The following is a 72,089-nucleotide window of genomic DNA, read 5'->3' as shown; positions in this document are numbered from 1 at the left end:
TTGTGCCTCATTTTCCAACTCTTAACACTGAAGTGTTCATCTACAGTAAGACACAGTGCAAACAGGTAAGCATGCTCGAGAAAGACCTCAGACATGTTTTCAGTCCAAGAATATCAATTTAGTTTTTGAGCCAGTAACTTCAGAATAAAAGGAACTGTCACAGAGATAAAACCCAGGACCTGACCTGTTATTGCCTACAGCATCCAGGTGCTGCAGAGGCAGACACAAATAAGCTCATCCAACTAGAACTCCATAATAATTTCCCCACACTACTCCTTCCAAGTTTCTTCTATTAGCAATAGCTATATATCACCAGAAATAAAGTTTTAACTGTTTTCCATCTCTCTGATTCCCCTAATTTTACACAGCACTACTGAGTTTTCCAAAATCCATGGAATAGGTATAGATTTTATAAAATGCATTAAGTTTTAAATGTGGGGGAGTTAGACAATAAAAACACACTTTAGGCTTGTTCTCTCCATAAGATACTCATCCTGGAGCAACTCACCTTTCAGTAACACTTGTATAATAAAGATCTCAGAACAAGCTTAAAATGCCACAAAGAGAAAAAAATACCAGAAATAGGAAAAAACCCTCAGTCCTCCCTCAAACACAACCACAAGAAGTTTTTAACAAATCTGAGCAGCTGCAAAAGGGAGGTAGGAGCAAATTTGAGCAGGGGACTCAATGCAAAAAGAGTAAGTCCTTTAACAGACTGTGAATGGCAAGGGCTCTTTAATTACAATGCTTTATGAGCAACTATTAAAAGAAGTGATTACCTGACTTCCTCTGGATAAACTCTGTATAATTAATAAATGTTCAAGCTCTAATTATGGCAAAATCACAGCAAATGAATTCCAGACAATGGAGTGTACTTTTGGCATGTTTTCAGAATCATCAGCTCACTTTTATTACAGTTATTCCCTCTGTTCTTTTGCATGGTTTGAATTCACAGCCATCAGTTTTGACTGGGCTCAAATACTTGGCTAAAAGAGTGAAGAATCTGAGGTCTGAGGCACGAAGCTGTGACACCAGAATATCTGTGTGCAACTGAGCACTTCCATCTGCTCACATATGACTTGTCTTAGAAGACATATGGTCGCCCCCGGATGCCTGTCCAGGTCAGCAAATGTAGGTGGGTGCTCAAATTCAACATCTACCAGCTTAACACACTCAATAATAACAAGTCAAAATGAGTAATAGACCAAAGTCCTGCTCCTTCCCCACAGATTTTTGCATCTCTGGTCATACTAAAGAGATTTCCACTTCCCTTGGGGCCCACATCTAGCAACCACTCCTCTAAAAATCTGGCAAGGGACTGGCCTTGTGTTTTAAAATAAAGACAGGTGTCTTTAATAGCTTAAAAATGAGGACATTCATCCTGAGAATGGGGCTGTCACAATGAACACTGTGTGTATTGACACAAAACAGTATATTACATGATCCTTCAAGAGTCTGCCAACAGATTTTGGTTTCAATTTTACAATAGAGACAAGGATAAAAAGCATTGGGAGATTCTTAGTCTGGTCCCTGCCAGTGTGGCTGCTCATGCAACAAGGCAAGGGAAAAGTCTGGAAAGATCTATTAAGATCTTTGCTCTGACATCACCATATCACCTTCCCACAAGCTACATCCGACAGCAAATGCCACCTACCTTTAATATGCCAAAATAACATGAATCCTACTTATCCATCTATGAGCAATCTGAACAGATTTTCTCTAGAAAAGCCATAACCAACCCCCCTGGACAAGTGTTTTGCTGACAGATAACATGTGATCATCTCTTTAAAACATGCTGTGTTAATGCAGGCTCTGACTTTTCCTGCATTGCCTACATGAGACTGCTAGGGCCAGCTATGGCCACTACTGCTTCCTCCTGAGGGAATTTAAACACATGGCACAGCTTTCTGAATTCTTTTTGTTGACAGTCTCACTTCAGGCTGTGAAGAAGCAGGTGATGAAGCCAGTACAAGATTATTTTACAATTTTCTCATTTACATGCTTGCCTAACTTCTGTATCAGTCTTTTAGCTCATACTTTTGCACATTACAACAGGTGCTAAAAGCAAAAAATGGAGCTTAAGAGAAAAAAACAAAAAAAAGCAAAAAGCCAAAAGCCCAACAACAACAATGAAAATAGAAATCCCTTCCTTTATGCACATATAAAGAGTTAATGATTCCTGGACTTGCAGGAATCCTCCTGCCAGTCTATAGTTTCTCCACTGGTGTGCTGCATTACAGTTCTTGCAATCATTCAGCTGCCTAATGATCCCTTGTGTCAAGTGAAAATGAGTTTTCTCACCCTAACCTGCCTTTTGTTAATGCTTTAATGGGAGCAGGTAATGAATGGGATAGCTCTGAGTTTCCTCCTGTGAAAGACAGGTTCCTCCAGCAGGTGACACAGCCAAGCAGGAGTGACCACTCTGCTGTGGTGAGAGCAGAGCTCAAGGAAGGAGAATCTCCCAAGAAAATGAGGGCTGTGGACACCTTGGATCCATCCTGGCATCCTACTCCACTTGTGTGGGCAGAGCTCTGCTCGTGCCCAGCCAAAGATCTCAGCTGAGCCGAGGGGTTTTGTGTCAAACAGCCCAGTTAAAACCATCAGCAGAACTGTTAGCCTCTAACAGGCCAACAGATTTATTCAACAGCAGGAGACAGCACAAGGATGCTCAGATTTATCGCTCCAAATACCATCATTATTTAGTGTGCAGAGAGCCTTCTAGTCTCACAGTTAGCAAAACAAAATTACAAATTAATAGCCATATATTTCTCACCATGTCCTGGATCTATCATCCCATTTCCCCTGTGTTGTAATTTTATTTTGGTACTTAGCATATGGGGCTCAGAAAAAGGGCAAACTTTGAAATTACACATATTTTATCCACATTCTCCCACATAGATTTTCACCGTGTGTTAATTTATTGAAGGAATATATTTATTTTTTAAAGAATCAGCAACATTGAAGAAAACAAGAGGACATTTTAGTTGTATCATGGAGTCTGTGTTACTTTCTTTTTATTAAGCCTTGGGTTTGAAGAGGAAAAAATGCTCCTGCATTTATTTGTAAAAGGCAGCAATCCTAGCTGGGTGGAAGTGAAGGTTACACAAAAAAGTTCCCATGGGTAGAAGTTTGCTTTCTTTTAGGAACCCATGGCTAAAAGGCAACCAAGGAAAGATGGGTCATCTAATAAATATAAATATACCATGATACATTTAATTAATGGCAAATTTAATTTGGTTAAATGAAGATGCAAAGTTTAAGCTGAGATCCAAACTCCTCTGATGACAGGAATGTAATAGAGAATAAGGTGTAAAATCCCCAGTTCTACCTAGATTCATGCAGTCATCTCAAAGCTATTGCCACTGAAAACATTGGAAATCCATCTTAAGAGCTTTCAAAGGTTCAGCAAAACCAGGTTTTTTTGAAGATAAAAAGCTTGATCTCAATCTTTCTTCAATAAAGACAAACTGTAAGTCACCTTTCCAAAGCCAATGGAATTACACATCAGAAAACTGAGATAAGAAAGGTGATTTACTCTAAAAACTATTCCCTCTAAAGGTCTACAACATGTACCAGAGATCTTAGTAAGTAGCCTTTGGCAAGTAATTCCCTGTAGATGGATTTCAGACTTTCAGAACCCACCTTTCCCTGGGCTCACTCAAAGGAGCTTTGTCTGGAAACTGCCCACAAGCAAGGACTTCTTGTACTAAGAGCAGGCTGAGTGTGGTGGAATTACAAGAGTGGAATTGAGATGACACACAGAGAACTTTGCCTTTAAATCCAAATGTGATGCTTGAGATGGCCACGAGGAGACCACCACCTCTCTTCCTGTCATTAAGAGTTTAAATAAGGGTGGCTCTTGGCTATTTGAAGTGCAAATACCTCTTCTTGATTTGTCAGAAATTAAGAGAACTGTGAGAAAAACTGTGTCTTGCTAGAAAAAGAGCAATAGGGAAATTTCAGAAGATGATTCAAGAAGTGCACAGGACAGGGAATGCAAGCTGTGGTTGGGCACGTTGACACTTGCAGCCTTCCCTATAGCCACATCAAAAGGCAAAATATCATCTGGACAGAGCCTATAATGCTGTAAATAATGTTCATTCCTACAGCTCTGAACATGAGACCAGCTGCAGCAGAGCAGGAGGAAGGTCTGCTTTGCCCAGGATCCTCGTTTGGGCGGTGGCCAACACGCAGCAGAGCTGCAGATGGCTCATTACAGCCGTGATGGCTCCTCAGGTTGCTCCAGCTTGGGAAACTGTGGTATTTCCAGAGCTAGCACAGGCTGACAAGCACTAACCTCCAGGGATGGATGCATTAATCATTGGCCAGTGGAAAATGCCTAGGGAATAGCATATGGAAGCATGAAGAAGTCCCTGCTCTACTCCATCTGGAGTCTGGAGGATCTTCTGGTATCTTTTGTTTCTCACAGTTCAGGATGGATTATTCTTTTAGAAACAGGGCTTAGGTTTAACTGAGCACGTAAAACACAGGCAATTCAAACCCAACATTAGAATTTGCTGTAAATCTCTTTCAAAATGATGAGTCCTGCAGTGGAGAGGCTGTCCCAGACCTTTCCCTGCTCCTGCTGCAGCTTCCAGGCTGCCGTGCCCTGCCAAGGCTGTCAATAGATGTCACACTTGTGCTTTTGTTCCCATCTCCTGGAGCACATTATGCCAAGGGAGTGCAGGGGAGCAGCATGACACAAATTACTTGAATGCACTGCCTTTATGTAATAAAACCAAATCCGGGAGAGATTTGATCTTCTCTAGGTTTTACACTGAGAATTCCCATAAAGTATTGACCAGATGAAGGGGGAGAGGGAGGAGTGACAGCAGGGATCTTCTCTTACCAGGCAAAAGTTCATTTTTCCCTATAGGTTAGTTTATAACTGTACTTCTACTTGCTTCAGAGAGCAAATGAATTTTAGATGAATTTTTGTGTTCTACGGCTAAATGCTTCTTTTTTTCTTTTTTGGTAATTACAAGGCTGGGGGAAGCCAAACTATTTGTGTTGAATGAAAAAATAGGAACAGATGAAGATATTTGCACTACTTTTATTCAAGCAGAGAAATACAGAAAAACAACCCCATTTAATGACTTAGAACAGTAAAAATATGGAGTCTGACTACAGGTGTTCTAATTTTAAATATGCATACAGATCTGCAAAGGCTTATGGCACGATTCATGGAAGAAAACCTAGGAAAGGCTTTTTCCTGAGCTGTACCTTTTGCAAATAGTTGTGTTAGAAAACCAGAAAAAAAGTATTTAGTCTTATTTTCTATCTGAGAAAAAAAAAAAAAAATAAAATAGTTCACTATCTGCATCTCTGTCTGTCAGTGCATATAAATCAACCAAGTATGCAGGTGAAAGTCAGCATTAGCAAGAGTTTTCAAGACAGGGAAAAAACATTGGGTTTTCAATTGTCCAGTCAGTATCAGTGGAATTTCAGATGTCAGTGTTATTGCTGAATTTTGAGATGTGGCACTGCTTGTTTAATGCTGTTGTCACTGGAAGGAGATGTAGTGGAGAGCTCTGGGTCCTGTTTGCAGCGGGAACAGACAGCTCTGCTGGCCAGGATTCATTTGAATTGTTATTAATCCTATTGCTGCAGCATTCCTTGCTGTGTCTGGAAATCCTGTGTCACTGCAGTGGGTCACACCACTGGGCACAGACACTGATCCCAGTGGGGCTCTGCTCAGTCACAACAAATCCCAGCTGCAGGGCTTGTAGTGCTCATCACTTTTCCATCAGCCAAATTCAGCTACTGAAACATTTCAGTGCAACATTATTCCATAGGCTGAGTGAGGAATGCCTGACTTTTATGCCAAGAGAGAACTACCTCATACTGTAGATCCTTTCAGAAACCAGAACCAGGCACAAACATTTCATCTGATAAAACAGTTTTGAAATCTGGTTTTGAGAAAACTATGAAGTTCCCTCACCACCACAGTTTGGGCCAGTTTTGTTCCTTATCAAACACTTCCTCTGGGCAGTAAAGCTCCTGGAAAGTTAACCAAACTAATTTCTGATTTGCACTCATCAATAGGCTCATTCATTTTGATTAGCAATGAATAATTCATCATCACTAGCAGCAACACAGTGTGCAAACCAGGAAAAATTCAGCTTGACATACAGGTCCCAGGATGTCAGGAAAACCAGAAACTGGAAACTTACTGTCTTATTTCAGCAAATGCCAGAAATGAACATGGCAGCTGTTTCAAGGACATGGCATTCTTCTTAATGAGTACAAAAATTTGTTTAGGACCTCTGTGCTCCCCAGGAGCAAAACACGAGGGATGAAGGGCTGCTTGGAGGAGCTGTGCCAGCTGCAATCCTGCTGGGATCTGCTCCTCCCAGCATGGGCTACACAGAGCTGCCTTCTCACACAAATACAGGGTTAAAACTCCAGAGTGCCTCCTCTATCTGCACATGGGCAGAGGAAAAGCTGTGCAGGACTGCCCTGTCTGTGGTTACATACAAAATACTAAGTGGGAACATTTCACCAGTTATATTTCTATCTACATCTGTGGAGAAGAGGAAAATCCCACTGTTAGGCTACAAGGTTTCTTTGACCATAAACATGTTTTCTCTTGCTGATAACCCACAAACCCAAATCATGGCCTGGCATGAAGTGCTCCTGAGCTGCCCCACAGGCCAATTTATATGAAATGTTTGAAGGAACCAAACTCTGCTGTATCACTGGAGTATGAAATAACAGACACCTCTGTTACATAACATTTCATAACTCAGGGTTGGTGAGTCAAATTAATATCACCTCAAAAATAATACAAAACTCCTTCAGCCTAGCTTGTGATATATTGGAAGGGAGAGAGCTTTGCTTAATTATTAATCTCTGTGGTGACACAATTATTCTGGAGGCTATTGTGAGGGAAAACTGCACTTTTCTGGCAAATTCTATTGCCTCTGATCCTTTCAGCACCAAGGCAGGACCCCCACAAGCCCTCCCAGGCCTCTGTCACCTGCATGAGCTGAACTGTCTCTGGTGACAGGGACATTCCTTCTCTTTCTCACACCACACTAAAAACATCTGAGCTTGGGAAACAAGGTCCTCAACCCCTTAAATTACTGCAATGTTTCAGTCCCCTGGAATATTTCTGGCCCTTCTAATGAAATGTTATGGAGAAGGGAGAGCAAACCAGGCTCTGGAGGAGGTTGGCCTTGCTGCAGGGTGCCCCAGTTTTTGGAGGACCACCAGTGGCATTACACTCCAATTTTTAGCACCTTTAGATGCCATGATCTGTACATCAGCAAAGGCAAAACTTTCAATATAACATCCTAAATTCCCTTCCCTGCAGGTACTGACACAGTGCTTCCCTCCAGCACATGTCACTGTGGGAGAGGAAAGACTTGAGATTACAAGAAAAACAACAGGAGTATGGGCAACTTAATGAGGATTTTGCTGCCTACAGCTCTGGACTCACAGGCTGGCTTACATGATGACCAAGGATGTCGAAGTATGAAAAGAAACTGAATTCTGCAAGTAGGAATTCATTCTGTGCTTTATGGGCAGCTGTCTGCAGCTTTCTATTTATTTATTTTTTATTTGTTATTTACTCGTTTAGAATATTTCATTAGTTAACACTTTTTACAACTGTCAGCCAGAGGCAAAATTGCAAAACAGAGTTCTGACTTGCCCCCAGGCATGTTCTTGGGGCTGACATGTCTCACAGAGCTGATTTAACACAGCTCACACTCAGAAAGGTCAACTGAAGCAAATGCTGAACTGTTTGATCCCAGACCTGTGTGTTCTAACTTGCTTTTCCCTCTCCTTTAAATAACTGTTAGGAACACCAGAGCAGTTCCATCAACCTCTTAGAGCTAGAGTGCCTCTGCTCATCAAAGAGATTCAATGCAGCTTCCCAGGGCCAGTGGGAAGGAGCTGGGGACACTTTGAAAGTCCCACATGGGCTTGATAACCTCTCTCCATCACTAGATGAAACATCCTCTGCATTACAGAATTTTTTAGAATTTGGCAGGTGGCTGGGGACTCATTTCTTGCTCCAGAAAAGAGGTTTAAAAAAAAGGGGAAAAAAACCCCAGCAATACTGAAATGAATCCATTGACAAACTAAATCCTGTAGAAATAAAATTTTGTTTGGGAAAAGAGAAAACTCCAGAGAAAATTCTCTCATGGGGAGGATGTCAGTGAAGAAATATCCCAAGCAGCAAGAGCAAAAAGTAAAAGCTCTCTTCTAGAATCAGCACCTCTCTTGCTACTACTTGAACAGTATAAGGGAACGTGAAAGTTATGGGACAGATAAAACACAGAAAGAGGGATGAAAGGAAGTCCTCTTCACCTCACCACATCTCTGCTTCCTCTCCTGCCATTTATGACTGCTACAGACTGAAGTCCCTGGTGCCACAGGGACATCTGCACCACATGCACCAGGGTGCTCCTGTGCATGTGCTGCACATGTGTGCTGCTGGGAATGAATGAGACACCAGAGCATCTGCCAGAGATGTCATTTCAGACCTGGGATAGCTCAAATTTATATTTTATATGCAAAATATTTTACAAAGGAAATGGCACAGAAGCCCACTTTAAGAGAAAGAAGGGTAACATCAGGTACTTTGGATCTTACAGTGAGCTCAGAATTTTTGAAGCTAATGGGTTTTTCAGAGAAGAAATAAAGAGCCTCCTTTATGAAACTTCAGAATGTGAGTATAGCCCTCACATATTTCCAGATGATAAATCCATGTCCCTGAAATAGCATCTCTTTAAGTTTAATTTATTTTCTTTAGCCCTACGAAGGCCTTTCAAATTTATACACTTCAGCTTTAAGGACTAATAAATTACTTTCTTTGGCCTCAAGAAGGTCTTCTTCATTTATTTTTCAACCTCCTTTGGAGTGAACTTTAAGTGCAGCATGTTGCAGAACTACCTACATGATAGGGATGTAATAGATAAAGGCAGTGACCAGCAGGAAAAAGAGGGAAACACAGTATTTTTTATGAATTTCCCACTGTCTCATTACCTTAACATACATTTAACATAATCTGCAATCACAAAAAACATATTTCTTTTTCCAGACTGTAGTTTCTGGCAAGTTTTTACAGGCAACTGTAAAGGGCAGAAGCTGGAAAATGGAAAGAATGAAGCAGCCATTTATTTTCCAGGGCTTCCTCTGGTTCTCAGGCTACTCATGGAACAGCTGCTCCTGCCTTTTATTGGGTTCTTTCTCTCTTCCCTTTCTTATAGAAGTGTAACCTGTGAGTTCCTCATTGCCAAATCCCTAGAAAATTTAGGAGTAGAGATTTATTTACTATTACTGCTATGGTTTAGATTGAACTGTTTTGTTTGGAAAAGTAAAATTAAATGAAACAAAAACTAACCAAAAGGACAAGGAGTAAAAGCAGGACACACTTAAGGAGGTACTGTTTGTAAATCTAGAGGCATTTATGGGATCAAGGTTCTTTATAAAGACTAATAGAAAAGTGCATTAATTTATCAAATCAAAGATTAATCTGAGGTTAATCATTTCCAGAGATGCCATTAAAATACATTATTGAAAGAACATAAGGCACCAGGGCAGAATATTTTATAGTCTAATGGGGTAAATCTCAATGTCTCTTTTATACTGGCAACCCTCAAACTTGATGGGAATTCCGTCTTTGTTAAAAATGGTGTAAGTATTACATCATGAGGTTTAAGGTCACTGCCAGATGTTAAATATATGCATTTCTAATGGAAGGTGCATAATGGAGATACAAACTCTATTCTCTCTCTGCCAGTCAGACAGCAAAATCATATCAATGTTCCAGGCAACAGAAAAAAGAGAAAAAGAAAAAAATAAATTCTAGAAATGCCAGTAGCTCTGCTTTGAATTCTTGACACTTCAACCCATCCTAGCCAAACCCAAAGAACCAGAGTGAAGGCTGGATGGGTGAGAAGAAGGCCTGAGGAAGTGCAGTGCTTTGCTGCAAGGAGCTGCAGAGCTGGGAATGCAGCTGGAGTTCCCTAGAGCAGCCCCAGGAGGAAGCCTGGCTCCAGTCCCTGGCTTCAACCCCACTTGTGAATGATGCAGCCTTTTCAAAACAGACTAATAAAAGCATTATTGCTGTTGCTCCATCTCTGCTTATGGATAAGGAAGTCTTTATTTTAAGAGATTTTTCTTCCTAATCTATACTTTGTTCCAATTGTAAATTATTTTACCAGCAGTTTTCTTTCTCTGTTTCCTCTCCTCAAAGCACAATTAGAGAATAATTGTTTTCAAATAATAACCACTACTTTTCCATTTAATTCTTTTTTAACACTAGTGGTGTCTCCCAGCTGACTCACTCTGCATTAGATGAGGGTTTAGAAGCACTACAAAAGAGAGAAACAGCTGTTTCTTTGAGCAGTATGGGTTTTATTAATCCCTTCTTGCCTATAAAACATAATCATCCCCTTTATTTCTAGAGGTACTACATACACTTTCCAAATAACCAACAATCAGGAGAAAATAAGGCTTCCAACCCTTCTGTAAAAAAGCCTTTTTAGGACATAAGATATGTATGACCCTGCAGAGTGCATGTTCCTTCTGATTTCTCTTTGGTTAGTTAATAAATCAGAATACTCAACAAAAATTAACATGCCCAAAAGCTGGGCTTTAGTAAAATCTCTTTTTGATTAACACCTTAGCAAGAGTTATTAACCACAGCAAACAGGAAGATGTTAATGGAATATACTGGAAAGGATTATTTCATGGTGGGAAAACGGCTTTTTCAAAACTATCACTGAGGTTTTTGCTGCAGGCTAGAGCTCCATCTCACACAACTGCTTCCCTGCACTTTTGATCCCTGTTTTGAGCCTTCACCCCATCCCTTCCTGCTCCTTTCCCTCCCTCTCACTATTACAGAGCCTTTGAAGCAACTGCAGCATCTCTGAAGCAGTCCCTGGTGCCAAATGAGTTGCCTGTGTGCATGAACAGATCCTTTTATTACTTGTTCATTTTCTAGGCCTCCAGTGCAATATCCACATTTTTTTACTCACCACCTGAATAAGATGCTAAATGTTCTATGTTTGTGCTGGGAGAAAGTCCTAGGAGGGAAGTGGGAGCATTTACATTTGCCTTCTGGAACAGAAAGCTTCATAAGGCAGCACAGGGAAGCTCCTGGGAGAGAGGCAGACTTGGCTTTGCTGGAGATTAATTTTATTTATTTGGAGAATTTTACTGTAGATGTTCCAGTAACGAAAAAAAAATTCCAAAAACCCAACAAACCCTCATTTGGCCATGCTCAGGTGCTGCTCCCAAAGAAAGAGCACTGTGGTGCCCCCAGTACTTCAGGGGGATGTCACCAGCTCCCTGTCACACTTTCTGGCCACTCTCCTCCCAGCAAAAGCACAGAATCCAAGACACTAAAGCTCCCTGCAACAGCTCATGAAAATAAATAAATCTTCCTAAGGGCAGCAGCCTTTTCTAGCAGTAAACAACTACAGCCTGTGACTTGCAGAAATTTGTTGGAACAAATTTCATTAAGGGAAAGTTTCATGAATTCAAAAGAGAAATCTATTGTTATTCCATCCAAATTTTCTCTCGCTGATGCCTTGAGCTGAAGTAGAGCTTTGTGAATAAAGAAACCAAAGATGCTTCTGTTTGTTTACAAGACTTCAAGAGTCAAAAGGATCTTTTCAGACTAAATTGCTGAGAGGAGAGGAATATATTGGCTGGGGAGTTTGGGGTCCAAGCACACGTGTAGATGAGATGCTGAGAGATGGGGTGGGATAACTCAGGTGTGTAACCACATGGGGTGAGCCCACTGGGAACTTTTTCCTTTTCCCTGATAGCACAGTCGTTTTTTCATTTGCATTTATTGCTCAGTTTTATCCCTTTGGAACAGATATCTAGTCTCTCTGTGCAGCCAAACTGGCCCAAACAGGAATAAATTCTGTATGATTTCACTTTACATATTATATTTCATAAGCTTGTTATTTATTGGAAGTAAGTAGGAAACAATTATTCTCATACTGTCACCTATTTCTACACTCTGCCAATTTTTAAACAAACTGACTTGAAAAACCAGACCTGGAAAAATGAAACATAATGAATAAGCAAATTGAAAGTAAGTAATTTCTATGAACAGGTTTTCTTATCTGTCTCATTTTGTATTTATTGATTTTACACACACTATTTATCATCTTACTAGACAGAGCACACATTGCCTTTTAGGGGAAAAAAAAACCCTGTGAAAATACAAATGATTTTACAGAAAGCCAATTAATTAATTAAAAAGTTGTTGCAAGGAAATCTCTATTCCACAGCACCATAGTTTCCAAAGCACAAGAAAGCCCTGTTAGGACTGAATTAACTATCTTTATACATATTCACATATGGTGTTACTTTTAGTGTTGGTGTCATGCTGCCAAAGCTCCTGTTGCAGCTGGTCACAAAGTCAGATAAGGTGTGACCATGAACCGTTTAGTAACATGTTCTGACAAAGAGCAGATCCAAGGATTGAAGGACCAAGGAAATTAATGCAGTGTCTGGGTTTCATCCTGGTGGATAAATGTATGGTAAATACATGTATTTAAATGTAAACAGAGTATGAGAAGCTTTTCTGGCTTCTGGCAGGAGATAATTCTAATGACATCACTCAGTGCATCCAGCACCCTCACGATTATGGCTCTGTCTTGTCCTCACCTTCCTGCTTCCCACAATGGCAGCAGCACTTAACCATCAATTAGAAATGCCACAGAACTGCAAGAGGGGAAAACCACCCTAGGACTTCATAGCATTTCAGTTGGTCATATTAATTTGGGGGTGAATTTCAAAAGTTTTAGATTTTCAAATAAGCCACCCAGAGGAAGTGTTTTGAATTTGTAAAAATTTTAGTCATTCTAATGGTGTATTTGATTTTCTTAATTTTTAAAGTAATTTGACAAAATCTCACATCTATCTTTTACCTCTGTGAAGCAGAGCCTAAACTGAAGAATAGCTGTAAATGGAAGTTTAGTGAAAAAAAAAAATAAGATACTTTACGGATATCAGCATGACACTTATTCAGAATCATGACTATTTTAAAATAATTTATATTCAAGTTACAGTAAAATGGCCACCTTTACATGAGGTCACTAGATGTAACACAAAGAAAGAAAAATAGCTATAGAAAAACCCAGTAGCAATGTTTTCAGAAAGCAGGCTAAGCAGCTCTTTTGAAGAACATAATGTGTATTATATCACATTAAGGATACATGCCAATCAATGACTTCTGCTCTGAGGACATGTTACCAGTTTGGAGGGTTTTAAATTAGAAGTCTTTTCTGCCATGCTGGGCTTTTAAAGAGAGTGCTCTATGGGATACAGAAGTGGCCTCAAACCTCAGAAAACAGGAAGCCCAGTTCCTAATAAATGATGTGGTTAGAAGCTGGACATGCTGGTATTTAAAACATTAGAAGCAGCATTCGTTCTACAACACCTGAACTTTGGAGTAGCTCAATACAAGGGAAAATTCTAAGAAAATCCAAACAAATTAAAGGGAGAGATCACTCATCCCTCAATCTCAATTTAACAGGAATCTCAAGAGAAATTACTGTGACCACTCTCCTGTGAGAGGTAACAGACTTGGAGGACAATATTTGTTGCTAATGGATCATCTATTTAACAACATAAATGAGGTTTCTCTTATGAGGATACAAACTCCCATGCAGCCAGATTGATATCCAATATCAGCCACTTAACAAAATGTTACCAGAATGGTTTGTGTTTATTTTTCTTTATACAGGACAGTTAACCATCATTAGAGCTCTGCCTGCAGGCAGAGTACACACACAGAATTAGCCTCAAGAGAGCAAACTTGTCAGGCAGACACTGATTACAAAACATACAATTAAAGGCATCCACAAACCTTGAGATTTGATTCAGTTACAAGTCCAGCTTTCAAAACTGAGCCAAGAATGTATGATGATGTCTGGTGACATCACTGGACAACTGAAAATAAAATGAAATGTTCCCCTCTCCCTGGGACAGTTTAGTTTGTGTTGCTATTTGTCTTTTTTTTTTTTAATTCATCAAATGACTGGTGGGACTTTAACACCGACAAGAGCTTAATTTTCCTCCCATGATCCCGATGTGATGAGCATGGGTGTGGTTATTGCTCCTTCCTGTCACTGTCCCTTTCTCTCATGTAATGCTTTTCCTAAAAACAACAACTCAGTGCTCACACTTCAATCTCTCATTCCTGCTGCCATTTCTGAGCCATTCTGAGAATTCCCATCAAACATAATTCTTCCTGCCCTAACAATGTCACTGTAGCACAGAAGAGACAGACACTCTGCTGGCTCTTACCTGGATATTCCAACAGAGAGTTCAGATTAAATTTCTTGGCATCTGCAAAATTATCCCACAAGCTAGCAATAAGGGAGTCCTGACAGGATGAATACATCTGTTTGCCAGTCTGGTTCTAGCCAATGCAAGTGCATAATTACTGCTGTAGAAATATCTCAGACCTGGGAGATTTGGTACCTCTTTCCTTCACAGCACAGCAGTTTTTCCTGCAGCAGCAAAGCTGTGCTAACCTGGGCAATGCTGGCTGCACACCAGGGCTTGTGCTCTCTGGATTTTATGAGCACAAGGCAGAGGAGGGCTGGTATCGATAGATAAAGTGCTTGACCTGCATAAATTACCACATTTAGATGCCTAATGGTGGCAGAATTTTCTCTAGAATTGATGTCTTAAAACTAAAAGCCAGCACAGAGCTACAGAGAAACAAGACTCCCTGCCAGTGCTGATCTGCAACATCCAGTTATGGAGATTAAAGAACAAGACTCAGAAGCCAGAAAATACTTTGTTCTGCTCTATTAGTATGAAATTTGCTGTGTTTTCTGTGATTCAATGTGACATAACTGCTAATGACCATCATGAGGGACGTGACATGACATTTGATGGTACATAATTTTGAAACTGCTTCAGGAATTATGCCATGTACTACAGTTTAAGATGATCATCTTTTTTTATGATACAGAGCAATTTCTTCAGAGCTTCGTTCCCTCAAGCCACAGCTGGAGCTAATTGCAGCAGTTTAATCCTACAGAGCTCAAACCCACAGCAAGACAGACTTCAGAAAGTCAGAGGAAAGGAAAGACACACTAAGGGAGAGATATTTACCTGTTGGTTGAGAGACCTGTACAAGGGTGAGGTCAAACATATTTTTTTACAATCTTACAGTGACAGGTGACTCTCTGTGTCATTGCTTTTCTGTGTAACTTATTCTCCTCACCCAACCTCCTGTGCTGCTGAGAGTGCCAGAGTAATTCCTTTACAGTGCTAATGAATGTTTTACTTGCGTTAAGTTGTTAAACAAAGGAAAGATAAAAAGTTTTATTTTTTACCAAATCCTTCTGTGAATTTGTTTGTTTAAATTATTAGAGCTGAAGTCAGCAATTTTAAAGTTTATATTCATATGATTATTATGATGATGTTGTGATGTTTAGATAACTATTAAATAAAACCAAATGAAGCATAAGAGGAGATAAAACCCTCCCCACTATAAAGAACATAACTGAAGTACAATCTCTTCACAAAGATATTCAGTATCAAGCTTGTTATACTGATCCACAAAAACAGTGATTGGAACCTTGAACCCCTGCTCCATTTATCTGATTCCAAACAAACCACAGGAGTATGGGATCCCCACCAAGGATCAAGACCAGGTTAGTATATAATTTTTTTCTCTAAACTATTGGATAGATCCCCTTTTTATTGATACTGTTCATTTTCCCCTGCTCTTTCAGTATACTGTAGCTCTTGCCCCTGTCTCAGGACACTCTGATTTGATTTGTAACTCAAGGAAACACAGCACGACACCCGTGATTTATATGCTCTCACTCCACAGGTATGTAAAGATCAGGAATCATTTGGGGCTCGTTAGGGCTCATTCATTTTAAATTACAGGCTCATGACACACGCCTCTGCAGCACTTGTAAGACAAAGCTGGTGTCACTCACATGCCGAGGGCTCAGGAGCCTGGAAGGCTGCAAATATGAGTAAGGTGACTGCATCCAAGCTGACTGGGTTTAAAGTTGTAATGCACCTCTAATCTTTTATTCTGCCTTTTCAATACACACCTTAGACCCATCTACAGCCCTTCAGAATCCCTCCTACACAAGGAGTGTGAGAGGGTGAGTGCTCTAAATGGGTCTGTAGTGGCATCAGGGAGTCTCAATTAAGGCAAAATAACTTCTAGCACTTCACCTCTCACCTCTGATGTGAGTACTGAATGTAAATCTCCTCTCAGTGGGGTCTATAGTTTGCCTTATATTTAATCTTTTTTGTGAAATTTCCCCCACCCTTTGAAGGTAACTAACATTCATCCTATACCTGGTCTTTGCATGTCAATGTGGAAATTGATGCTTGAGGTAAAATAGCTGGATAATGATCACCAATAGCTTCCAAGAGCTTCATTGACCTTAAAATAACTTATTTTAAGGTACTTTCTTTTCTGCCTGCTTGGTTTAGAAACTTCCCATGGCACACATAACAGATAGAACTGCAAATTCTCATTGCATAGTGTCAAGAACAGGTTTTTAAAACATCAGTACTGTTAAAAATCTTTATCAAGCACGTTAGGAATTGTAAAAATTATGCAGGAACAGGCATCTCCATCACCAGGTACCAACAGGCCCTGCACTATCACTTGAACAGTGACTAGAGGGAAGGTTTGGCAGGCACCAAGCAGAGGTCATTCAATTAAAACAATGAAAGATGTTTTGTGCTTCCTCAGATTACATCCTGTAGCAACTTGCTGCTTGTTCCCTTTTCAGGGTGTAAGGAGTTCTTGGGGATCCAACCACTTGAAACAACTTGTAACCATAAGCTTAATTGTTATGAGAGCTTTTCACTGCACCAAAAGTTAATTCATCACATCTAGAAGTTTCCCTGACCTTCACATTGTGGAACAGGGGTGTGACAAATGACCTCTCACTTTTGAAATTTTAGAGGTTTATTAAACCTTAACAAAATACAACAAAAGCACTGAATAAGGAGAAAGAGCAGAGCGTGGAACTGAACCGCCAGGCGCTCACTCACAAAATGGCTGCTCCACCTTCTATAGGGGGCGGGGCATCAGGGAACCCTGGCCTGTCAATCAACTCTTCTCAGCCTCCCATTGGTGGAGACTGCTTTAGTGCATCCTGATTGGAGCTCAGCTGTTGCCATGCTCGTAACAAGCCCGCCCTCCTGCCAATGCCCCGCCCACCAAGGACACCCAGTGCCAACAGCGCGAGCGTGAGGGGAGAGGAGACTGTGTGGGGAACAGATCACAGTAACACAGCTGTACATCAATCAAACTTAACACACACATAATATTCATCTCTTAATTGCGAGAGACAACCATCGCATCACCCAGCTATAACAGAGGGACCCCAATTCCCTGACATAATGGGTGACTGACTCGGTGGGGTTTTTTTTATACAAAACACCCCCCTTGCTCACATCTGGTTGACATAAGGATATGAGAGTGCTTGGTTAGCATGGCTGTGTCCAGAGCTGTGTGTTTGGCAGATGTTTTCAGAACATGTGGGGATCAGTGGTGCTTTCTCTGCAATTTGCTCTTTTCAGTTCTGCAGGAGAGGACAAGGGAGCCATGGAGAGAAAGGAACAGGCAGGAGGGATGATGAGTCAGGCTCTGGGAAAAAACAAACTCAGTGCATGGGAGGGAGAGCAAAGAACATTAAATGTGTCTGGAAAACATTTCGGTTTAGTTTCAAGGACTTAACTTCATTTTAAGAGAAAAGGACATTTCAAAATTAGAAGGTGGAAGAAAGACTATCCAAAGATTTTGTGCTGGAGTGTACTAAATTTTGCTGCTACTGCTGTGTTTCCCAATAAAAAGATTTCATCAAGATTGATCCAATTTTGTGAGACATTTTGATGTCCCTGGATCCACAAACAAAAGTGCTTCAGCTGAAAGCTGTTCCATACACTTCAGTGCTCTTGTTCTCTGAGGTGCTGTACTGCCCTAAAGAATGTACTGCCCTTTGCAGTTCTTCCCATTTGGCTCTGAAACTTTTCAATGTCTAATATATATATATACATATATTTATAAAATGCATTCCCTGCTCCATGTCAACAAGGATTCATTACAGGCAGGCTCCAGTACCACTTGCTTTATCTGAACCTACAGTAATTACTACAGCAAGTGTGCTGGCCTGCACTTACCTTGTTTGGGAACATATCTATCGACAGGGGAACGAAAAGCAGTCACCCTTCCTAATGAACACAATCAATCACAGCATGCACACACCACAGCCAAGGCCAAAGTGTTAAGACATGCATTTCTTGCATCCCTGCAGAAAAGAAGACTCCAAGTAGCAGAGCAGAAATACTGGAGAAAAATATCATAGCAAAATAAATAAGCTGAAATCAACAACTGTGGATTGTTTTGCAAAATTAGGGGCCTGTTGTTGTTGTAACAGTTTTCTGAGATATGAGCTTTGGTAGGAAGACAGGATGAAAGGGGAAGCAGGGAAATTGAGGTCTCTAATGCTGCCTGCATTGAGCAAACCTGTCTTTTATTTTCTCCATGTCATTTTCATGTTCAATAGCTAAAAATATATTAGTGAAATATCTGAATTGATCTGAACAGACCAACGTTCCACGGAAGAAATCTGTGAGTGTGGTGCTGTCTCCCCATTTACGTGAATCCCATATCTCTTTCCAAAGCGTCTGCTGCTGGTCTCTGTCAAAGTGAAATACTGAAACCTCTTCTCTGACCCAAAAATAGCACTTATGTTCTTGCACATTGTCAATCAGGTAAATGGGGATTGAAGTTAAACACACTGACTGAAACTTCTGAAGCTGGAAAGAACCAGCAGACTGTTTAGGTCCTGTTCCATTTCCCAAAGCAGGTATTAACTGGAGGTTAAGCAGGGCAGTGGAACCTCATTGTCCTCTGCTTTTCCTTGCAGACTATGAAAGGAATGAATCTCCTCTCACCACTGTAACTTGCAGACTCCTCCAAGGAGAAGAAGGAATGACAGGCTCATCAGGTCACCCAGACATTTATAGCAATTACAGTGCGTGTTTGAGAGCCCAAATCATCTCCAGCCCTTGTTGATCCAAACCCTCAGCTTCTTTCTGCAAACAACCCAGCACTTCAAAGCTCACAGTAATTCCTCCTCTCCTTAAGTACCCTTAATTACATGTTGTTAATTATGCTTATAAACACAGCCACGTGGCCCAATGCATTCCCATCATGTTGATATCAATAACCTCGATAAGGAACTTTTTCCCTCTGCCTTCAGCAGCCAATCTGCCAGGCAAGCCAGACAAACTCCCACCCCTTCTCTGCACAAAGTCCCTGTGTGAGACGGTCCCATGTCTGTAGACAATATAGAGCCACAAGATCTAACCTGAGTCATGTGCAGGAAGGAGGCTTTTGAGGTTTTGGAGATGAAAAATACACCAGGTTCTGGGCTTTATGTCACTGTGACCATAATATTAAATTGTCTGTTGACTCTGTACTGTTCTGCTGCATATAATATTAACTTATTATGGAAGGAGGGGAATGAGGCTGTTGTCCTCATGGACATGGATATTCAGTACATAGGCTGAAGCTTAGGGCATTATTCCATCCTTACATTTATTAAAGTGAGAGAACAACAATTAATTTTAAGGGCTTACCATACCCATTCAATTTAGTCAGTCCTAAAATGTTAAATATAATTAAATAGTGAAAAATATCTTAATGGCTTAAGACTGCTAGGAAGTTATGGGAAAAGACTGAAATTTTCAGCTCTCACTCCAAATTTTATACCATTCAGTAGCAAAAATGAAAAATTGCAGTAATTTACATTTAGGCATAAGTCTAGTAATTTCTTTCCCAATTAAACTGCTTTTATTGGTTTTTCCCAGGGTAATTTTAAAAAAACTTTTGAAATTCTATGATTACATTGCTGGAATTTTGAAAAAAAAATAGAGTGTACATGTATATATTCACTTATTCATATATACACGGAATGAAAATGTAAAATACAAATATGTGAACTATGAGATTATGCGTGGAGTGGATATCAACATTTACACATAGGTACATTCTGAATTTTCATTAGACAGTTTCCTTTGAAAAGGGAAAACTGACTGATGGGTAGATCCATTTAGGTTTTGTTTACTTTCACAGCATGTATTTTAAAGATTGTAGGCAGTTTTAATAACATCAGTATTATTGTAAGTCTTAAAAATCCCAGTCAAGATCATCAACAATGAGCAAATGTAACTACACAGGAGGGATTTTATCCCCCAGAAAAGGTGTTTATTACACCCAGATCTGTAGTGGTGTGACCTGAATTTGATTCATCCCCAGTCCAGCACTACCATCCTCATCTCTGCAGCTTCCTGGAGAACAACAACAGCCCAGTACTTTCACTGGATAGCCTGATATTCTCTTTGACCTTAAAAATTTCCTATGCCAGTAAAACAGAAGGCTTTATTGTTGTCTGTGTTGTTTCCTAGAAGTTTGGGATAGGGCTAAGAGTGCAATCAATGTATGCAAAGTCATTTTTCAGAGGGTTTATAAGCCGTGTTCGTGTGTCCAATATCCACTGTCCTATCAGGTCACAGCAGTTTGATGGACACCCAGCTGATTTAGTGTCTCATGCCACAGGGAATGCATGTGGAGCAGTGCTGAAGCAGAAGCCAAGTTTACAAGGGGGAGAAAGTTGTACTCTGCATCCCAAATTAGCATCAGTTGCAAATACTTCTGACTACATGTTTGTTTTTTTCACAAGATTACTTTTAAAATCCATTTCTGCTTCATTTGTCCTACATTCATGAACTCATTACACAGATCTCACTGCTACCAAACACCTTAATTCACTTTGGGTCTCATCTATAAAAAAACCCCACTTATTCCTTCATACACTGCTCCATAATAAATACTATTCAGTAATTACTTAGGGACTCATAAAAGGGAATTGTCATCCTAGCAACAGAATATTTGCACTCCTCACAGATTTGTGACTTTAATATTGAAGAGATACATTTCTCCCTACAAAATACTCCCCAGGCTGCTTCCTTCCTTCATCTGAGGACTGAACAAAGGCATCAGGGTTTGAAGAGCAATCACAAGACAGCAGCAAGTAGCATCCATTTACAAACAGCATCATTGGTCTAACAAACAAGGGAGGAGGATTTACAGGGACACATTCCTGAGAGCCTGCTGTTGAAATGTGGCAGCAAATCATCCCCATGCTTTAATAGAGTTGGCAGGAACACCAAGATTCAAACTATATTTTATTATACAGGTTCACTGCTTAAACAGGCATGGGGATACACTAGACATGATCATGACTGAGATTTAGTAGGAAATCAGCCCACACTTATCAAGGGAAGCAATGCAGAGGTTGTCATACCTTGATCAAGAAGGAAAATTGATGATTCCCTTGATGAGAAACCATTAGAAGAAAATCACTGCCTACTCAAACACACTCCCACCAAAGAGGGTTACTTTCTATTAAGAGGTGTCTGGCAACTTCTAAGTACTCCTGTGTGCATGTCCACTCAAATATAGGGTGAGACAAAATATTACACCACTGTTAAGACCAGTTCAGCATGTTCTAGATTCAAATATGATAAACCAGAAGTACCCCCTGACAGAAAATCTTCCAACCACTCCACAATAACCACTTCACTTCTCAGCCATCATCCTTTCTAAAACCCTGAGTAGGGGAAAAACAAACTCTATACCAAAGACTGCTGGAGCTACAATGGATTTGACAGGAGAATTTGTTCTGTCAGTGTCTGTCAGGAAGACAGTGACCATGCCTTTGCACAGGACACCAGGCTGTCCAAGACATCTTTAATGCCTCCAATCTCAAGTGATTTAGTGAATTTTTAGTTTTTTCCTCTTAGGAGTCTCCTGAGGAAATTCAGCACCTCCCAAAATAAGAACAGAGATTGCACTATCACTGACAGGCTGATTTGACCCACTTGTAGTAATAATAAAGCTTTAAAATTTTGCAAAACTGACATGAATACCACATAGGTGCAGCAGAAAAAACTGTTACAGACTGGAAAGATGAATAAGGTCTGAAATTTCTTAACCTAGATATAACAACCTGCTGGTATCTAATGAAAAGAACCAGAGGTAATCATGTTGGACTTCGTGAGATACTTGGAGCCCACCTGTGTCTGTGCATGAATTGCAGACTTAATTTGTGTAAATGAGGATCAAGCCTGCACATCTGACTATTTGAAAGTATTATGGAAATTTGGGGATCATCAGCTTCTTCAAAGTTTAAATTCACTTTATCCTCTCCTTATTTTACAAGTTTCAACCATCCATCATTATAAAGCCAATACCATTAGAGAAAAAAATAAAATTTAAAACTCAAATTGGCTTAGAAAGGATTATAAAAAATGTAGATTTAAAAAAAAAAAATTTAAAATACAAATTTTTATGTCAATTATCTGGAACTAGGATAAAAGACCCCTGTGTGATGATTCAGACTGTAGGATGCATTGAAAAAGAGATGACAAGAACACCCTTTCTGCACAGCTGGATGGACTCCTCCCATGCTGGACTACTACATTTCTAACCCAAACTTTATAATTTCTCTTTCTCCTCCAAGCTTGCAGACCTCCTGGCTCAGGCTGGACCAAGCATTTTGCTAAGTGCATCATTGAACCACTCAGGGCTGTTGCTGTTTAGTCTCCTCTGTATGAACATGGGACAGGCACAGGAATTGTGGCTTCCACACCAGCCTGTGTTATCCACCACAGCTTATGTTTTCATCTTCATCATCTTCTTCATCATCATCATCCTCATCATCATCATCATCATCATCATCATCATCATCATCATGATGTTATTATTATTGTTATTATTACTACTACTATTACTATTATTCTTTCAATTGGGTATTCTTGCCCAATAAATCTTGAGACCAGAATCATTGATGTACCATCCATCACAGCTCCTTGTGCTGGCAGAGCTGGCAGGCTGAAGCCAGTCCATTATTTTGGAAGCAAATGCATTTTGGTTGAACTTTTGACTGTTATGAATGCTCTCTTTTCCCATCTCACACCAGAGAGAATTAACATTTAATAAACATTTCTCAAAGAATGTGACAAAAACATATGAGTGAGCTTGATTAAAATTCTGATAGAGTCTGAACTATTATATCAATAGCATAGATCACGATCCAGGCAGAAAGGGATTACAGAGAAATATATATATATATAGTATATATACTATATATCCTCTTTTCCTAATTTTCTATTGTACCTTTTACTATCTTTTATATTTTTTTTTTCTGGCAATACCTGTCTCTTTTGAATGATATATGAAATGATGTGAAAAACTCTATTTTTTATATGTATAGATTGTACTATTGTTTGTACTACAGTTCAAAGCAAAATGCAGGACTGATGGTGGAAAAAAAATCAATTTATGTGTGGGAAATAGCAGAGCAAGAAGAGTGAAAACAAAAGAAAATGCAGTCTTGAAACAAGTTAATTAACTAAAAAATAAATTGTGAACTCAAGTAGAGTTCATGCTTGATAAAACACTGGATAAAAAAATAAAAAAATAAATCCTTGGGACAGGGCCATTTCACTGTTTCCCTGAACTACTTTGGCAAAGCCATGCAGGAAAACAAGGCAGAGTCATCATTTCTGGTTTGCCCCAGGGAATATCAGTTCAGAGTGGGTGGAACCTCCTGGGGTACACAGTAGCTCAGGGAAGTCCCCCTTTGTGGAATCACCAGCTGAAAGAAGCAGAGAAACAGCAAATTCCTAACACAGAGGCAGCATTAGGGCAGTGAGCAGTCCTGGCCAGCTTTGCTGTGGGAAGGAGCACAGGAAGTTTGTTTGCTCAGATCTGTCCTGGCTTTTTATGAGCTCAGGGTAACACCATCCACCACCACACAGCAGCCACTGTGCAACACAACTCGCCTTTCCTTTATTCCATCCATCATTTCCAGCTCTCAGCAATAAGCCCACAAAGCCAGCAGAGGCTTTAAAAAGTTAATGAGAAAGATGTAAGGAAAAATCTACGACTGTTTGTTCCAGGGCCCTGCACTGCTGGTGGTTCATGCTCTGAGCTGCTGTGTCAGTTCCACACCAAGGGGTTTTACTGCTCTGGCAAAGAGTCCAGTGCATCGTTAGGAATCAAATCTTTGTGTCCCCAGTGCTGCTTTTGACAGTAATGACTCCTGAGATGTTCAGGACTGGCTCTAGTTTCAGTTTTTCAGCACAAACTAAGATCCGGAACAAAAGCTATTAGTACAGTTTGAGTTTCAAATAAAGCTTTGCTTATTATTCAGGTTCTGGTCTCATGACTTTTCTGTGCTTCTGAGTTCATCAAATGAAGAACAAGGCCAGAAATATTAAGAATTATAATTTCAGTATTAAAGATCCAATGTCCTTTCCAAAGGAACTGTTCCAGAACTGGGTGAATGTGAAAAACTGGAAAACTATTTTCATTTATCCAAATCACTGTGCCTGTGAAATTTACCTCAATCACTGACACAAACCATTCCTAAGGAAAAACATCTCCATAGATTCAGCCAACCCCAATAAAAGTTATTATTGAAATAGGCTTTGGGAGAAATGAGTTTTGGTCCCCACAGATAAGCATTCTCTACCACCCTCACCCTACACTTTCAGTTCCTTTTCTACTCAAGCCCTCAGCTCATTTAGTATTAAATCAAGAGGATTCAGTTTTTATATATCCTGTGATTTTCCTTAAATATTTCAATAGCATTTATACCCTACCTTATCCACAAAGCAAATATTTTCTCAGAGCAACATACAACATTCAGGTTATCTTTAAATATAGAAATGTTGGGATTTCTCACTTAACACATGGAAAACTTGGTTAAGATAAGCATGCAGAAATCAGACAGCTGTGCTGGCCTTGCATTAATTGACATTTGGTAAGAAGGAAAGAAGCCACTCACAGAAATTATTTTTCTAGTAGGGGCTGCTAAAAGCTTCCTTTGTGCTTAGCAAAAACCAATAGCTGGCTAGCTCTGAGAACTGACAGCCTGTTAAACCATTAGAAGCTAGGTCTGCCTCTGTGAGATTCACACTTTAAAGATGAACAAGCCTGGGAAATCTTTCTTGTGGCTTCTGGTTTTTGAAGAGGTGACTGGGTGGTGGTCAGACCGGCCCCGCAGTAAATCCACTGTGATTACTCTGTAATCTATCTGATGACAATACATAACTAAAGATGCAGAAATCCCTTGTTTCTGATGAAATTAAATTAATCTAAATGATAGATACACCACTGTTATGGGTGAGGAGCCCAGCCCCTCTGTAAAAAGCCTTTACTGAAGGACAGCTCCGGGGTGGGGGCTCAAGGGGCCGCGCTCACAGCGCTGCTCCCTTGAACGAGGCAGAGGAGGAAGTAATCAGCTTTGTTTCCAGGCAGAGCTGGGGCTTCCATCCTCGCCACAGTCCCAGAAAACATTCACTGGCTCTTAGTCTAGGGGTGTTAAACTGATGGAGTGCTGTTAGGTTGTGGTGACCAGACAGAAACCCGCTCAGGTTGATGGTCCGCTAATTCTTGTTGTCCTGCCAGCTCAGGAGTATTATTGTTGCATTAATTTGTTGTTTTTTGGGGCCTCTTCCTTCTGAGTGGTACTGGGTGTCCTTTTAATTTGCATCTAGGCCATGTTGGGCACCATCTTGGGGAGCAGTGGAAGTGATAGCCAACAAAAGGAAGTAATAGCCAACAAAAGGAAGTGATAGCCAAGGGGAAGGGATAGAGGTACAAGATTGCAATTGGCAATTATAAAGGAGGGACCCAAGAACCTTAACAACAGGTGAAAGTTATTTAACAATTAACAATTAATAAAGGAACCTTAATAACAGGTAAGGGATATTAGTGTTATTACAAATGGTAGACAACTAGAACTCGTGATTTGTAATTTCTTCACTACACCACCAATTAATAGCATTTTACATCAGCAGGGAAAAAGTAAGATCCATGAGCAGCAGAAGAGGAGCCTGCTTTGACAAACTTCCAACTATGTCCCTGTTGTTTGGGGTGCATGTTATTAATTTCTACTGCTTTACTTTTTATTGTGGTGTGTTTATTCCTCTCCCCTTTCCATCAAAAATGAATAATGGGCTGTTCCTGCTCCTACTCTGCTACTTCTGCTCCTGCTGATTTTCTTTGTGCTCTGTGTCACACCTCACTGATGCAGGTTTGATTCATACAAATAACAACAGGCATATTCTACAGTAGTTTTCCAAAAGCTGAAAAAAATTATTTTTCGTTTCTAGGGGAATATATTTAAACATGCATTTTGTAACAGTGGTCAAAATTAATTACAAGATGAAGCAGAGCAGCTATTAATTTCACTGTAAACTCCAGTGAATTTAATTCACAGATTCCTGCTGGTTTAAAGAGGTTTTGGATCTGGACCTGGCTGAGATGAAGATTGTGATTTCATTACTTTCATGGCAGCCAATGACTTTGAATCCCTCTGTTGCTGACATTGAACAGATAAATGAGACGGCTCAATTTTGTTTAAAAGATACCTATGATTTATTTCAAGTTTTTCCTACTAAAAGAGAGGCCCAAATACTACTTAAATAATTAGGAACAATATAATTAAAGAAATGCAGATAGATAGATTGATAGCTAACACTGTGGGATTTGACTGGGTTATTTTGGGTTTTAAATACTAATTTGAGAGGGCTCAATACACAGCTACTTCCATGTAGAACCCAATTTTTATACAGATCACAAATACACAGTGAAGATGACTGAGGATGATTCATGGTTCATAACAGTATCCCCATAAAGCTCCCTGTCTGTATAGCAGCAAGATTGTCATCCCAGATAATGACAACTGTAGGCCTGGGAGATTTTCAATCAGCCTTCATGTGCTCTGTATCATGATCTGGTGACACTTTTACTTGTAGGGCATGGCCACGGTAAATCACACACTGTCTGCACACATATGGCACTGGGGATGATGCCTTGTCGGGCTGCCTAAAAACAGAGACAAAATGAAGAGAATAAAAAGTGGTTGTATTTACTTAAGGGCCTTCAGGTACATTTAGGGTCAGACAAAGCACCCCCAGGGCTACCCTCAAAAATGGGCAGCTGGTCATGGGTTTTCATATTTTTATAAGTTTGGTCCATTTGCATATTGGGTTACAATTGCACCTTCAGGTAATGAAGTAATTTATTGCAGGTTTTCTCCTCCCCAGCTCATTTTTGTTTACCTTTCTTGGGGCCTGAGAATGTGAGGTGTCCTTGATTCCCAGGTCTAGAGAGGAATTCCTTTGTCTGACCTAAATGGAAAAGCAGTACCTAACACTCTTTGTGGAGTTTAAAGTTATACTAAAGAATTGCAGGATTACAAATACATGAGAAATATAAAAGCTAAAATCTTAAGGCATCAGGGAGGGCTAACACCGAGCAGTCCTTTCAGGTGACAGACACTTGGTGAACAGACACAGGGATGCCAAGGACCATGTGGAACACCCCCAGTGCTGCTCCAGCCTGAAGCTGTTGTGCAGGGGCTCAGGGACAGGTTCTCTCCTGAAAAGGCTTCCCCCTACTCCCCCAAATATGTTCCTCCAAGAATGCAGCATCCCAAGCCTCCCTCTTTGTCCAGGAGGGACTAAAGCCCACATCCAGGACTCCTCACTCATGAGGATTCAGGTGACATGATCTGAGTGTACAGAATGATTTAATTTTTTGTGCCGTGCAACAGTCTGGCACTGAGCTTCTTTGGGAAATGTTTTAGTTCTATCACCCTCAGCTTCCACCAGGTGTGAAGTTTGTTGTGGCAAGTCCTTTTTCTTGAATGACAAAGTACTGAGAACATGCCTTACACAGGTACACCAGCACCTCCCTTTTTTCTTTACTGAAGGCAAATTTTCTTTTCTCTCTGTTTTCTAATATACCTCTGCAAGGTATAATGAGATTTGTCTTTTAAATCCAACATGGTGCCACTTCAACTTTTTCCTCACCACCAGTGCAAGTTTATCCTACAGAACCAATGGGAGATGCAGGATTGGGTGATCTTTCATATGTATAAAGAATTTATGATCTTCTAACACATGGAGAAATTCAGTGAAAAAAGATCCAGCTCTTTGATTTTACATTTTTTGAAAATGTACTGAAATCTGAATATATTTATCTTCCTTCTATGCTCTTTCTGCTGGTGTGGATTTACTCATGTACATGAAACCAAGGCTACAACTGTTTTATAGGACTGTAGTCTGTTTTATAATGAGTATTCTTCCTTTTCTGTGCTGTATCTTCCATTTTCATTGTGCCTCAATTAATGCACTGAAATATGCCAAGCGGTTTCACATGAAATATGTTTCTCATTTTAATCAGTTTAGCATCAAAGGGTTTAGGCTGGCATTTTCTAGGTTAGTGCATAGGGTGTTTATTAATTTGTCTGTGATGCCTTCTCTCATTAGTGTTTAATGGAATTTCCAGCAATCCCAGCAGCAAGTAGATAATTTATTTTTTAAACACATTTTTATCAGCGTATTAAACAATCAGACTCTCTATTGTTTCTGAATAGTGTGGAGTGCTTGTTTCATCTGCAGATTGGAGAGCTGCTATACTCAGAGTCCTGATTGCACAGGGCTGAAAAAGAACCATTTTCTATTTGAATTTAGCAGGACTGGAAAGCAGCTGCCAACAAGCCCTGGGATTTGGATCCTCCAATATTCACTTTACAAAGAGTGTGGCCAAAGCAAATGTCACCCAGTCCTGATCCAGTTAATCTGTTTACTGGCAGAAAAGGTCCCTGCCACACCTGTAACAAAGCACACTTTGTGTGCTGGAAATCTGCTCCACAATCAAGCTCAAAACAACACCAGTTCTCACCTCCTCTGCTGAGTCTGCTGCTCTTCCCTCTCACCTTTTTCTAAGGAGGCATATTTAACATTATCCCCACTATGCAAATATTCCCCAGCTAAGGATATATAAACATCTACTATTGACCCAAGATATTGAGTTTAGACTGTCAAGAGGTTTAAAAGCCATGAAAAATGCCCAAAATTGTAAAAGAAATTAAGTATTAATCAATCAAATTGATCAAGTTTGATCAAGTGAAGCAATATTGTAAATATGAGAGTGTGTTCAAAAAGGATTTTTTAAAGGATGCCATAATAGTCCAAATAGACTTTTCATTACTTTTGGAGTGTTTAAATTATATATTTGAAAAAAAATGACATATGCCCTATAAGGAATGGTGAGAGCATAATTTCAAACAGAAAGATTTAAAATCTAGTAATAATCTCTATGGGGAAAATAAAACCAGAGGTTTTCTATTTTTACAAGGATGAATAAAACCCAAGAAAACAGAATGGATTTTCCATGCACATGGCCTATCTGCAGTAATCACAAGGCAGGGTTTGGCATATGAAATATGAAATCCAATGTTTGATGGAGGTGAGAAAAAACTATGCAAACAGATCTGAGGTTTTTTTTTTTTTGGTTTTCATTCCTCTGAAATTCTATTCTCTCAAGCCTATATGAATAAATACTGTGTCTTCTCAATCACAGTGCCATGAAATTACATTTACATTCTCATTCCCAGCTCATGTTCTTGTTTCACTTGGTTTCAAGAGCCAGATGAGTCAAAAACTGACTGCAGGCACACGTGTTGAAACAAGGCTCAATAGGCATTAAACAAGGTCTCATAGGTCTGACAATGTTCCATGTACTGCTAAAGTTCTGCTAAAGAACAGAGCTCAGCATTTCACATGGCCTCCTGATTCATCCCTCCCCTCCAGAACAGATAGGATCCAAAAATGGGGTTATTTTTGTCCAGACTGGATATTTAACATGTCTCTGATATTTACAGTGCTCTCTAGCCTCTGCTTTCCTCTTTGTCCCCTCTTCTCCTCTTCTCTGGAAAGGGATTCTCTTGCTTTTCCCTACTACCACATAATTTTGCACAGTCCTCAGAGATGCTTTTCCCTGGGTTATCAGTTTTCCCTTCTTGGGACTACCAGAAATAGAAAACCTCTGTAAAGACAGTTTCCAGGGGTACAAAGTCTGCAGTCCCCTGCAGATAACCAGATGCAGAGCTCTTCAGGTGGGTGGTTGGTGTCAGAGAGTTTGAGATCCCTGTCACAGGAAAAGCCCTTCTGTCCTTGGAAGCTTTGAAATCAAAATCAGAAATCATGTCAATCCTCACAGAGATCTGTGCCATGGAGGGGAACCAGCTCCTGTCAGTGGGATGCTCTTAAAAACATAAGTGATGAGGAACAAAGAGACCCTGCACAATACTCTGGGAAAAAACCCAAAACAATCAGAACATTTACTGTAATTTTTACAGGATCAAACACTCAACAAGGATAAGCAGCAAGGACAGTAAAGAAAAACAAAATCTATCCCTAGACTGCCTGAGCAGCTGTTTCTCAGGAAAGTTGCTCATTTCTGTAACAATGACTCAGGAAATATTTATCATCCCTTTTTGAAAAATAACTGTAGCTGATTAGCTCTTGCTTTCATTACATTTTGCCCTTATCCTGGTGCTGGGCATCCCTGAAAAGAGCCTGGCCCCATCCTCTTCACACCCAGACACTGCTGTCAAATGCCCAATAATTTATTTGCACCTGCCTCAGCCCATGTTCTTTTGGGAAAAAAAAAAAGGCAATTTTGCTCTCCCTCATTTTGTGATGCTCTTCATCTAAAATAAAAGCAATTCTGTGGGAATATAACTTGTGTTGTATGGGAGAAATGCATCATTATCAGTACAGAAAATGTGTCCTTCAACATGGAGTCCTTGAGTTTTTCCCTCCAAGGAAAACAGCAGCAGGAAAAACAATGAGGCTTGGCACTCAAGGAAGGCTCTTGAAAGGCTAACCAATACCAGCTTGCATAATTAATATTGCCTTTCTGTTAAACATCAAGATAACATGAATATGAAATAAATTCCACATTTATATGCTCAATTAGAGAATTCAGTTTTCTTCAGAATACAGGCTGTTAAAAGCAGCAAGGAAAAAATTCAGCATAATGGTAATATATGTTAATTTTTGCTAATTGTATGAACTGTTGCAATCGTGCCTTATGTAAAGCCCTTCCACGCCTCCCAGATTTGCTTGCAAGCTACAGAACTAAAATTGAAAAGGTTTCTGTACATGTTTTCACAGAGAAATTACTAATTGCTGTGCATTTTGTTCTGCTTTCTTCTATCCTAGCAAAGCAAACAGAGCAGGAGTATGGTTTTACCTGATTAAACAGAATATTCTCCTGAAGGAGTGCTCTTGGAGCAGAAGCTACAAACGGATTTTGTTGTTATTTTAGAAGGAACAATACAATTTATCCTGTATGAATCCAGTAACACCCCAGACTGATGAGGCTCCCAACATGCCCAAATCTCATGTGGCAATTTAGGGAGCCCACGCTCCAGAGATGCCAAATCCCTGCTCCCTGAGCTGCTCCTGCTCTGCAGCCGTGCCCGAGTTAACCAACCCAAGGATTATGTTCAGTGAACAGGGGGATAAGAGATTCTTCCTCTGGCAGCACTAGGAAAAAATCTCTCATTTCCTCTAAGCTCAACTTTGCTTTAAGGAGTCCGATATGTGAATTGCTGAAATAGAGGACTCAAGAAATAGGATCTTTTAAGACCTATGTGAGGCGAAAATTCCTCATTTCCGCAGAAAATCTTTGCAGTATCTTAGCAGGCTTACATTGGTTGGTGGGTTTCTGGAAGCAGGATAAGGTTTGAGCACATAAAAATGGAGAACAGACTTAGAAGTACAGACCACAACTGGAAATTAGAACTTCCATCCCAGTGGAAATAGCAAGAAACTTTGCTGTGTGTCAGATCTGAGCAGAACACTGAGTTTCCCCATTTTCAGGTGAGCAGAAAGTCTCAGTGAAGAATTCTCAGGAGCATGGAACATTTCATTGAAAGGATAATAACAAGGGACAGTGTATAAGAGTCCAAGTAAAATGAGACTAAATACAATGACAAAGTTGAATCTTACAGCAGCTTACACATTTTTCCAGCTATTATTTTTAAGAAGTCCCTGTATCCCTGAGAAACACATTTTGATTAATCTGTTTTTTCTGACAGGACACTGTTGTGTCAAGAATTTTTACTCATGCTAGTCATTACATTTTGAAGACTTTATGACAGTCATAGAAATGTTTCCTGCAGTGAGTCAATTCCCTCAGAATGACAAAAAAGAGGCAGAAGACACTTTCATTAAAATGAAACAAATTGAATGCATTGCAAACTTCCTGGGATTTCTGAGTTCAAATATTAACCCCAGAGACCCCCTTAAAACCTCTTGTATTTCTAAACATGTAAAGTACATTACTTTTATGATAAAATTCCACAGACAGGAAATGGAGAATCCTCAGTTAATGTCCTTCAAAGTCTCCTTTTTCATCAAAATCTATTTCTAATTACATGTGATCAAGACAGAATTTTCATCTGAGATTAAGTATTTTTACAAGACAAGTACATTTAATTGCCTTTTGCCATGATCAAAGTTGAGTCAACTTGATTTTTCCAATAATTCATGAGCTTTCATGAATATGCATAACTTTTTCTCTACAGGTTGGCATTATTAAATTTGACTTTTCCCAAGAGCAGGAAAATTAACTGAATGAAAGGGGAATTAAGAAGAACATTTGTGATAAACAAATGGATACAATGAGAATCCTGTCACTTAAGCTGGTTTGGCACAAATATCCCCTTCCTGCCCCAAGATTCACTCACTGCCAGGTCCCAAGTTGCTGTTCACTGTGATGTCTTTTGGTTTTGTGAATATCTTGATGAAAGCCTTTCCAGCCAACACTAATGTTAAGCAATTTATGATGAGAGTAGCATTCAATTCTACTGTGCCAAAATGCCCTGACCCTCATAATTTAAAAATAATTCGTTTTTGCTTTCATCAGCTGAAGATCACCATAAGTTTGCAGCTCACTGAAAAGTAAAACACTGACTATGCACTTTGTTTCCTTCAAAGAGAAAGCATATCTGTCATTCATGTCATACATTGTTGTTTCCAGAAGTAAAACATTCTGTTCCTGTAGGAAAACTGCCTGGAACCACAAAAGACTGATTTTTCTCCCTGAGAAATTCTGACAAATTTGATGCTGGCATCTGCCTTGGTTTACATGCAGCATATGCATTAGGGACCTGATAGCCCATGTCCAAATTGTGGTGAAGCTTCTGAAGGAATGGGTGGGTTCCTCATCCATTAAAAATTAGGACAAACCCCCTGAACAGCCCCTGACTCACTTGAAGTGAGACACCATCCTCTGCCATGCCTAGGATTTCAGTCTGGGCATGTGTGTCCAAGGAAAGTTTCAGCCTCCAGACTCTGAAATCACCCAGCACCCTCAGCTTGGCTCTCCTGGGAACCTTCAGCTGTGCTCAGTCTCTGACCTGGGATTCTTAAACAAAGGAATATTTTCAATAGGGAACATCTTGAGGATTAAAATTAAATAGATCAATAAGAATATTCCCCACCATACACACACACACACACAGCCCTGAAATCTATAATAAATAAATGATATTAGTTGAATTTTTCAGGCTTATGATACTGAAGAGAATTGAAGTTCTGTGTTTCAGACACGTGGAAGGACAGAAATCAGAGGTCTGATAAATCTTCAGGAAAGTGAATTGTACATTAGGTGAATAAAGTAGGAGATTAATGCTTGAGAAGAGCAACAAAAGAAACAACAAAAAAAATTAATCTGTCAAACATTCAGAATACAGAAAACCCTCATTCAGAATACCAAACCATTCCCTGCACCCCTCACTCTTGAGCTGACACCAGACAAAGAGGGTAGAAAGAGAAATATTCAAAACAATAATGCAGTTTTCTCTTCAGGGAAACCTTAATAGAACCTTATATAATAATCTTAATAGAAGGAAAGTGAGGAGGAAATACAACATCTAAAAATCTAGTGGCTCACTTGGAAATAACACTCCCTGGTTTTCTTTTGAAATCTCCTCCATACATATGCAGCACAATGAATTATATTGAAATAGATGAGCTCCTGTCATCTATTATTTGAAATGTGAGTTGAGGTTCACTTTAAATCATTCCTCTGCCAGAATACAGATTAAAAAAGAGGATTCAATAGTTTCTACCCTGAAAGCCATTTCACCATAAATATTTGTCTCCTGTTGACAATATATTGGATGGGCTTGTTTACTGTTCCTATGGTCTTAGATAGTCCCCAGCCACTAAGCTTTATTCTCAACACAATATGTATTTTAGGTAGTCATGTATAGTAAAGTAATTATGGTTTTAGGAATACATGTACTTTCCTTCAATGAATTAAGAAAAACTAAGAGAAAAGAACAGATAGCACATGATACAGAACTCTGCTTCACAAGTGTCTTTGACAAATGGTGTTGCTGCTCTGGACACTGCCTCTGCTTGCAGAAGGTCAAAAGTCATGTTTAATGTATATTTTTTCCCAGTAAGATTATAAAAATATACACTGTTCATGGAGGACTAGACATGATAAGGCACTCAGAAAAACAGCAATTTAATTTCAGCTAATTTGCTTTCCCCCTCCCTTTGTACAGGACAGGTTATGCCTCCCAAACCTGCAAACAGTGGCAGCAATATCTTTTTACTTCCCCTGCCATTTCAAAAGTCAGGCCATGGTCATGGTCACCTGTGTAACAGCCTCGAGAAACTGGAGCTTCTCTTTCACAAAGATGTGAGCAGTGGAAGACTTGATAACTCAGAACTGTACTCAATAGCCATCAATCCCCATTTTCATAATAATGATAAATATGTAATGTGTCCAAGTGATGGATGGCTCAGGCACTGGCTGCTACCTGGCTTCAGCATCACTGTGACAAATAAATATGGATGTGCTGCAGGTGGGCTCAGTACTTGTGCTTTTTGTTTGGGTTTTTTGAAGAGAAATACTCAGTCCTCTTCAGTCTTCCTCACAGATATGATCTGATAAAATTAACTTCCAGCAATATCCTTGAATAAACAGTCAAATAACCTAGCAACAACTTTTCTAGCGAAGCTAGAAAATGATCTTCCCTGCCAGCACACTGCCTACATTTCTTGCAACAATGCACGGACATATTGGTGAGAAACAATAGAAATTATTTGCCTGAATTTCCAAATCACTCAATTGAAATAGAAAGTTCATACTAAATGTGACAGATATGTGGGGAAAGCAGCGTTGTATATGAAACCGTGTTAGAACAAGGATTATTGTTTGGCAGGGTATAACATGAACTCTGCATAAATAGAAAAATATTAGACTGTGATTTCATCAATATTTAAGGAATATTATATACACACATGTACAGAAATACACACAGACGTTAATTTCTGAATTAAACTGTTTCTGTCTGCCATGCTCTGGGCTAAATGATAATTTTCTCTCTGAAGTCACAACACCTTATTGAAAGTCTATTATGCTTTTGAAGAGCTTGGCAACTGGGAATTTTGAGGCACACTTGCTGTTTTGCATTTCGGTTGTGAGGTTTGATAGAGGTTTAAAAGGCACCCTAAATTCAGGAAAGAATTTAATACTGAAATAATTTGAATCAAGCCATGCCTCTAAATAGCATATTTCTATGACAATAGCTCCCCAGAGAGCTTGCCAGGGACCCTGCTTCCCAAGGCCATTAAACACACAGACTTCAGCTACACCCAAAAGTTTAGAAGGAAAAATAAATCTCAAGCAATTTTCTGCACATCTTTCCAGAGCTATTGCTTGAATCTGCAGTTCTGCTGAATTCTGAGTTCCTTGTAATTAGATTAGACACATTTCTGCCACACACTTGCTTCAAAACACTGAATGCCTGTTGGATTGCATATTACTTGTTCCAACATATGTTAAACATTCCATAGCTCTCTGAGCATAAAACAAACAGCTACAGCTCTAAAAACACTTGTTTTCAGTGACAGGTTTTAATGACAGAATTGGAACTCAGAGTACTGTTCAATCCAGTAAAGACTATTAATAGCCATGGATCACGGATATAATTCCTACAAATGCAATTTGAAATACTGGTATGTATAATTCTAATGTTATTATTATTATTCACTGTGGACTGTTAAACAGATCTCTCTCAATACAATTTTACTGATTCAAATCAACTCTAATTAAAATCTCTAAAGCACTTAATCATGCGAGACATTGTGTGAATGCCAAGGATTTCTGCTTGCAAATGCAACTTTAACAAGTACTCCTACTATTGATTATTTATGAATCATGAAAAAGTGTTTGATACTTCACAGACATACAAAATGACAGATTTTTCTGTCCTTGTATGCTTTATAAAATATAGGAATATAAAAATAAGAGTATTGGTTTGCTTTTTGTCAGTTTAGCTTGACATAACATCAGCCTAAAGATTTGCTTCATCAGAACAACGTGGTGGATCTAAACAGAATCTTAAAACTCTTTTGATTTGCAGCAAGCTGTATTTTGATGCCAAGTATAGAGTCAGCCTCTTGATTCTTTAAAAGATGTTTAAAGGCTTAGGATAAACAATTTAAAACACCCCAGCTAATTGCAGCAGAAAATATGAGATTTGCTTTAGAGAATAATCTTTTATTTTTCCAAAGCCAGTAATTCTAGCATTTCTCAGATGGAGTTTTTCTTCCTTTAGGCATGCAAATCAGTTTTAAACATAGCACTAATTAGATTTATAATGTGCATTTGAAGGAGATGTTGGCCTATTTGCTCATTAACTGAGGGGTGAGGAGGCTGCCTCGTGCTTTGCTCACAGGGTTCAACACCTTGCACTCTCAACCATGTGCTGCCCACTCTGATACTTTCTGTACGGTATGAGCCTGAGGGGAAAATGTTATTTTAATGCTGGAGAGGGGATGAACTCCTCTCTGCTCTGGTGGAGGTTACAGCCAGCCACTGTGGGGGGTTCAATCTTCAAAATATTAGAAAATCTCTACACAGAGCTCAAATCACCATTTGGGGTCTGAGACAGAGTTGCTCCTATAACTTACCTTCCACTGTTTTTCATAATTACAGATAGTAAGTCTGCCACTCTTGTTTTGCACACCTGTCCAAGTCCTCCTTGTCCAGTATATTTTATTAGAAGATACTCCTACATTAGCCAGATTCTTTATAGGCACTTCATGTGAATGCTAAGTAGTCTGCTAAATAATAAAAACACTAGGAGACAGACACTGAAAAAAAATATGAAGGGAAAACAACATGCATGGAAGCAATTGGCCAAAATCAAGAGCAGAGGCCACAGCTTCAAGAAAATGCAGGATTTTCTTATGAGAAGCTGTTAATTTAAAGCACTTGAGCATAACCCCATATGTGCATCACCAAACCAGGCTGGAAATGGACCTCGTAGGTTAATGCTTGACAAGTTAGAATATCTGACAAGTGCAATCACTAAATAGCCTCATGACAGGTTGCACACAGGTTAAGGATATATATTGTGTGATTCCAACTAAAAGAATGGAAATCAGCATTCCTTGCATGAAGATGTAACTTGTTCTTGGGGCTGCCTTCAACTCCATCTTCTCCAGAATGCCCAGATCATCCCAGACCTAATTCTTTCCCAAAACCCCCTGCTACACAAGATCCTCCCCATACACCTATACCTTCTCTGAATAACTGAGGACCTGGTTGGCACTGTAAACACCTGCACCTGCAGTTTAAAGACAATCCCCCAAGAAAAAGAAACCCTCACTCAAAACTGTGCAGAAAGAGAAGAAATCCTGAACTCCATTACATCAGCTTTCACAAGCACTTGATGGGAAAGGTGTATCTTACCACCTCACCAAAATACAGATACATGATTATTATTAGTTTTATAAAACAAGCCCATTTTGCATGTTACCAGGTGGGGCATTAATGCTCTGCTCTTTTCTGCAGCTTCTCAAGTTGCTTTGCCAGGGCAGGTATTACATTCATGCTCCCCATGCAGAGCATAAGGTCGTTTGTCTGTGGCACAGCTTGGAGCAGAGTCAGATGCTCATTTCTTCTTCATTTGTGTACTGCACTCGACTGCCAATGCAGAGCACTCCTGTAATTCACACTGTGACTCTGGGAATACAGATATAAAGCTCTTATTGCAGCTCTGTTCCTTAGCATTTAGAATATGGATGGAGTTGATGGTCAATAAGGTCAGACCTTTCTCTATCAATATTCCCTTACAGAACAGCCTTTGCTGGCTGGCAACAGCACATCATCAGACCACTTCCCACAGGGAAACCCAGCACACAGCCCCCTCACTGACATCCCATACTGAGCTATTTGCTGCCTTCAGGTGTTTGTGGAAGGGCTGTTTAGCATAATGAGAGCCAGCTAGGCTTGCCATGAATTTCACAGCAACCTCCAGGAAAATCTGTGGCGGAACTATTGGCTGGAGTGGTGTGGCAAGAACAGTTTTGGCCGCACTTGAGTGCATCATGACTCGCAGAGAATATTTGGGACCCAACTGGTGTCAGCAACAGAAAGAGGCAGGAATAAACAGTTTGGTTGATTCAGTATTGGAGAAGTAGCACTGGTCACTTAGCAACCTTTCCTTCTTGGAGAGATACAGATGGTTAAACACCTGCAGCAGTCTTCAAATCATGGACTAGACTTTCCTTTCATGCCTGTTTGGCACTCCAAAAGCTCCTTCTATTTTACACAGCTTCTTATGTTCCATCCCTGCAAAAGGGAGGAGAGTCACCAATCAATAGCTGTGAGCAAGGCTGGAATAACCCATTCAGTCACAAGAGAAAGAAAGAAAACTTCTGTGAACACAGTCTTGGGCACTGAGAATTTTCCTGGCAAAAGTCTTTGTTTTAACTTCCTTTTATGTAAATATGTTGCCAGGAAATATCTATCTGCAACTCAGTATAACAATCACATTTAGACAGCTAGAAAGAACATGAATAAAAAAAGATACTCTCTTGAGTAGTATCTTGATACTCTCTCCCTAGTTACATTTGTTAGGTGTGATACACACTGATTATTAGCAATCAGCATCATATTCACTGCTTTTCCTCCTCCTGTTAATTCTATACACAGTATAAAAGAGATTAAAGAACCACAATGCAGTCCTTTATTACTGCACACTACTGGACAAATTGTGTTTTTTGTCATGTTTATCACCTGGCAGAGACCTGGGTCAAATGGGAGGTGATCAGCCTGTGTGAGCAAGGCAGCATCCCACGGCAGCAGTGTGCCACTGACCCAGGTGTAAATTCAGGAGGGACACTTTGCTTCCCTCTGCCTCTGGGTGGATCCACAGCCTAGAAATGGATGTGGGTGATGCATGGAGGATGTGGATATTCTGAGGAATGCTACTGCAGTGACTGAACTACTGATCCCATGCTGCAGAGCAGGAACAAAGCTGGTGAGCTCACATTCTTCTTTCCAGCAGCACCAAGTGTCATTCTCTAAACTGATGGCAAAAAATGAACAGTCAGACCAGAGAATTTCTTGACTCAGTGCATCTATGAGTCCAAAAGTGAGTGAGAAGTTACAGAAATTAGACATTTTCAGGAATATCAGTAATATCTATTGTTGTAATAATAAATTCAAACCAAACCCCTCAGCCCTTAAATGCTTTAGAGGGCATTTAAACTCCTGTGCTTCAGGGAAAGTGTATAGATCTTTTCTTGTTTTGAAGATGGGAAAAACTTTCCCCCTAGAGTTCCTTAGACTATAATTGACTTTTGTTTGTGTTTGCCTGTCATATAAACCCTTTCTGTGACTGATATGGGCTACATAGACACTGCACTGATCCAATGCATTAACTCCCATCATTTTCTGTTCTGGAAATACTATCAATTTTATATAAAACTTTCTGCTTTCCTTCTTCATCATATTTACCACAGGAATGAAGCAGCAGAGAGTTTTAATCTCTCTCTTTTGAAAGACTGAAGACAGCATTCCAGCCTGATACTGATCTATTCAGGCTCCTTTATCTCTCTAATGGTCAATGCTGACAGATACTTAAGGAGGCTGAGAAAATAATGACAAAATAAACACTGGCTAAAGAAAAATAATTTCTGCCACTGATTAGATAGCTCAGTGTTTCTGCACATTACTGAGTCCTCTGTGGCTCAAGTCTGCTGTGATCCACCCAGACACAATGGCTTGTGGGTGGCTGTGCAGTTTATGGCAATTCTAAATGTTCTTCTTGATTCAAACACCCACTGACATTTTTCTGCATGGACAGACATCATTTTAAAAACTTCTTCTGCTGTTACAGCAAATGTATTTGTGGGTGAGTTAATCATCAGATGACTGTGTGCTTGATTTTCAACCATTATGACACAAAATCATAGAATCACTTCGACCAAAAAAGAACTTTAAGACCATCAAGTCCAACTGTGTGTCAATGATACCTTCCTCAAGAAGGACACCTCTTTAATTGTGAACATTCTTTATGTTTTATAGGTGTTGTTATGACACCGAGGTTTCTGGTTTAATAACCATTTTTTGGGCATTTTAAGGTGTGTGCACAAGGATGTGAGGCAATACCTGAAGCTGCATCACTTGCAGCTGTATGGAAGCCATGACAGCAAAGAGTTGAAATGCACTTTGTGATGTCAAAAATCCACTCTGGTCAGGCTTTATTCTTCCTATACAGAGGAAGATTCAGGTAGAGAATTCTGAGATTGTCTTATACAAGTTAACACTCTCATACCTTGTTTGTGCTCTGTTTTTAAGAAGTTGTGGGTTTTATCAAGCACTTCACACTTCAGTCAACTAAACTAGATGCATTTACATAACTAGATTAAAAAATACATAAAGGAAAACAAAAAGAGTAGGAGCTAATTAAAGATGCTCCTGAGCTTGACTAGCTGTATAAAAATATGTTCTTGTCAAAGCACTTAGAAAAATCCTAAACTTTCTTAAAGAAATTAAGCTGAACCATTAGTGGTGGCACACTAAAATGTGTAAAATTTATCATCCTGTATAGCTCTCCATACAGCCAGCTCACAAAGGTTTGCTCATAGGACAGAAATAGACTTCATGGTTTAGGTGCCAAATTATATCTGACATTTAATTTACCATCTATGAAGCTGTAATATTTCACCTAAGCAGAAGAGGAAGAAAACAGCAGGAAATTCCATTTGCCAATAAGAAATGCCAACTGTCCTTGCTCTCAGTAATCAGGTGTCTGAAGTACCAGATTATTGACCATAACAAAGTACATCTACACATGATGAATGTGCTGGAATAGAGAGGGTATTTTGTAGATAGAAGTGAAGGAATAAAACATATAACAGGAATGAGTGTTGAGGTTCTTACCTGTTTTTCCTGGTCTGTAGTGACAGCATTGTCACACAAACACTGGTCCCAAGCAACACAAAATTCAGAACAATTCACATTTCCATTATCAGCAGACTTGAAACCAGTCCTGGATCAGGAGCAGGGATGAGGTTTCTCATACAGTGGGACAAGGAGCAAGAGCAGTCACAGACTCTTTATACATCAGCTTTTTTCACAGTCACTGTGCCTGAATCTTTTGTGAAACTCTGAAAGGCAAAGCTGGAGATGTTTCTAGTAACTTTATGTACTACAAAGAAATCAACAACAACAAAAAATTACTGAGAGCATTCCTCAGCAAAGGAAACCTGCAGACTTTTCCCAAGAAGACTCAGGAAATAAACATGATTAAATTATACCTTGTTCCATATTGTAGCTGCCAAAGTGATTTAGATATTCTGAGCTATCCAAATGAAGATTTCATTAATGAAGGACATAAAACTACTTTTAAAGATCATATTAAAATTAATTAGCCTCCAGGAGAAATAAACCAAACAACTATGAACAAGAAAATTCAAAAGCAAGTAAATCACCAATTACAAAGAATCTGTGTTTAGACTAGAGGCCATGGCAGTCTGTAGTAAATCAGGTTTCAAAATGACCATTTTCTTTACCTGCAAAAAGAAAACTCTGAATTTTGTTGTTGCACAAGGGTTATGCTCTGGTATCAGTGCAAGTGGTGCTGCAGGTGGGCATTGAACAGATTCAGAAACAGTAAAATACTGGTTTATTTCCTTTCATTGAAACTATTAATCTTGATGATATTATTATTATTATTATTATTATTATTATTATTATTATTACTATTACTATTATTACTATTATTACTATTATTACTATTACTACTATTACTACTATTGCTACTATTGCTACTATTGCTACTATTGCTACTATTATTACTATTATGCAATCAAATAAATGTGGCCTATGTCTGAGGCAGTAATATAAATGACTTATTGTACTCTTAATCAGTTTTGCTTTGTCTGTCAGTGGCTACCAACTTAAGCTATTTGTTTTGACATTTGCTGGTGCTGTCATGAGCAGAAGGGAAATCGGTTGGGATAGTTTAATTTCAGCATGTCTGAGCTGAGGGCAATCACTACTGACATTCAGGCAGCTCCATGTCTGTGGCTTTTCCTTGGAAGTTACTGATGTTCCAAGGCCTGATCCTAGTCAAACAAGCTGGACAGGAAACACACTATTATTAACAACAACAAATATATATTAAAAAGTCACTTTCTTTGCTTATATCAAGCCATTTCATGAAGAAAGCAACTTGACAAATAAAGATGCTGAGATGCATTTGATTTTGTAAATGATAATCTACAAAGCAGTATCAGCATCAGGAAGAAAACTCAATTTCCTGATTTCCAGTCCAATCCTTTATCCACAACACATCATCTATAAATGATTTGCCACGTCAGGTGTTCCCATCTCAGAGCTGGATGGGCCAGTACAGCTGCACCTCATCCACCTTTAGCATAAAATCACTTTTAAAATGGTGCCTGTTCGATTGGACTCTACTGGATAAATCAATTTGTGAATAACATAAAGAAAACATGTTTTGGTATTTATAGTTATCAAGAAGAATTTAGTGATGACAGTGCTGTATATAATGCTGACATTAATTTCATTAGATAGAAATTGTACCTGCATTGATATATTATAATTGAAACTAATGATCCTTTGATTCCCATCCAGAAATCCAGTTAGGATGACAAATATTCTTCTAGAACAGACCAATGAATAAATATTAAAAGCATAAAGAATTCCAGGAGGTAAATTCTGTATTCAGCTATGCCAACATTCATATACCAGTAATATTATTTAAGTTAGGACTAAAGCCTGAATAAAAAGAGAGTTTGTGATGATTTGGAAACTCACTGTGTCAGAAGCAGCACGCCACCAATTCCCATGAGAAATCTGCTGGAGGATGAACACTATCAGAGGAATTTCAGGTTGTAAAGGGGAACCTCTGCAGTCCCTCACCCAAATTCACATATATCTACAGAGTCAGAAGTCACTATAGATTAGAACATTTCAGATGTAAGGAGGAAGGTATTTTGAGAAGGTTTTCAAATGCAATTTCCATGTCAGTCATGTCTACACTCCTCCATCTGCTGGCAGCACCCAAGACCCAGTACTTATGATCCCTAAGTGCTTAGCCCCAAATTATCAGAAGAAAATGAAATGAAGTAGCATGAATTCCTAATGCATTCTCTTTCATTGTTTACCTTAAGTGTCATTCAGGACAAAGAATAACAGATTCTTCTTTCCTCACAGATAAAAAAATCACTAGTCTCATGTGTGCTGTAGACACAATTACTTGTACCTCTTGCTGTCCTTTGCTTTTGTTACATTATTTTCCAATCATTAGACCTTAAAAGACTTGACCATAATCTGTAGAGACAACTTCTGAATGTTTAATAAATGGAGTAAAAGCAGATTAGACACAGTCTTTTAACCCAGCAGTACGAACATCATGTAGATTTCAGAAGTTGTTCCTGGTTCTGTTGTTGACTTGCCAACTGAAACAGTTAAATTTGTCAAATTTTCAAAAGTTTAGAAAAACTTCTATTGATTTGCATCAGTATATGCATATTTGTTGTATGCCTTGCACATCCTGAACAACTCTGTTTAAAACACCTGTTTGACTGAGGCTGCCACAAAGAGGGGAAAACTTACCTATTTGCAGATGTGAAAGACTTTCCACCTGTCCCTTGTTTGGCCACCACCTGCTGAAAAAGCCCTTTAAATTTTCTGTTACAGTCCAGGGTAAAAAACTGACCAAATTCCAAACATCACAGAGGGATGCAACTGGTTTAGGGCCTCCATCTCCCATATGGAATTATCTGTGAATATCTTTATACAGCAAGCACACATCTTTCCTCACTTGCTTGGACAAAACATGTTGTTTTTCTCATCTTCCTGCCTCAAGGAAATATCCCATTCCTCCTCTCTTTGCCTGGCCTGAAGACAACCACCCTCCTCATTTCACCATTGCTTTGGCAATGCAAATATCGAGTGGGGAGAAGATTGGCAGGAGCCCCAGAGCCCCTGCATGGCCAGAGACAAATGCAATTGGAGATGTGCAGGGCATCTCCCAAGGGGCAGGATACAAATGTACCTTAATTGAGCCTTTTTCTGCAGCCTGACTCATTGGGCCAATAGATACTGCTTTTGGGAGAGCCCACGTTTAATTTACAAATTAGTGGATTACAGTAATATGTGTAACAACATATTAAACAAAGCATTAAGGTAATACAGCCCAAATGACAAGTGATAAACTATATAAGCATATATACAAATTTGATTTAATATGTTAGCTTCCTTTGCCCTCTGCCAATCTGATTGCCTTTGCATAATCCATGTTTCTAATTATCCCCTGGTATGCCTTGCATATAAATAGCTAATTAGATGGTGTCCCTGTCAGCTATGAAGTATGTAATATCTGAAAAAAATACTCCTTTGGAAATTTAATTTAGTATAACAGATTGTTCTATCCAACTGAAGAATTAAAGCTTTCAGTTTACTAATATGTTTGTGCATTTAATATCAACCTCATACTATTATATTAGTACCCACAAGTGCATCCAGTAGTTATATAATTTTTTTAAAAAATCCTCTTGTCAGAAGCTTGTACAGTAATTACAGTAAGATACTTAAGACCTAAAAATCACATTTCAGAAAATGATTTTAGATGTATGTGAACTGTCTGCTGAATATGTGCAAAAAAGTGCAAAATTCTCACCTGTAGCTGTAGAAACTGAGAGAAAATCAGACCAAAGGGCTGGATAATGCTCTGGGCTCTTCCTGGCCACAGCCAGGTGTTGCAGGGAATGGAGATGTTCTGAGCCTGCCAGATGTGGGAGAACCATGAGCATTGGGTTACCTTGCATCAAACACCTTTTTTCTTCTCTTGCCTTGTCAGTTACAGCCCAGTTCAGATGCCACCCTGATCAATACACACAGAACACTTCCAGGGCTGTCCTATATATTTAAAAAAAAACAAATAAATTTAAATTTAAAAAAAAAATTAAATATACTTGTCCATCCTTCCTCACTAGACCTTCCTTCCTCTACAACAATTTATTTTTCCTCCCAAACCTTTCCTGGGCTTCAACCCTTTTTGTTTAATCAGTGCAAATCAATGAAAACTTCCTGCTGTAAAAATGCAAGTATGGATTTAACGGTGAAATGTTTGAATAATCACTTTCTCCTTGACTCCAAGGAGCAGATATTGGGAAGGTCAAGGCTGGGAGGGGCACAGGGAGGAGGTTGTGGTGCCCTGAGGTTGGAGCAGGTTTTGTGGCAGGGCTGATGCCATGGGTACACAAACACCTTGCTCTCCTCTCAATGTACCGCTAAGACTCCCAAAGCTGTGTCTGACATTTAAATAATATTCCTTATTCATTTTATAAACAAGAAATATTCTTTGGCTTTAAAAAGCTTTGTGGAGTCACCAGCCCCGGAGTTATTTAAAAAATGTGGAGATGTGGGGTTTAAGGGCATGGTTTAATGGTGGATCTGGCAGTGCTGGGTAAATAGTTTGACTTGAGCATAAAGGTCTTTTCTCACCTAAAGACCTCTATGATAGAAAAATATATGTCTCATATACAGGTATTTCCATCATAAGCACTGAGCTTAAGTGCTTTGTAAGAGCATAAAACATGAAATATTCTGAAAAACAGAAGTAGGATACAACCACATGATACTCTACCAAAACTAAATGGGAAGATGACAATTTTTTCTTTAAATGAATAATGAATACTGTATGGCAATTAAAAAACTACCACTGGATCTCTTATTAATCACATTGTGTCTGGTAGGAATATTAATAGATATACTGAAAATCCAGGCCATTGTGCTGGAAATGAGACCAAGGGGAATAAAATCCCAGTTTTGTGATCTCCAATTTCCAAACACCACATCGGCTTCACCACTGGTACAGCTTCACTGCAAAAGCAGCTCAGTATGTTCTGTTGTATATGTATATTATATAGCCCATGTGAAAGGCAATGATACTAATTTTGGAGTAATTACAGCTAATAAAATACTGGGATTGCTAAAATAGCAAAGGAATAAGCATTAAAAAGATGGAAATTAAGATCTTTTCCATTCAGGGTGGAGATAATTTTTAAAAGCAATTGCTTCCTGAGCTCACACCCCTTTTTAACAGTTGTCCCAGGTGAAGAAGAGATCTTAGGAACCTGTGACCTGCTCTGTACCCCTGCTTCAGACTATTCCTATCCCATCAGTACATGGAAATGAGGAAGAGCAGTTTCCCTCAAGGAGGAATATGACACGAGGAAAGGACACACAGAGGAAAATCTGCCACAGAACAAGTAACAGCCTGTACCTCCAGTGCAGGGGAGTATCTCTGTGTGCCCATAGCCAGCTAAAAGTCAGGGTGATTTGTCATCTTAAATTATTCATGAAAGCCTGATTTATGTTCTTTAGTGGCATGCAGGCAGCTCTAGATTTTTTTCTCCTCTCTTATGCAGGTGCATTTGCTCATATGGAGACTTAATCCATGTTGTCTTTGCATTGTTGGGGTAAATGCTATAGAATAAGCTGGTAGGGCATTAAAAAATTATTTATTACAATCTCTATGGGATTTCTCAACTATTTAGAGTGTAGTATGAACACACTTGGCCTTTTTTTGTAGCAGACATGTTGTAACTAGGAAAACGTAGCCAGACTTTTTATAATAAAGTAATGTTAATGTTTTGGAGACAGAACAATACCCCCAGATCTGTTATAGACTAATTATAATTATAGATTATATAATAATAGACTAATAATAGACTAATTATGTTATAGACTAAGGGTGTTATAGACTAATTCATACTCTTTTGTGCCAACATTTAAAACAACTCTATCTGGTTAGAATAAGTCTGCACCTTTTCTTATATTGTTATGAAGCCTTCTCAAACACTTTGCTTCCTTACAATTAAAAAGGTGAAAAATATGTATATACATACTAGCTGTATTCTGTGCCCTTTGCTGCCATGACTGTTCTCCTCAAAGTCCCAACTTAATAGAAAATCCTTTCAGCATTAAATGCATTCATACATTTTTAGGGAGTAAATGTTTATACCTGAGATATTAATTGGAAGTGTCAGAATCTTCTGAAGTAGTCTGGACTGGTTTATTAGTAACAGGTTAACAATACAAGTAATAATTGCTAAACATTTTTTATTGATAAAACAAAATAAAATATATTTTATTTTTTATTGATAAAACAAGAAGTAATTCATAAAATGAAGCCTTGCAGTAACATTTTAAAGTGGCAATGTGCACAAACCAACTAGGACTGAGTTCTAGAGATGACACAGCACCTGGAGCTCCCTCTGTATGTGCAATCAGGCATCTGATGACAGCACCTTTCTGGTGAAGCATTTTCACTGGCAAACAGAGTGACAGCTTTTCCCACTTCTCTGAAGTATTTGCATATTACATTCTTTTCCCCACATGGGGTAATTCATGCTTTTAATCTTCTAATATACCATAGCAACAAGAATTACTTGCACTAAATATATTTCTGTGATTATTTTGTGTATCTTCAGCAAGCTTAAATGAAAATGACAATGTCTAGAGATACTCTTTAGCTGATAGCTGTATTTATTCTGTAGGTTTATGCACTGGCTGTCAATACAGCTGTAAAATATTCATGTGAGGATGAAGATTCCTTGGAAACTCAGAAAAGTGAGGTAGACTGTGGATGCTAGATGAAAAAAGCAAGCAGGGAACAGAGCCTGTGTGAAACTCAGTCACACAGGCTTCTCACTCTGGCCTGGGAAAGCACAAGGAAAAATCCAAACAGTCCTTGGTAAAGGACAACAATCTCAGCAGGTGTTTAGGAAACAGTTAATGGGTGTTGTTCCACTTAACCCATGATGGTGATGTGTTGCTTTATGACCAATGAGAGTTTTACCTCTCAGACCTTCTCAAACATGTATAAAAGAAGATTAAGAGTAAAAACTTTGCTCTCTTGGACAAAGCAGCTGAGGGAGTCAGTGTCATACAGCTGCTCTGTTCCTAACACAGTGTGATAAATGGTGGACCCCGATGTTGGTTGCAGCCATGAGCCAAAGAACAGTAAAACACTCTACCCCGTTTTTGATCCATTTTTCAATACCTGTGTACCTCCATTCATGTTATAATAATAATGTTTTTATTACAGTCTAAAGCAGGGAGGCTTTTTAAAGCTTTTCTTGAATGTCAATAAGAGGATTGCTATGTATCCAATTCACTTACCAATTTGTCTATTATTAAGTTTTCACCAGTTTCCAGTAAAGTGGAGGGAACTCTAAGGGGGCCATGTGTTACGAGTTTTCTTTTTCTTTTAAAGCAGATCTAACGTTTTCCCCTGATAAAGGCAAAGTTACAAAAACATGATTCATTAGTGTCTCTTGAATGTTGTTGCATGGAAAAGATCAAACTCAGGAAACCATGCAAGATTTTTCCAGAATATTGCTCTTTGCATACAAAGATTAATTAATAAATCAATTAATATTCATTTTAATGAATTAATTAATTCAAATTAATTAATAATTTGAATTATTAGTATTCAAATTAACATTAATATTCGAATTAATATTCAGCTAAACCTGACCCTTTATGCTTTGCTTAATATCTGCCTAAATCCTGGTTTGAGCATCACTCTGTTTAACACCAGCATCAAGTTCAAAATGCAGGTCCTGTCTGTGGTTTGGTGTATGATTTGCAACCATCCACATGCAAAAATTATTTTTACATCTGTCCAGATCCACTGGCTGTACATACCAAAGAACCCTCTTTGCCCATGTGGACAAATATTTACCCCAAATCAACCACAGAACAAGAGTCAAATAATACTCAGGCCCAGCTGACAAAATATCCATCAGAAGCCTGGGTAAATTCACTGGACTGCATCAAAGATTTTGAGCAGTTAAGAGCAGGGCTCGATTTTTATGCAAAGCCATTCTGAGACAGACGCTTGCTTCAACAGCCCACACAGTCAAACCCACAGCTAATTACAAATCTTGTCTCATCTGAATGAATAAGCATCTGTGCATCTGGTACGAGTCATGGTGCTAACAGTTTTGTCAGGTGCTTGTCTTCATTTAGCAATTAAACCAGCACAGCGCTGAGAGGAGGTTTTTCAATTTGCATTGTGCCTACCTGTGAGATGTCTGGAAGCAGCAGCACCAGGATAAGATTTCAGGATGTGGGGGGAAAGAAGTTTTGGTTTATAGGCTTTCAAAGAAAGCTCAGAGCCCAGGCAGGTTCCTGTTCCTAAGGAATTGTAGTGAGAGATGGGCTCTGGTTGGTCTGTGTGTGTGTGTCAGTGCTGCTGGTGGAGCAGCCATGGGTCAGGCACAGGCTGAATTCATTCCTTCCTGCAGAAAAAAACTTAAATTCTAAACACACTTCTGCTGTATTTCTAGACGGTCTTCCATGTTCTTTCTCTTGGATAAATATATCTTTAAAACACTTTCTCATAAAGAATCTGATTTTACTTAACCTGATACTCCCAAAATATGTTCTGCTTTTCTCCTCCTTGATTCTACACTTGGAAACTGTGCTGCAGCTCTGATGTTCAAATACATGCTTGGCCTATGGAAACCATAACATACATTCTGCTCTTATGCAGAGTGTGAAACAAAATGTTGTTTTGTTGTACAGGCCTTGTCTCCTGGCTATCTGGAACAGTCTAACAGGTGTGCAGTGTTCTGCAGCTGCAGGAGCATGGCCAGGGACCTGCAGGTACTGGTGGCTGCCATGGGACTCAATGAGATGGGCTTCTGCTTGCTCAGTCTCAGGAAACCATTTATTTATTCAACACAGGAACAAACTCAGCTTAAACCCAGAGACAGAGAGCACCAAACTGAGGCAGGGTGGTGGCTTTTGTGGGACAGAACCAGGGTGGAGTTTAAGGTCAGGGTCTAAGAGGAACACAGCAAGGGAGAAACCCCAAGGGCTCAAACCCCATCAGAGCTCCCCACTTGGGTCTGGGGTAGGGAAACTTTCCAGGGCTCTCAGGGCCCATCCCCGAGGCAGTGGCTGGAATTTACTTTTCCTGGGCTTTAAATCCATGCCTCTCACTTTAACAATGCTTATCTGAAACAAAATCTTTGCCTCCCTGGGAGGGGGCACCTCGCACAGGTGCACCCCAGGAGATCTATTTTTTATGTGTAAAGGTAAAGTGCATTTTGGGCTGACAACAGAAGCAGAATACAGTAGGCAGAGTGGCAGATTCTCTGTTCTAATCACTTGTTTCAAGCTCCTTCGCAGGATACTCTGGGCAGTGCTTTTTTTGGGTGATTAAAATCATTCGAGATTGATAGATAAAGGTGTAAGACTTGGAGGAATCTAAATGTGAACCTGCTGTCAAGACACTTTACAGCATTACCTGAGGCATGCTCTATTTCTCTGGATATGCACTGCCTGTCATCACATATTGCTGAAATACTTTAATTCTTTATTGGTATCACAGTCCATGGAAACTTTTCTCATCATTCGTACATTTACATCTTTGCTCCAGGATAATTATCCACTGCTCTAGTTCTCTCTGAGCTGCTTCACTGAGTTTCAGTCTGTCTTCATGACAGAGAAATTATTTTTCTCCTCAGCACTATCTTTGATCTGCCCTCGGATACAGCTGGTAAGATCTTGACTCCTACTAATTTTGAACTAGACTCCCATTTTAACTTAAAGAGTATTCCAGAGTTTCTGCTCTTCCCAAAACCTTTCTGGTGGCAGCTGAAGTGAAGCTATCCAGTGCTTGCAGGGGGAAGGAAAGGTTCTTCTCTGCACAGCATCACAACCCTGTGTGAGATTTCACAGGGCAGAAGGAACCTTATTCTTGTTTTAGCTAAAGCTCTGACTGCTTTGCCTTTTAACCTTTCTTTAAGAGACTCTAGCTGGACTTCAGGCCTTGCTTATTCCAAGCTCCTGACACCAGCTGTAGGTTTCAGCAGTAATACATGTTTTGGACAGGTAACATTCCCTCAGTGCCAACATGTCCCCACTTAGTCTCATGTACAATAAAACCTGGACAGCTCCACTGCCTCTGAATGCTGAGGACAGCTATGAGAGAGAAAGGAGGAAGAGGAAAGTCTCACAAAATTGCCTTGTGAGTTAAAACAAAATTATGAAGACTAGCATATAATGTGAATTTTGAGCTAGGTGTTCAAAAGAGCTAAATTCTTGGTTAAGCATTTTAATGAAGTGGCCAGATGTTTCTCTGCATGTACTGAGACCTCAGTTATGAATACTGAGCCCACCTAAACGTACTTGCCTGAGAGTCATTCCACTTCACTTCCCTTTAGTTTCTCAAATGTAATTGAACTGGCTTTAAAAAAAAAAAAAAATCTACCTGTGAGGTTTGTGAACAATAGGACAGTTTTACAAGAAAGAAAAAAAAAATGGAAAGCAGCAGCATCTTTTTGGATATAAACCATCCCTTGCCAACACTGCATGGAAAGAAGCAAGGAAAATGGCTTAGAATGACTAAATAATTAATGTGGGCCCCTTGATTAAAGTCAATTTGCCTTCAAGATCATGACTTACAATGTGCCCTAGGCCTGCATTAATAACCCACCAGCACATGGCTTATTTAGCTCTTTAATTATTTATAATTTTTATTGCTTGTTAAAACAAAGCAAGTGGAATGAGATTAATAAAATTATTTTCTTACTTAACTTTTACTTATTAAAAGTAAAAAATGTAATTTCAGTGCAATCCCTGATAAATGGGAAGAGAACCCTCAGCTCTCCTCTCACCTGGCTGGCTGGAATTTTTCCCTCTAAATAAAAAAGGGATCCATCTGCTGGTCCTCAACTCAGAATATATATAAAAAATATATCCTCACCAGTCCCACATCCAGAACTGGAGTGGGCACAGGGCCACACAATTGTGTTTTTGGGGTTACAGCTCTGGATGGAAAAGAGAATCTGAGCATTGTTACATGGTACCTCTTCATTTCATAAAGCTGACCACCAAAAGCAGAAATGCTACTTGAAATTAGGGAATACTTCCTCAGTATATCACAATTTATTAGTTGTGTGGAATTCTGACTTCTAAACTCTGGGCTGAACTCAATAGGTGCAGCTTTTCCCCTGTAAAATCACCTGCACCATCACAGCAAATGTACCTCTCATCAAAAATTACTTTACTTAGATTCCACCCTTACAATCCTTAAAATGTCATATTTCTGAGATGTCAGCAAGGGAAAAATTTCACACATTCTTATCTAGGAAATGTAATTTTTTATCTCAGAAGTTACTGAATACACTGTTTATTCTGAAATATATTTTGACTTCTGTGATTTAAAGACATTGTGAAATATCATTTTCAAGATCAGAAAAAAACATATAATACTTTTAGAAAGATCTGTTTATAGTTACTGGGTCGAAATTCAGAAATACTGAAATTAACAACACACAAATAGAAAAAAAAATTACTTTGTTAATTACAAGCATCAGATTCCATATCTCCCTCAAGTGTTAAATTTCCTTTGTGAATTGACTTTGGTATCTCTCTGAAGGACATTTCTTTCTGCAAAAGCCCCTACTAAGAGCTTTATTAATTGCAAAAAAACTGCATTTACAAAAAACAAAAAGCCTACTTGGGCAATAAATATCTCATGTAATACCATGCACATCAGCTCAAGTGAATTTACATAGGCAGAAACAGCTGTTCAGAATACTGATAGACCCAAAAGAATTTACTATTCACCATTACCTTCCTTTGAAATATTCGATTAACCTAGAAAGGCACAAATTCAATCAGTCAAAGGCTGCAGAATCCATTCAGTCTAAGGCTAGCATTTGTGCTATTAATAAGACTAATTGCTATCAATGAATTTATTTCACTAGCAGTGGAGATGGAAGACCTGGAGCAAAGTAAGGCCTTGCCTTCCAGAGCAGTTCATTGGTAAATGCTGATATTCCAATCCACCCAGCAGTTTCCTCAGCTGGGAAAAGCACCTTTGTGTACAAAAGCAAGTACTCGAAGCCTCATAATTTTAATTTCATTATTCCAGATAAAGATATTAAATACAGTTCCCCAGCTGCTTCTGGAATTGTCACTGGCAAAGGCTGCTTGAAGACTGAGTTCTGGAAATACAAAGGGCCTGGGTCTGTCTTCCTAAACATCCTCCAGCACATCAGCCACACCTCAAACCATCCCCATCCCTGCTGTCCCCCTGTGCACATCCCACCCTGCCAGGACTCACAGGGCTGTGCTGCACCCCTTCTTCTCAACTTGCTGCTGAGAATATTCCTTTTTAAATCAAATATTAACCTGCTTAATCTTTCCAGATTTCATTGTGGCTAGCACTGTAACCACAGCATCCAGTGGTAAATGAACTCTTGTGCACAGGGAGTAGAGGCAGCACCTAAAACAGATTTATATCTTCCCTTGATATTATAACACTAACAAGTTTAGTACTCAAGAGTTGCAGGCTTCCCAGTGGCATCTTTATGAGGCCCAGCTGACTCTCCACCAAAATTTATCTCTGCTTCAGCGTGTTCCCCAAACCACAATCATAGACACAATAAATTTAAAAGCTCCTTTATATGACATAGACACTTTTCAATGTTTCCTTTACATGCCACAAAAGAGACAGCACTCCTTTTATTTGGCAGAACTCCTTCTTGGTATTCACAAATATTTTGTAGTTTGGAAAATAAAAATATTAAGGAGAAGAAAACCAGAAAACCAATTTAGTGACTTAATTCTCTCTGAGCCAGAGTGCACAGCCATGTGTTTTCATCAATAAGGCATCAATTTCTTTTGTTCATTCAAAACCCAGCAGTGAAACTTTTACACAATACTGGAATTATGGAAAGGAGTCCCATGGTAAAGCCCAAATGGCCCCTCCAAATTCACAAGCAAGGGTGAATGTGGTCCACTACATGTTTTCACCTTGACCTTTAAAGTCACCTCCATTTGAGCAAATAAACTGCAGAACTTCATAAAACCTGACCAGCTAATGTGTTTTCACCTGAGACAACTTCAGAAGAGGAATATATCACATCATTGCTGAAGTTTAAGTTGAAGGAAGGTTTTAGCTGTAAACATAGCTGTTCAAAAGATAAATATTTAAACACAATCTTCATGTCAGAGTCTATAAAATATAATATTCACCATTTGGTTGTGAGCCAATGGGAAATTTTAACAGAGAATAGACTTTTTCTTTCCACGGATATTTAAAGCAAATTAACAATGACAGTAATGTAATTTTCTTGGCACAACTCTTCTTCATTTCTTTTCAGCTGTCTCCTGCTAGAATCTTTAGAGAAATTTAAACTGATTTCAAGAAATCCTTAAGAAAAAAACCCAGCACTTTGCTATTTTACATCTTTCAGGTGTTCACAGAAGTGCAGGAGAAAGAACATTTGCATTTCCACTTAAATGTTCTGTTTATACAGAGCTGTAGATGGGAAATGACAATATACATTTTTTGGGACCATAAGTGTTTACCTTTACTAAACTGAGAAGTTGGGTTTGGACTTTGACCTGGTTCTGGCAGCTTGGGCAGGAAATCTCTTACATAAAACTCTTGCAAGGAGGGCAGCCACTGATGAACCAGTCTGATACAAAGCCTAATTAGAGGGTGTTGCAAGTTCACAATTAGTGAAGGAACTACTTCAAGAGAACCTTTTCCAGAATTCTTCTTTCTTAGCCTAACCATGATTCTGTGCTGTGACTAACTTCTTTGAAAATACCTCTCATTGCCTAAAATCAGTTTCATATGTGAAAAACTACAAAATAAACTTGAGAATGGAGAATTCTCATCCACTGAAGCCAACAAAATTATTTTCTTTAGATTCAGTTGTGTTGTGAGGGTCTTTCTTTTTCTTCCAAAGCTTGATAAAAACACCTCTGAATTCAATGTCTTTGACTTCACTTTAGTAGTCCTTGAAAGATATACCCAGAGAATACTTGATTTCAGAGCTATAAATCAGAGATGTTATAGATGAAGTTGAGCTACAGCTTTCAGAGTCCCCTGTATTGAATGGAGATTTATGCTGTTGAGAAAATTTGGACTTTGGGCTCTCTCTCTTCACCAGTTCCTGCTGTCTGCCATCGAAGATCCTGGCCAAGAGCCAGCCCATTCCTGCAATTCCACCTAATGTCACTCACTCCTTCTCTGAAATGCCTTTTCCAACAGCACCATCCCCACTATTTACTGCAGAGCACTGGCTGTTTAAAATACAGGGTCCTGTAGGAACTACTGATCTTTTTACCTGCTTCTGTCAAGGCATTCATGCTCCAAACCTCTGGATCTTTGGGGAACCTTATGGTCCCACAACACCTGACTGCATCCTTAATTCCCCAACTCTGTTCCTAGCAATACTAATTAATACAGGTCACATCATTTGTGGTAGAGTACAAGGCAATGGAAGTCAGTCTCTTGAAAGCAACCTTTCAGGGCTATCTGCCAAGAAACCTAATTGCTATAACCAATCATTTGCAGAAAACACAGAAAACCCAGCTTGCTGTTAGAAACTGTGCTGTTCCATTGGAGGAGGAGGAAGGAAATCAAAGCAAGACAGTTAAGGTGAAGCTATTAAATAAAATGAAAGCAACATTGTTTCTTGTCTTAAATAATCAAATCTATTACTACATTCTCAGGGGGGTTGTTTGTTTTGCTAGTATCTCCATTTTTCATGCCAGGGTTACAGCTGACACAGCAGAAAGGAAGATGACTTTTTGGGAAAGATGATTTTTTGATCTCTTTTGAGAAGAGTTTTGGGAAAGCTATCTCATGAAAATAATGCAGACTTCTGGCATAGGAACTTACAAGAAGGCAGCCTCAGAGCTGCACTGCAAAAATCAAAGTAATTACATGGAACTATTTCTTAATTTCTTACATTATCATTATCTAGTATTGGATATTTTTTCGATATCAATTTGCTTGTGTTGTCCATCCAATAATTGAGGGGGGGTTGGCCAGGGTTTTTCTGCTTGGTTTTTAAATTTCTTCTTCAGGCAACATCAGGAAGTGGCACAAAGCAACTGATGTTGCTTTTCAGAAATCACATGCAAGGCTGGTTCATTTTCTCTGGAGGTTCAGCAGGGCTTGGACTCTACAGGCAACAGGTCAGCCTTTGCCAGGTTTCTGTTCTGGATAAAAGGGTTTGTAATTCACTGAACAGCACAGCAGGGATAGCAGGTCTTCATGGTATTCCTGGATACATCTGTCTAAAGACAAGCTGCTTTCACAGGTGTTTTTATATTTTGTTATTGAGATATGGTACCAATTAAGATACAAGTGCAGCTATTTTAAAACTTTTCTCTCCTCTCTGAATTATTGTATAAATAAATTTTCCATAACACCCCTCTTAAAATAACTCAGTTAATGTAATAATTAGTACCAAGTGCATTAACCATCCCATAATTAATAGTTTAAAATGCCCATATTTTCCTTTATGCAAATAAGCAGCTATGTCAAACAAAGTGCTAGCAGAGGGTGCTCTATTAAAGAAAGACATTAGGGGAGTTTCAGCTTTATTTTTCCCTTCTTCTTTCAGCAGTCGCTATTAATATAACAAAACTCTCATTATAAAATCATTAATGTAAATGCAAATAAAGTTTTACATTGTTAATGTTCCCACCAGGTCCTTAATCACTTGCCAAGTCATGCTGCATTAAGTATAACATTGATTACACATGATAAGAGGGGATGACGTAGATGCTGCATTACCTCAGACTGAACAATTCATAGCACACAGTGGGCTTTGTGTTCAAACTTATTTTTCTGTGCTGTTCATGTGCTACAATTTTAAAAAAAACCTAACTAAATTGTGGATTTCAGCCCTACACTTCCTGACCTCTCACTGCCCTTTCCATGTTACCCTGATCCAGCTTAATCCTCCCCCTGTATCTCTGCACCAACTAACCAGGGAGAAATGATGAAACCTCCATTCAGGGATTCAAATTAAACAGTGCAGCACAAAGCTACTGAATGCATTTTCATCACAATGTTCCTCCTGCAGCCATGATGCATTTTCCCATTTATCTGGGAATCATTAGTGTGATATTGGCTCTAGTCACCATGAGACATCAAGACAGAACTGCACTGACCAGCCACCAAATTAAAAGAAGCAGTTTCTGCACAGCACAGAAAAATCTCTTTGATATAAGGCAACAGAGACAAGTTTGCAGCCATATTTTCATTATTTAAATCCTAGACCTCTATTGCAGCTGGGATTTAGGACATAAAGAAGGCAGCTCAGTCAGAGCCAGCTCAGGTGTCTGTACACCACAGTGGATCAGGAAGCCAAACACGTTAAAAGTGCAGCTACAGTGCTGGAGTTACTAAGCTGGTCCTTCCCAGCCCTTTCCTCTTCCCCTCCTCTGTCCCTGCAGAATCATCCCTGCCCTGGGATCAGGCTGTGAGCCCACGGAGTCCTGAGCTGCTGCTGGAGTCAGGACGAGCTCTGGCAGCAGCTGCACCCTCAGATGAGCTGGAGGTGGCTGTTCCAAAAAGGGACGAGGCATTTCCCTGTCCCCAGAGAAGGATCAGCCAGTGGGGACAGGGAGTCAGGATTAATCTGCAGTGCATGCCAAGTCAAAAAGAAGGAACAAACATCAAGGAAAAGAAACAAGCATTCACTGGTTTCAAAGTGCCTTCTTTTACTTCCATTTTGAGCAGTAAATATTTAGTAATCACCTATCCTTGTTGCACATGGAGCTTTAGGAAGGAACTGGATTTGTTGCTGTGGGGGTGGCTGGGAAAGCTCAAAGATAGAAATGAGATAATTAAGGAGAGACATTTCCTCCTGGATAGAGTGATTGCTGAAGGATCACCTGCATGTCCAGAGAAATAATGTCATTTAGTTGTTGGAAGGTTAATACTTAAGCTTCAGTCATGCCCAGGTGACATTTTCCAAGGCCATGGTTGAGGCTTATGTATTTTCTTTTTTCCCTTTCTGTGAGAAGTGGCACAGATTCAATTCAAGGTTGAAGTCGAGAGTGAACTCAGGCTCAAAAGATCTGAGTAGCTGGGGCAGTTGTAAAGCCACAACTGTGCAAACCAGAGGCAAAGCAAAAGGATGAAGAAAGGGGTTTTGTTATTTTTGTGCTTTTAAAATTCTTAGACAAAGAAAACTTGGTATTACCCTGTGATTTACCAATCTCTTAAGGAAATTCTTCAGCTTCAGTCTCCTCCAAAATCTCTTAAAAACACAGTGAAACATTCCTGCCTCCTGGAGTTAGATTCTATTAAATCAAGCTTGTCCAGGCAGCCTATTTTGCACCAGTTATTCTGCCAAGTCACAGGCCTTGTCACAAAAATAAAAAGCTCATTGCTTTTTCAATAGAACAGCTAAAAGTAAAGTGGAATTAACACATGATACTGCCTTCCTATTAATTCTCACTGTCTCATATTTTTTCTTTCAAAGCTTTTACATGGGAATAAATGATATATTTAAAGTGCCAGCCTTGTTAAACAGTGTAATACTCAGCTGATATTCAAAGAAAGATCTGGAAAGAGAACAAGATGGAGCAGCAGGGCCCACATTGGCAATTTGTGTCTTATTTTCAAATTTCAGCAAAAACCTGCAGGTAACCAAGAAAAATTGTAACTTGAAATGAAAAGGAGTTTTCCTTTTAACACAGCTATATGGGTGTTTTGGCAGCACATATATTGGCAGATGCACACACTCACTTGGGGATTGATTATCTGAGTGAGAACAGCAAAAGGACAGGATCCAATTCAATTTGACAGCCTGCCTGGCCTCCTGGTGCTGTGATATCACCTGGGTGGTTGGAGGTGTTACATGAGGATCTGAATTTGTACAATTTGTTCTCACTGACCAGCATCACTTGCCCAGGAAGTTCCCAAATCAAAGGGCCAGGGTAGGTGCTGATTTAAATGATTTGTTTGAGCTAAAAGACACTGCCAGATACAAACCAAATACACATCCAGGTTCAAGCAGAATTTGGGTTTTTTTGATGTCCTACCACTGCTTGGGTCAGTTTGGCACATGGGCAGAGCAGGTCCATAATCAACAAACTAGAAGGTGTCTGTCCTTCAAATTCAGTCTTGCCACCAAGAAATCATCTCCACATAACATTAAACAGCAGAAATACATACTTGTTCTGCTTATACTGTGTGTTTTCCCTTTGAAGAGCATAAGAAAGGCTGCAAGACTGCTTCACTCCACTCCCCATGCTGGCTGACAGCGGGGAAACATGCACTCAGCATCCTTTTAAACCACAGAACTCTGGAAAGGTTTGTTCTCTCTGGGGGCACAATCTTCTTTTTGCATGATAAATCTCTGTGCTACCAATCTCTTCCAGCCTGAGCCTGCAAATTGCTCACTGTGTGTTTAACAAAGTGAGCAGAGTGTGATATTGCTGGTGGGCAGAGTGTTTCCTGGCCAGAGCCACCAAAGAGCTGCCTGAGGAGCTCCCAGAAGCCTCACCCTTAACACCCAGCTTCGGAGCAGGGCACGCTGGATGCCAGGCTCATGGTTTAATGTGTTGGAAATGACAAGAGAGGCCACTCTGACCCTCACTCCTCATTCCAGTGGGTGCACCTGAATGCTTAATTGTCATCTGCTGTTCTCATTAGCACTGCTGTGCCAGGGATCAGGGCACTGCTGCCTCTGGAAGTGTGATGGATCCTGTGCATCTGAGTGGAAAACATTCTTCCCTTGTCACATTTCATGTCAGCAGCAGAGAAGCAGAAACCATTTCAGGGGCTGAATTCCCAGGAGGAGGAGAGAGGACACAATTTCCTCAAATTCATGGGGATTTTGTTGTTCTGTGCTGTGCACTGTAGTCCCAGGGCAAAGAGGCCTCACATGGCTCGCACAGGGCACCCATCTGTGCCCTCAGCCTTACCTAAAGCTCAGTGTGGCTCCATCAGGGCAGCACCTGGACCTGCACATTTCTAACAGGAATCACCACTGAATCTATTTATAATCTATAATCTATAAATCACCACCAAATCTATTGCCTATTGCCTCATCCTCTCTGCTTTCACAGGGAGATTCCCCCTTCAAACCAAACAGGCACTGATGCAAATCACAAACTGGTTATGTCTTCACCCCCAGTGTGTTGCTGGACATGACAACTGAGGCTGGTTTGGGAACAAGTCTCAAAAGCAATCAATTCATCATTTCAGAGAAAATAATGCTTCAGAGAGGAGAGCAGGCCCATCCTCCAAACATCCCAAATTACTTTTAGCAGTGACTCACAGAAAGCAGTTTGCATTATTAACCTGATCTCAACACCCAGCAATGTCTGCTGTGAGCTCTGGTGGAACCAGGCATCAAATGAGAGTTTTATCACATAATCCAGCTAAACCAGATACGCAAAAGCTGAGCCAGAAATGCAAAAGATCAAATATTAGAACATATTAAATATACATGCCCTGCTTTCAAACATGCAACAGAAACATTGACCTGATTCATCAGGATTGGCTGTTTCCTACGCTAAGATGTTCCAAAACATTAAAAGGATACCTCTAGTCCTTATTAAAAATTCTTTGTCTTTCTGAAGCTGTACTGCATGGAGGATGTTCAGGGACTTGATTAATTCACTTACCCAAGAAATGTCACAGTTGCAGCTAGCCTGTAGGTGCCAGGTAAATTTGGCTGTACCAGACTCCCAAACTCAACCAGCCTAGAAGTAAAACAAGCCTCTGGATGGGGCAGGGGTGGGTTCAGAGCCAAGCAGAAACCTCAGCCAGTCATGTTCAATCCACAAAGCAGACATATCACTGGTCAAGGAGCTGGGCAGTGCTAAAGCCTCGAACAATAAATGTCTAGAGCTTTGAATGCGCTGTGTAAGAAGGGTCTGAACAATAAAACACACTGTTTGTTGAGGACCCTTGGGAGTTTGTGTTGTTTCTGTCTTCAACCATTGACCCAAAACGTAATAAAGGAAGATTTATTAAAACAGGAAGAGACTTAGGGATATATAAAAATATTGAGCTGTGTAGGAGTGTGGCAAAACTGCCCTCCACTGCTTCCTTCTTTTGGAAAGGTTATTGTCACACTGCATTAGGAACGGTGAGACACAACACAGACTCTCTTCTGGGTCGCACAAGAGAGCAAGTTTTATTATTCCAGATCTTTTATAGACAGGTCAGATAAGGTCTGAGAGGTAAAACTCTCATTGGTCATTAAACCAACACATCACCATCGTTGGATAATTGGGAACACAACCCCTTGACTGTTTCTTACAAGTAAACAACAAGGATCCTAAACAACACCTGCAAAAGTTGTTTTCCATCTCCAAGGACTGTTTGGTTTCCTCCTTATCATTTCTCAGACCAGAGTGAGAACTAGTTTCACACAGCCTCAAGCTAATGCCTGAAGCCTAAAAATCTCTTATTTGACCATTGCCAGCTCCCAGAGGTTATTTTCTAAATTTCTGATTATTATTTTCAACTGCACAAAATAAATGGGGTCCTCCCAGTCCCAGTTCTTTATTCCCTTCCTGCTGTCATTGAGCCCAGTGGCTTTGAGGCTTCAGGAAGCAACATTCAAAGAAAATATTGGTATAAAAGAAGAAAGACAAACATGGAATTTGGATTGTATGAGTCTGAAAGGTGCCATTATGATTCTCCTACCTTTTAAATCACTGCTTTTTTGTTTAGCTGGTTTAACATACATTCCTTCCCACAGTACCTTTAAAAAATGAAAAGAAAAGAAAAGAAAAGAAAAGAAAAGAAGAGAAAAGAAAAGAAAAGAAAAGAAAAGAAAAGAAAAGAAAAGAAAAGAAAAGAAAAGAAAAGAAAAGAAAAGAAAAGAAAAGAAAAGAAAAGAAAAGAAAAGAAAAGAAAAGAAAAGAAAAGAAAAGAAAAGAAAAAAAGAAAAGAAAAGGAAAAGACAGCTTAAACAGCAACAGCATTATTACTTTTTTTATTTTTTTTTTTTTTTGCAAAGTTACAGTTTAAAGAAATGTATCTATTTGAAGATAGAAAGGGAGATAAAGCTCATTTTTCAATTACTTGGGTTGGCAACACCCTACCTGTTCAAAACACAGCCAGGCACACTCAAACCTGCTGAGCCCTGTCCTGGTCTCTCCTGTAGCTGCTGACAGGGGACTGACAGAAATGAAAGGACACATTAAATACTGAAGATTCTCACTCCTGTGTCTAATACATGTAGCCTGTGTCTGACAGGGAGGTCATACCCCTGTGAAAGAATAATGTGCCAAAGTTTGTATCACAAAACATCCAAGTGACATGTCTGGGTGAATCCCAGTGAAGTTCAGTTTGGCAGTCCCAAACTCAGAACTCAAGTTTTCCATAAGCCTGATCCCTTTGTACTCAATCCTATGGGATTGTATGGAGTGTTCTGCAATTATTTCCTAGTCCTGACATATTTCTGATGCAGAAGAGGATTAATTTTCCTTGCTAAACCCCTAAAATATATTTTTTAATATATTTTATATATTTATACTTAAATTTTTTCAGGATTCTCAACAAAAAGCTCCTCTTCACAGCTGTTTTGTTAGAAACACACTTTTCCCAGCAGCTGAGTGTTTCAAGGCAACTTCCCTTCAGGACAAAAGAGCACTTAGTAAAGATTAAAATGTTTTAATTTGGTTTCCATTGTGAAAGGAATTTCTCCTTTACTTCAGGTAGCTCTGTTCAGATAAAATGAGTTTCTGTGGTACAGCTCCACTGTTGATGTTAAATATTGCAACAGACCTATAATTATTTAATTTTGTTTTGTAGGTGATTGGAAATTCTTTGCTTTCATTCCCATTCAGATATTTATTTTTTTAAACACAACATCCCAGGAAATGTTGATGCTGGGCCCTTTCTAACATTCCCACTGCTGCCTCTGGGTAGGGAGGGAGGACCAGGAAGAAGCACTTCATGAAGCCACAAGTTCCCCATAAAACTGCTTCTGTTTACTTTACATCATCCCTCACTGAATAACTCTGTTTCTTTCCAAAAGGCACTTTGTGTTTGCTCTGACCTCTTATGATTAGGATAATCTGAGGAAAGAAAAGAAAAAAAAAAGAAAGAGAAAACACAAGACAAAAGGAGTGGGGGAAGAAGTGAGGTGTGATGTCTAACCTCAGCAAAGTCCCCACTCTGAATTCAGGATTACAGCATGCAGCCTGCTTTAAATATTTCGCTTGCAGGCAGCACAGAGAAGGACATAAAAGCACTTTGAATTATTTCTTCTGAGATGATGTATCAGAACAAGACAACAATGACTTTAAAAGGAACAGTTTATCTCTACAAAGTATTAAACTTTTGAAACATTTTTCCCCTCTGGAGAAAAACCTTTTAAATCACAATGCACTGAGTCACTGGATTAAACCCTAGGACCCCACTCTGCCTCCGCAGCTGATGAGAAGCTCCTCTTCCAGAGGAGTTATTCACACACTTTAACAGGGGAAAGGGCAATCCACAGCAGCAAGACTCTCTTATGCCTCCAAAAGAATTTATTTCCTGAGCAAAAATAGCGTGATATGGGGTCACTAAAATTTGAAGGGATGGGATGAGGCCAAGAAGAAAGGGGAAAGAACCTGGGCATGAAAACAGAAGAGAAGAGATGATGTGACAGTCTCAGAAAATGTCCCTGTCCTGTATTTTAGCACAGCCTGTGTGTAACACAGCTGTGAAAGTGCTGGTGGCCAGCACTCCTGCAAATAAAACCTGACTGCTTGAGCATGCAGAGAAAGCAAACAGTCACAAGTTGCCAGGGTCACCAAAGCAGCTCCAGTGCAAGCAAATAGTTAAGATCAGCATGTCAGATTTTATTGCTGATTTGTTTTGTGTGTGTGTGTTTGGCTGGGTTTTTTTTTTCCACCTTCCTCTGGGATCTGACTACCTCTGACAAAGGCTCCCCCACAAATGCCAAATGAGGGCTGAGAACAAAGCAGCACATCTAGATCCATTATTAAATTAAATGTCCTATTTAAATACATGGAGTGAAACTGAAACAACTCTTACAAGAATCAATAGCTTGAATCTCTCTTTTCCCCCCTTCCTCCCTTCAGCTCAGTACAGAACACTGAGTATTGAGAAAACATATTTTTATTTTCTGAAACCCTTTGGTAAATAGCAGATCCAGGGCTAAACCTGAAGATTTTAAGTTTGCTAGCTCACCAGCTAGCACAGTCCAAGCCAGCAGTGGGAAAAGCCTCCATGACCAAAACCTCTTCATAGCCCTGCTTTGAGTTAGAGCACATCTGCTTTACTCAGTACCACAAGCTCCAATGTATAAAAAATCCTATTTCAGATCTCATCCATGAAGGCCAAACACACAGGGTTACATGTACTTCTTTTGTTTATAGCAAACTACAGTGGAAAGGTTTGCACAGTCAGTACTGAACCTCATTTCATTTTACTCATTCTCATGCTGGAGTATAAAATTAAATTAGTACAGCTCTATCTTCCAAACATAAAATTGTGTTGATATCTGAAAAGCAGCCTGATTTGTAAATATCTATTACGCACCACTTGTGCATAAGCAAGGATGCAATTAGGCAAATTCATTCTGCATTTGTGCTCTTTGGTTGCCAGAAATCTTTACCACAGGAGTGGAGGCTGCTCACAGGGAGCCTGGGCTAAGGTTTCAGCCCAGCTGTGTCACCCCCAGCCCCTTCCCTCCTGCCCTCCTATAGGATTTGATCTCAAACAAAATTTCAGATATGGTCAGGTCCAGAGATATTGCTGCAATTCCTCATCTCCAAAAGCAGCATTAAATAAATGCAATTTTTGATAACCAAGAATGAAAAGATTAAAAGGTAGATCGATTTTCAAGGTAATTCAAAGCACAAAACACCGAGCTTGGTTAATGTTTTCACACAAATATTATGGGAAACATGGTTTTCTGTTTAATGAAAGATGAACCAATCTGGCTGACTGCCTGGCTTCAGTATTTGCCTGCTGCTGAATGTACTTCAAGCTACTTTTCAAACCTCATGATGTCAGGACAGCCCTTCCTATCACTGGGAAAATTTCTGGGAAAAAATCAATGTCCTGTGGGAGGCAGCTGCTTGGAAATGGAGCACCACAGCCCCGAGTCTGACATCCAGCTTCCCTCACGCTCAGCAGCTATGCAAGTTTTAATTCGGTCAGAAAACAAATTCATTCCAGTTCAATCTGCTTTTTGGCTACCTGGATGCCAGTTTAAATTGGGTTTATACTGGTTTGGGCTGCTCCTGCCCAGACCTCCAAAAGCCCCGTGGACATGAGTAACACATTTGCAGAGAAGCACACGTGTGTAAGGGTGGAAGGAGGGTTTTTTGGGTAGGTAACACCGACTCACACAGCTGGAGCCTGGTTTGGGTCATATATGGGGAAGCAGCTCCTCTTGTGAGAATGGAAATCTCTGAGGGTGGCTCAGGAGTTGAAGGGTATCAAGCATCTGCACATCTACCTCTGCATGTGTCAAATTAGGATTTAGCACTGGACATCTGCTCTTCAAAATCAGCATCACTGTTTTGCAGATGAAGCACCAGCAAAACCTGGTCTCCTGCATTCTTTAAGACTAAAAGCCAAGTGTCACAACTGGAAGGCTGAAATAAAGGCCTTTACATTATTCATGCCAGTCTTTAAAATGCCAGGTATGTCATTAATTATAACAGGCAGGTACCAAAAGTGACTGTTAACAATAGAAAAGTAACTCTTGTACTTAATTGAATATTTGCTGTGATGCTTAACTTCTCTGCATTACCCTTCAGCAAGGAATGAAACAGCCTAATTGGCTTCACTTTTGTGTGTAACTAATCTTGGATCTTTTCACTCCCTAATTCACATGCACCTGCTCTAAGTTGCAGTGTTTGATTTTTGCATAGGAGAGGAAGAAGGCTCCCAGTGCAAATAATGGTACTGGAATTACTGAGCTGCTGATGTTTGATTTTGCAAATGCTAACTTTTAAAATGAAGAGTTTTTAGTCAAAATTGACCATAGAGTTTGTCCTTAAAAGCAAGAGAATGCAAATTAATTAAACATTGCAAGCTACTGGATACATTAGAAAGTTTTTTTGCTGGAGGCAGACAAGAAAATTAGGAAAGCAGGGATGTCACAAAACCTATTCAAAGAAAATTTGTTTTAAGTATGTACCTCTTAGTTAAGAAATAACATCTTCAACAGTAAAATTCTTGTGTGTTAACTTGAGGGAAGCTTGGGGGTTTTCTTTATTTTAGCACATATCCAAAAATTCCTAGTGCTGGCAGATATTCCAGACAGTCTAGTTCAGCATTTTAAATATTTTGAATTATGCAGAGAGAGACAATATCTTTTACTGTAAGAGATGTAAAAATGCAGCAATTAACAACAAACTGCTTGATTTGCAAGTTTGATGCTTTCATTTGAAAGCGGACCCAGATAATTAAAACACTATTCTCTTGCAATAACATTTTTAAATATAGGGTCATCACACACAACAGCTCACACTGGGCAACACAAATTAATTCTGGCAGCAGCAATGATGCCCAGATTCTCATTTTTTGCTGTCACATATGTGACACTCTGGAAAACACTGAGGCATGGATCTGAATATGAGTTTATGTATCACAGAGGTGCAGAGTTTCTGATGCCCTTTAAAGCTCAGATCAAGCAGTGCTGTGCAGCACTCAATCCCAAGCGATACTCAAGCTCCACACAGCTTTAGCTGGTGAGGAACAGTATTAAGAAACAAAAATTGAGCTCATGCAGTTTGTACAGTGCCACAGCTAAACTCCAGAGGTGCAGGAGCCTGGCAATGCTTCACCCTCAGCTGCTCTGAGAAATGATGTGAAGCATCTCCCTGCTCCAAACTCTGTCTGGGGTGAATTTTACCTTGGCCAGTTCCAGCTTAGGATTCTGGTTTGCACATAACTGAAGGAGCTGCTCTGGGAAATGTGGAGTTTGACTGAAGAAACCTTCAGCAGCATTCACTCATCATTCTGATGAGCAGGGTTTGTCCCAGATAGGCAGAATTTTCAGTAGGGGTAGTTTCCAAAAACATAGTCAATGGAATTTTAGACAAGAGAAACCAAAGCTTCCCTTAAGCAGCACAAATACCACAATGCCTAATTCATTTACCTGGAAGATGTCCCAGTTTAGTAGATTTTTTTAATTAAGGATATCCTGATTACCTACTGAGGTGTCTGTAGGTGAGCATTCAAGTGACATTAAAAATAAAATAGAAGACAGACATGAGAAATGTGTTTACTATATCTTGCCCCTTTAGAAACATGAGATGATTCAGCTGTCAATGAAAATTAAGGGTAGTACATGATTTTCCAGATGGATCTCTGTTGGTAATTGCAGACACAACAGGAATAATGATAACCATGAGGTCAAACTACCCTTTGCTTTCAAAAGTGATACCATATGAACTAATGAGAACTGGACCTGGTGGAACAGAGCTAAACTGCACCTTCAAGGACAGCAAGGCTTGAAAAGACAGGCTGTTTAATTTCAACAGTGTCGACATTTTCAGTCCATTATTGTCACAGATGCTCCTGTGAAGATTTGCTTGCTTTAAAAATGTGGAGCAATTAAAACCCAACTAATGGTGGGAAAACTGCCTTGAAAGACTAAGCTAAAATCTAGATTCACCAAACATAAATTAGCTCAGGTCACTTCACCTCCCTGAACTCCAGCCCACATGCTGATGCCTTGGTGAGGCACTGGAATTTCTGCCCACACTTCTGCATCTATATTTAGCAATAGTTAGTGTGGCATTTTCTGTAGAAGATGTGGGCTGAAGCTTCCTGATATCAAAACACTTAATTTTGAAATATTTTCTTTAGAGTTTACTATGTAGCTGTGCTACAAATTTTCTAAAGGCAAATGTGATTTAGCTCTATACCCAAGAACACAATAATCCTACTTTGGGCTGCACATCCAAGATACAATGTTTGACATGTGCTTCATAGAATTTTATATATTTTCTTTCCCATCTAATCATCTACCTTTTAATAATATTATTTCAATGGAAAACTGCAAATAATTTTAAAAATGTTCCTATGTTTTTAGTCTTTGTAAAATACAGGAATACAACTGCTAAGTTTCTGCTGGCTCAACCCATTCATCTTCATTTCTTCTAAAGTATGTTCTCATTTCTGTGATTCTACACCCCAAACACCAAATCTGAGAACCTTTAGGTCTTTGGTGGTGCCAGGTAGATGTGTGCTGGAAGAGTGAATAAAACCATATCTCACACAAAGATCACATCAAGCAAGAAGTGTCCCAACGTGTAATGTGAAGTGAAATCCATCATGACTTTAATATGAGGAAATACTGTTAATTCCAGACTAGCAACAACGCAGCAACCAGTGCAGATGCTTGGCTGTAAATCAGAAAAGAAAACCACAAACACTCTAGTTTTCATTTTAAACAATCACTTGAAATTTACTGTTTCTGGAAGTTAGTTTTCAAATTATGCTATAACCTATAGTTTTACTATGAAAAGAATCAATTTGGGGAAAAAATGGGGGAAAAAAAGGGTGTTTGCTTGATAAAGGTTTGACTTGGAATGAATCCCAAGCTTCTGTAAGAAATGATTAGGAGGTCGATGCAGTACAAAGGGCAACAGCTCTGGTTGACCAATTAATTAATTTGCTAAAATATTACAGGGGGAAAATATAAAACAGAGTGCAGAGAAACAAACAAGCATCATTAATTTAAAAATTCAATTAAAAATAAAGAAAAGATCAGTATTTGCTCTGAAAAACACTGCTATGGAAACCTCTACTTTTTGTGATGAGGTAAAAAATGGCAATTTATGCTGCAAACCAACCATCATTTTACAGGTTTAGTTGCTTTCTTAGCCCTTAAAAGGGAAAGAGGCTTTAAGTGAGAAAAAAAAGTCATGAGTCTCTTTCTAAAGAGAATTCACAGCACTAAAATAATTGCCAATTAAAAGAGTTATGAGTTTCCACACAACTAAGCAGCATCCAAATTTGGGTGATGATTGTGAGAAACAATGCTCACTTTTGAAATTTTAGAGGTTTATTAAACCTTAACAAAATACAACAAAAGCACTGAATAAGGAGAAAGAGCAGAGCGTGGAACTGAACCGCCAGGTGCTCACTCACAAAATGGCTGCTCCACCTTCTATAGGGGGCGGGGCATCAGGGAACCCCGGCCTGTCAATCAACTCTTCTCGGCCTCCCATTGGTGGAGACTGCTTTAGTGCATCCTGATTGGAGCTCAGCTGTTGCCGTGCTCGTAACAAGCCCGCCCTCCTGCCAATGCCCCGCCCACCAAGGACACCCAGTGCCAACAGCACGAGCGTGAGGGGAGAGGAGACTGTGTGGGGAACAGATCACAGTAACACAGCTGTACATCAATCAAACTTAACACACACATAATATTCATCCCTTAATTGCGAGAGACAACCATCGCATCTCCCAGCTATAACTTTACGTGCTGGGTTGGGGTTTTTGGTTGGTTGGTTGGTTGGTTTTTGGTAATGAAAAGGGGTGTTTTGCATAAATTTTCATCAGTGTTATTACTAAAACGAATTCTGCAGCCATGTTGTGGCCAGGAAATACTCTCTGTCTTCCAAAGAGATAATTATAACCTGAAAATATAAGATGAGCCTGATCTTTTTTCCTCTATGATCTTTCACTGGAGCCTCTTAAAATTGCAATAATACCAGGGACATGAAAAGCAAAAAGGATCTAAGTGCCTTGGCTTACAATGGTAATGAGCACAACTGTTTTCTGGAGTAGCAGTAAATCAAATGTACTGTAGCTATAAAAAGCCCATAAGACATTTGGATGTGATTCTGGACTGCTCCTGCAACCGAGGTGCTGTGCATACAAATGAGAACACATCCATATCATGTTATGGGGAGCACCACATTATTGAAGCTGTAAGGATAATAGCAAGTTGTTTCTGGAAAACTACTGAAGCTGAGCTTCCTTCTCTTGGCACCAATATAGGGCAATTACACGTGGGACAACATCAATATCAGTTAAATAGAGGAAATTCAATAAGAAAAGAATATGAAATCATTAGGACTGTAAATTATATTAAATTCTGCAGATTAGGGGACTGTATATTTGAGTTTCATTTCAATCTTATTTCCCCCTCTCATTATTTATTCCACTTTATGCTTTATTACTTTTAACTTTTTTTTCTTTCTGATGGCCTGGCTAATGCTTATGACTCCTTCCTCCTGCACGCTGAGCTTAATAGAATTCTTTAAACAAAGAAAGCTCTCGGAGTAAATCAATGTATTGTATAGAACATAGGGCTGAAAAATGAAGGCAGGGGGACAGGATTGCTAGAAGATCATCTGCAAATTCTGTCAGGAATAATATTCTGAAGATTTAGGTAATATTTGGGACTTGAGGGATCTTCATTTAGTTCCCACCTCATCATGTATTTGCTGTACAGCTGTAAAAGCACAAAAGCCTTCTTTCCTCTTCCCTATGTACATCATCTTTTTCTAAATTTTTAATAATGTTTAGGTTGGGTTTCACCCTGGGTGCACTTCAATTAGCATTTGCTGTTGTTGCTGAGGTGGGCTGGAAGCAAAGCTGGCCCTGTGTCACTGGTGAGGTTGGGTACAGGCAGAGTCAGGGTATTGCCACCAAATCCTGATGTCTTAGAAACTGTGATTCTTCCAGACCAAACCTCCTGTGTATGTGAGGAAAAATAATGAAAGAAATTAAGGGAGAATCAGTAGCGCTACTTTGTAATGTCCTAATTCAAATCCCTTTCACGGCTTTTCTAAAAATAAATAAATATTTGAGGGAATCTTTTGGGCTGTTCTGGGTGAATTCTGTATCACTGAGAGGCTTTGCAGGTGTTCTGTTTGCAAAGGTGGTTGTAAGGAGGAGAAACTAAAGTGGTTTTAGGACTACCAAATTACTGCATAACCGACATAACCTGAAATATTGTGAGCAAATAAAAGTAATGTATCCAAATCCTGAAAAAACATGGCAAATGCACTAAAAAGAGGAAAATCTAGAATCTCAGCAAGAAGACTGAGAAAGAAGGGAGAGAAACCATAGGGTGATTTGAGTTGAAGGGACCTTAAACTTCTTCTAAGCCCTTACCATGGGTAGGGACAAGTTTTCACTACGTAGTGTTTGTTGTCCCAGACAATAAGCCATCTTTGGGGAAAAAAAACCAAACAAACCAACAAAAAACCCCAACATTGAATCATTCTTCAGAGAGAATGATTTCTGTCACACACAGAAATGGTATAAAATTATGAAAATGCACATTAATATAGCAGATACACACATACAGTGAGCAAATATCTACCCCAAAAAATGTTACTCTGCTATTTGAATGGGGCTTTTTTGCAGTGAGCTGTATGTTGATGAAAACTTGAAAACTGGAACATAAATCTAGGGAAAACACATGAGAGAAGGAAAGAAATACAATGTGTTTATTCCATTTAATTGAAACCTGCTAATGATAGTGGATGATACTCCTTGAGATTCTCTTGGTAAAGCGAAGGAAGTAGTGAAATTATTTTGTATAAATGAGTTGCAGCTTTGGATTCAGGACTCTGATCCCTCTCAGGTGTGTGGAGGATACAGTGAGCCACTCCTCACTTAAACCTCTGAGGTTTAAGGGCATTTGAGGCAGACACTTCCAGTCAAAACTTACTGTGCTTTACATAAAATCCCTGGCTGGATTCCCAGACATCACATTAAATGTTTATCAAAGGTGATCTGTCACTGTGGTACCTGTGTGGTTTTAAGGCTGTAAAAGTGCCTCCTGTTGTGTTTAATCTCCCCAGACCCATGAAGAAGACAAGTGTTATCAGCTTTGTTTATTGATGAAGGATCTGCAGTGTCCCCTGGGTTGAGTTCCCATAAAACACTCAGCCCACAAATGAGTCTGATTATTGCAACACCAGCACTTCAATGCCCATTATCATGCACAACTCCAGGCTTGGCTCCAGATCCTCTCCTGAGGATGGAGGCAGATCTGGGGTGATCCACTGCCCCAGCAGGAATGCA

The 72,089-nt window shown here is 39.5% G+C and overlaps 1 long non-coding RNA gene across 1 annotated transcript; it reads right to left on the bottom strand.

The window, feature by feature from the left end:
- Window positions 1–34,343: 34,343 nt before the first annotated feature.
- LOC147649814 (uncharacterized) lies at window positions 34,344–62,263 on the bottom strand. The gene is made up of 6 exons (XR_015278086.1): window positions 62,171–62,263; window positions 44,940–45,178; window positions 43,874–43,923; window positions 43,073–43,111; window positions 41,171–41,397; window positions 34,344–38,572 (listed from the first exon to the last, which is right to left on the bottom strand). It is a non-coding gene; the product is annotated as an uncharacterized LOC147649814 (long non-coding RNA).
- Window positions 62,264–72,089: the final 9,826 nt, after the last annotated feature.

This window comes from Cyanistes caeruleus, chromosome 19, assembly GCF_971803275.1.
Source record: "Cyanistes caeruleus chromosome 19, bCyaCae1.hap1.1, whole genome shotgun sequence".
NCBI classification, from domain to species: domain Eukaryota; kingdom Metazoa; phylum Chordata; class Aves; order Passeriformes; family Paridae; genus Cyanistes; species Cyanistes caeruleus.
Note: the sequence above shows the minus strand (reverse complement) of the source record. Positions and strands in the feature narration are given on the sequence as shown.